The 60,948-nt window shown below is 42.6% G+C and overlaps 1 pseudogene; it reads right to left on the reverse strand.

Moving 5' to 3' along the window:
- Nucleotides 1-5,588: 5,588 nt before the first annotated feature.
- LOC115179278 (calcium/calmodulin-dependent 3',5'-cyclic nucleotide phosphodiesterase 1A-like) lies at nucleotides 5,589-54,702 on the reverse strand (annotated as a pseudogene).
- Between the last annotated feature and the right edge of the window lie 6,246 nt (nucleotides 54,703-60,948).

The following is a 60,948-nucleotide window of genomic DNA, read 5'->3' on the forward strand; positions in this document are numbered from 1 at the left end:
GGGGTGGCGGCATCATGTTGTGGGGGTGCTTTGCTGCAGGAGGGACTGGTCCACTTCAGAAAATAGATGGCATCATGGAAAATTATATGGATATATTGAAGAAACATCTCAAGACATCAGTAAGGAAGTTAAAGCTTGGTCGCAAATGGGTCCTCCAAATGGACAATGACCCCAAGCATACTTCCAAAGTTGTGGCAAAAGGGCTTAAGGACAACAAAGTCAAGGTATTGGAGTGGCCATCACAAAGCTCTGACCTCAATCCTATAGAACATTTGTGGGCTGAACTGAAAAAGTGTGTGCAATCAAGGAGGCCTACAAACTTGACTCAATTACACCAGCTTTGTCAGGAGGAATGGGTCAACATTCACCCAAATTATTGTGGGAAGCTTGTGGAAGCTACCCGTAATGTTTGACCCAAGTTAAACAATTTAAAGGCAATGCTACCAAGTACTACTTGAGTGTATGTAAACTTCTGACCCACTGGGAATGTGATGAAAGAAATAAAAGCTGAAATAAATAATTCTCTCTACTATTATTCTGACATTTCACATTCTTAAAATGAAGTCAGGAATTGTGAAAAACTGAGTTTAAATGTATTTGGCTAAGGTGTATGTAAACTTCAGACTTCAACTGTAGCTATCCACAAGAATTGGTTGCTAACGTTAGCTACCCATGAATAATTGACAGCTAGCTACTCATCTACCTTGCATTACATTAGTTTTGGTTTGCCTGTTAAACTAGCTGCCTAGCTCGATTGTTATGATTCACCTATAGTTAGCTGATAATTATGAACTTAAACTTTTCTTTATGTAGTTATCTTGTTTCATCTGTGTTACCATTAGCCTGGATGTCTGGCAGGCAGCAGATTAAGAGAATAGGCAGTAACACTACAGGTCATAGTTGTGCCCTGTAATGTTATAGGGCACTCACAGGCACTCACACTTCTCGTCTGCCAACTCTCACCCTCTCACTTAAAAAATAAAATCTGACGCAGAAGATGGCGACCAGTGCTGACTGCCTGATGATATCAGCAAACCACAACTAATCACCTGTAATCATTGGGAAGACCACAAGAGATACCTACACTCACAGACAGCGCCACGACAGCAGCTCTCAGTGCTACCTTCCACTGCCGCCCTCTAGCTTCCCTCCTCTAGATGGATATTCACCTAGCTGTTGGGTCCGTATTGTCCGGATGTTTATTTGTAGTGTAGCTAATACCAGGTTAAGTACCACGTTTTTATATTGGCATGTTTTCCCAGGGTTGACAGAGTCCTTGCTACTACTCAAGTAGTAGCCCATGTAGCCATGGATCATGACAAGTGATAGCTTAGCTAGCCAGCTAACTTGGGCTGCTTGCTGAATAACCATGGATCATGATGAGGGGTAACATCTAGCATCTGCACTAGTAAGTTACATTTTGTATTAGACAAGTAGTGTCGTTACCTATGCTAATGTTCTATGTTAACGTTTTGTTAAATATTTTGCGAAATAATTTATATTATGACTCTTGCTAGCTAGCTACTTTCGTTAACCACATTTCTATGTAGCTATATAGCACAAAACAACAACAGATTAACAGTCTCAATTTCTTTACTAACAATAATGCAATATTAAACTAAATCTGATGTTCAGATCTACCCTCCTGCTGTGTTCCGATCGAATTGGACCGACTTACAAGTTGTCTCTCTGAAAAATGTAGTTAATTTAATCTGATTGTCATAAGGTTCCATGACTTTGTCCACACAGGGCATCTGAATAAACAAAATACATTTTGATGATTTTCATAAAATATGGGGTGTTTTGTTTAACTTTTGTACACCTGTGGTGTTCCCGGTTATCAGGAATCAAGGTAACACCCAAGTGCAGACTGTGTGGAGTAACAATGTTTATTGTAACCACAGGGGCAGGCAAATGACAGGTCAAGGCAGGCAGGGGTCGATAATCCAGAGCAGAGGCCAAGGTACAGGATGGCAGGCAGGCTCAGGGTCAGGTCAGGCAGAGGTTGGTAATCCAGAGGTGGAGCAAAGGTACAGGACAGCAGGCAGACTCAGGGTCAGAGACAGGCAGTGGTCAGGCAGGCGTGTACAGGGTCAGGACAGGCAAAGGTCAAAAAACAGGAGGAAGAGAAAAAGAGAGACTAGGGACAAACAGGAGCTGCAACAAAACATTGGTAGGCTTGAACAAACATGACGAACTGTCAACAGACAGACAGAAAACACAGGTATAAATACACAGGGGATAATGGGGAAGATGGGCGACACCTGGAGGGGGGTGGAGACAAGCACAAGGACAGGTGAAACAGATCAGAGCGTGACACCGGTCAAAAATGACAGGTCATTAGAAATGAATTAGTGAGACTACAATTAATGTATAAAATTGAGTTCAGGCACATGCCCATTCATCAGATGAACACACTTCCTCTCCCAGACCCCACATGCATGTGTGTTTGAGCACACACAGACACCTAACTCCCCTTCTTGGCTTCTATGTCAACCCCCACAAAAACCTTTCCCCAATAGCATCTTTCCCCCATGGGAACCACACTTGTTAGCATTCTCACAAACAATCGTAACATTGTTTCAATAATTTATAGAACTTTTCTTTTGGCTCTGGTATATAAAGCTTTTTTGAGGCCTTGCTCACAATTCATTCTGTGGCAGCACAATGACCAAACGATATACTGTATGTGAGGTTCTTGATCATATCTTTGATCATGACACTGGTGAGGAGGAGAGAGTCCTTGTTAAACTTTGACACAAAGTAGTCTGTGATAAATAGCACAATATGTTTCATCTGAGTATTTGTTATAGTCAAAATAATCTGTACATTATGCTTTTATGAGCTCAGGTCAGTCTGGACTACAGGCCATAAATAGCAAATAGAAGTTCAAAACTTGTAATGTTCACAAGAACTTAAGTTGATAAAAACATCCAGCACGACATTAGGTGATAACATATGTATTATTATGGATTTATAATCAGCTATAATGGGGTGGTTATTTTGGACCGGGAACACAGAATTAACTAATGTAAATTCCGGACTATGAGCCGCAACTTTTTTCCCAGGCTTTGAACCTCGCGGCTTAAACAATGACGCGGCTAATATATGGATTTTTCCCTCTTTCAATTTTTTTTTCTCCAAAAAAACACATTCTGTGACGTGCTCAGTTTTTTGGCGGCATGAAGCTTTCATTAGACCAATTAAATTGCCGAACGGGTTAAGGTCAAACAACTTTTTTGTTTACTGTTTAGATTAAATCGAGCGCTCTCAAACTTCCCATCATTCTGATTACGGTAGTCATTTTGTCACCCTCATCATGGCAAAGACACGGAGAAATGTATATGATGCAGCTTTCAAGTTGAAGGCGATTGATCTGGCTGTTGGAAAAGGAAATAGAGCTGCTGCACGGGAGCTTGGTCTTAATGAGCCGATGATAAGACGTTGGAAACAGCAGCATGAGGAATTGACTCAGTGCAAAAAGACAACTAAAGCTTACTGCAAATTTTTTATTTTTTGTTACAAGCCGTGTTTCGTTAAAGCCTATTTATTTTTGTTACAAGCCGTGTTTCGTTAAAGCCTATTTATTTTTGTTACAAAACGTGTTTTGTTAAAGCCTGTATAAAGTTAATTTGTTTCAATGTACCGGTAGGCACCTGCGGCTTATAGACATGTGCAGCTTATTTATGTAAAAAAAAAAATATATATTAATTCAGTGGGTGCGGCTTATATTCAGGTGCGCTCAATAGTCCGGAAATTACGGTAACATGAAACGAACACAACAGGAGGGTTAATGAGCTTCTTGATATGCCACACCTTTTAAGGTGGATGGATTATCTTATCTTAAATTAACAAATTCGTGCACAGCATTTGAGAGAAATAAGCTTTTTGTGCATATGGAACGTTTCTGGGATCTTTTAGTTCAGCTCATGAAACATAGGACCAAAACTTTATATGTTGCATTTATATTTTTGTTCAGTATATATACTATAGCGGAATTGGTTTGCTGCAAAGGCTATATCACCTAATGCATCTGTCCAAGCCAGAACTACCCAAGCCAGAACTACCCATACCTTTAGCGAATGCTTTTACCATGGCCCCTAATGGCAATCAAAAGGAAATTCAATCAAACTGAGTGCTGTGCTCCTCTTCATTAGACTAGACTGGAGAGTTAGGTTTCAGCTGACACATCCATGATAGGTCCATATTTCCAGAGGGAAAACTGCCAATCCTCCATCTGTCTTTGACTCTTCTTGTCTATTATTTTGTAGCCAGCCTGTACTATAGGCCTAATATTATGTTCAAGATACAAACATGTATGTTAACCATATGCTTTGGCACTATTTCTTCTTTGGATATTTTGGCAGAAAAAACATATTTGTCCTTGTACATGTTTATCCTTGTATGCTACAGAGCACAGCGCTAGATGATTCATGATTAAATTCCATTGTATGAGGGTGGGGGGTGGAGACCTTTACAAAGGTGACTTAGCATGATGTAATAATTTAAATAATTAATTCAACAATGTGTGTTATAAGGGCCTTCCCTGTGGCTCAGTTGGTAGAGCATGGTGTTTGCAACGCCAGGGTTGTGGGTTTGATTCCCACGGGGGGCCAGTACAAAAAAACAAAATGCATGAAATGAAAAATTGAAATTTATGTATTCACTACTGTAAGTCGCTCTGGATAAGAGCGTCTGCTAAATGACTAAAATGTAAATGTAAGGGAGCACATATTTACTGTAACTAGAGTTTTGTAAACTGAGAAATGCAAAATGTCACCTCCTTGTCACGTTTATTTTTTAAGAAAAGTTTCAAATCAAATCAGTACTTTTTGCACAGATCTGTTCTCTTTAGCACCCCGAAAATGTTGCCAATACAGCATAACAATGTAGCCTATGCAGAACTGATTGTTGAAAATAAAACAGTGTGCTGCAGTAAGTACCCTACCTTTAATAAATAGCTGAAAATAATGCATTTACAAAAAAAATAATAGTACTGATACTGAACATGAGACAATTTTGCAAAAAGGTGGATCAAGGGCTCTGGCGCTCCTCTTCCTCTTCATTTATCTCTGTACTCTCTCCTGTGAAGACACATCACACACCAGTCACGCTAACGTCTTTCACACACGCCTGTCACCAAGGTAACATGACATTTGTCTCAGGGGAAGAAGGATGCACAATATAATTGGAACATTTGTCTGCATTAGAATACTATGGATGTAAAAATCCAGCTGAATCCAAATGAAACAAAAGGTTGGAATCCTAAAGCACTGTGATCTTCTTGTTAAAAATATATACACTCAACACACCTGTGCACACAGTGGTGTGTGTGTTCGCACATGCACATGGCATATGTCTGTCTGTGTGTCCTTGTGGTCAAACTCGAGACCTGTGTTTCTGGGGTGTGTCCACCCCTTTGTCTACAAAGGAGGGCCAGCAGTCCTGTGGTAGGGCATTATGGGTATCATCCAGTTCATTTAGACCCTCTGTATGGTCTATATCATCACTCCTCTCCAAAGCTGTCTGTCAGTGAAACCTTTGACCCCTCTGTGACTGTGCTCGACTGGTCTTGTCCATGCTCCTTTCTATGACACAACCTCTTTGCTGGCCAACTCTGGTCATCAACAAACAGAAGACAATGACACCGAGACAGCTCACTAGACATTATTGTGTTATTATTACTACACATGCACTACAAGTGTAGTACACAATTCTGGATGAATAAACTGGAGTTGTGTGAAACACATGGCGAGACAGATTTGTGCTGGCTAGGCATAGACAGTGTTAGGGTTAGACCATTTAGTCATGCAGTAATATATTGTAAGAGCTGGGAATATTATAGTGTGCAATGTCCTTTTTTTCTACCTTTTATAAACAGTTAGTCTGCATTCTGTTGGCTTTTTGAATGTGCCTCTTAAGCTTCTACTCTAGAAGACGCTAAACAAGACTGGTCTGTTTGTTATGTTTCCTAAATCAATAAGACTGAGTTAGGTTGGGCTACCTTGCTCAGTTAGCTCCTTCCATCTTTCCTTGTTGTGCTGGGTTAGGGTTAAGGTTAGACGGTGTACCCATCTGAGGTCTATGCTGGTCAGGGAGTAGTCAAATGGAGCTCCACAGCCAATGTGTCTCTTTACCGACTCCATCACTGTCTCTGCGTCTGTGCCAGCCATGCTAAAAGAAAGACCAACACGTACAAACACACCAACACATGCACGTGCAGGCTCGCACACATGTAAGCAAGCACCCTCACGTATAAGCACACACACGCATGCTTTGAATTTACTTATACCAGAACACATGGAAGTAAATGCCATTGTTTAATACATCTGTTCTAGTGTCAGATGAGTCTATGGGTCTCTGCTGGGGTTTCATGGAAAGTACCTGGACATTCTGACTCCAGAGGCTCCTGACTTCACAGCTTCCTCTATGAGAGGAGAGATCGCCTTCACTGTAGAGTCGATCAGGGCAGAGAACATCAGCTCAAGAATGAAGTCAATGAATCCTGAGAGAGAGGGGAGACCATTCCAAAGATTTTTGTAATCATGAAAGTTTAAGGTCAAACATTTTCCTCATCAGAGAGGGTGCTTCTTAGTAGTAAAGTGTCTTCCTCTCCTCATCTACTATACTCACCTGGATTGGTCTGAAAACAGAGAACAGGTGAAAAGCAATATGTTGGAAGTTATGTTGTTCTCTATTCCAGTTCTGCTAGATCAGTGCAGATATAGGGAAGGAGACAATTAGGCCGTTTTTTTATTGAGATGCAAGCAATTGTTGAAGCTAATTTCCCAATATTCCTCTGCCCACACAGGGTGGTAAAGCCCTGTGATTAAGACTGAGGTAGTGAGAAGCCCTGTCCAAACACTTTGAAATGCTTCCTTCCTTGAAGTAATCACTGATCTGACATTACAGGATTGGAGCAAGCTTTTCAATGCATTGAATTGAATGGACTATCCTGGCTAAATAAATACAAATGAAAAATGAATGATGATGCATTTTAAGAGTATTCTTACTGGGCTATCTGTGACTGAGCGATCATGGTTGTGTTGCGGTCACAGAGAGGGGAGAAGGGCAGTCCAAATTCAGCCTCCTTGTCACCCTGAAAACCTACAAAAAAAGACAATGACTGTCACGCTCCTCTTCGTCAGAAGATATGTTGAAATCGCTGTCGGAAAAAGTGGACCAATATGCAGCGGATTGCGTGCTCATCATAATTTATTATAATGTTAACACCACGAACAAAAACAAGAAAACAATGACCGCCAGGAACAGTATAGCAGGCTACACACATATAGAAGTGCTAAAACAACTACCCACAAACAACAAGACCAAACACACCCTAATATATAGGACTCCCAATAAAAGGCAACTAGAAAACACCTGCCTTCAATTGAGAGTCCATACCCCAATTAACTAACATAGAAACAGAACAGATAGAAAACCCATAGAAACACAAACATAGAAAAGAAACCCAAAACCCCGGAATACATAAACTAACTACCCTCTGCCACGTCCTGACCAAACTACAATAACAAATAATCCTCTATACTGGTCAGGACGTGACAATGACAAACAAAAAAAGACAGAACAAAGACATGAGGACAGTGCGTTTGTGTTTTGACACACTAATAATTGTTCCATATAGTATGCACATATACAGGACACACGTACAGCACACAATGCCTTTCTTTTTCTGTTCAATATTTTTCATGTACGAATGCTAAGGTTTCATTGTGTGCTAAGGTTTATTTGAGCTTCTACGTATTCGCAGCTGATTGCTTTGGAGGTTATCCAATAAGGATCAAATCCTCTGTTCTCTTCGAGGTCATTGATGATAGAATGTTCATATTTGAAGATTTCTGAAAGGCCAGACTGTTAGGATTGACAATGACAAGGAGTAGGCACAAGTACAAACAGATCTGGGACCAAGCTAGAGTAAACATGTACAGATTTTTTTTTAAATGAGTCGATTTAGATAAGGGGAATAAAGAGTTGATTGGAGAGTTGATACGAACCAGTTCAGAATGGGAGTGGAGGGAGCAGCATCTTTGGTCAGCCTGGTCTCATAGGCTAGACGTAACATAGTAAACGTAAATCCGGAACACTATAATTATGTTATGTTTGGTATGGTTCCATAATTGGAAAGGAAAAGGCGCAACACTCGTTCACCATAAAAAATGTGTACAGTGGTTCCTCCTTTAACCTCTCTGGGCTAGGTGGGACGTTAGCGTCCCACTCTATTCAACAGCCAGTGGAATCGCATGCCGCGAAATACAAATACCTAAAAAATGCTATAACTTCAATTTCTACAAACATATGACTATTTTACACCATTTTAAAGACAAGACTCTGGTTAATCTAACCACATTGTCCGATTTCAAAAAGGCTTTACAGCGAAAGCAAAACATTAGATTATGTCAGGAGAGTACCCTGCCAAAAATAATCACACAGCCATTTTCAAAGCAAGCATATATGTCACAAAAACCAAAACCACAGCTAAATGCAGTACTAACCTTTGATGATCTTCATCAGATGACACTCCTAGGACATTATGTTATACAATACATGCATGTTTTGTTCAATCAAGTTCATATTTATATCGAAAACCAGCTTTTTACATTAGCATGTGATGTTCAGAACTAGCATACCCACCGAAAACTTCCGGTGATTTTACTAAATTACTCATGATAAACGTTGACAAAATACATAAATTATTTTAAGAATTATAGATACAGAACGCCTTTATGCAACATGCTGTGTCAGATTTTAAAATAGCTTGTCAGCGAAAGCACATTTTGCAATATTCTGAGTACATAGCTCGGCCGTCACAGGCAAGCTAATTTGACACCCACCAAGTTTGGGGCTCACTAAACTCAGAATTACTATTAGAAAAATTGGATTACCTTTGCTGTTCTTCGTCAAAATGCACTCCCAGGACTTCTACTTCAACAACAAATGTTGTTTTGGTTCCAAATAATCCATAGTTATATCCAAATACCTCCGTTTTGTTAGTGCGTTCAGGTCACTATCCGAAGGGTAATGCGCAAGCGCATTTTGTAACAAAAAATGTCTAAATATTCCATTACCGTACTTAGAAGCATGTCAAACGCTGTTTAAAATCAATTTTTATGCTATTTTTCTCGTAAAATAGCGATAATATTCCAACCGGACAATGTTGTATTCATTCAAAGACTGAAAGAAAAAAATGGCGAAGTCTCGTGAATGCGCATCTCAGTCTCACTGTCCCCAGGCAGGCCACTTACAAACTCTGCTCCTATACTTTGCCCAGATACAGCAGACACCCCATTCCACTTTCTGGCGGCTTTAGAAAGCCAATGGAAGCCTTAGTAAGTGTCACGTTACAGCACAGATGCTGTATTTTCAATAGAGATGCAACAGAAGGACATCAAATTGTCAGACAGGGCACTTCCTGTATGGAATCTTCTCAGGTTTTGGCCTGATATATGAGTTCTGTTATACTCACAGACACCATTCAAACAGTTTTAGAAACTTTAAGAGTGTTTTCTATCCAAATCTACTAATTACATGCATATTCTCATTTCTGGGCAAGAGTAGTAACCAGTTTAAATCGGGTACGTTTTTTATCTGGCTGTGAAAATACTGCCCCCTAGCCCCAACAGGTTAACCTGTCTGGGCTAGGGGGCAGTATTTTCACGGCCGGATAAAAAACGTACCCGATTTAAACTGGTTACTGCTCTTTCCCAGAAATGAGAATATGCATATTATTATTAGATTTGGATAGAAAACACCCTGACGTTTCTAAAACTGTTTGAATGGTGTCTGTGAGTATAACAGAACTCATATGGCAGGCAAGAACCTGAGAAAATTCCAAGCAGGAAGTGGCCTTTCTGCGAATTTGTAGTTCTCCATTTGCTTCTCTATCAAAACTACAGTGCCCGTGGGGTTATGTAGCACTTTCTAAGGCTTCCATTGGCTCTCTAAAGCGTTCAGAAAGCGGATTGAGGCGTCTCCTGTCCCTGGGCAGATAACAGGAGCACAGTTTGTCAGTGGTCTGCCCGGAGACTAAGAGATTGGAAATGCGCGTTCACTAGACCTCGCCATTTTTTCTCTTCCTTTTTGAATGAATACAGCATTGTCCGGTTGGAATATTAGCGCTATTTTACGAGAAAAATACTATAAAAATTGATTTTAAACAGCGTTTGACATGCTTCTCAGTACGGTAATCGAACATTTTGAATTTTTTTGTCTCGAAATGCACTCGCGCGTTACCCTTTGGATAGTGACCTGAACGCACTAACAAAATGGAGGTATTTGCACATAACTATGGATTATTTGGAACAAAAACAACATTTGTTGTGGAAGTAGCAGTCCTGGGAGTGCATTCTGACGAAAAACAGCAAAGGTAATCCAATTTTTCTAAGACTAATTCTGAGTTAAGTGAGCCCCGACCTTGGCGGGTGTCAAATTAGCTAGCCGTGATGGCTGAGCTATGTACTCGGAATATTGCAAAATGTGCTTTCGCCGAAAAGCTATTTTAAAATCTGACATAGCGATTGCATAAAGGCGTTCTGCATCTATAATTCTTAAAATAATTGTTATGTATTTTGTCAACATTTATCATGAGTAATTTAGTAAATTCACCGGAAGTTTTCGGTGGGAATACAATTTCTGAACATCACACTCCAATGTAAAAAGCTATTTTTTGATATAAATATGAACTTGATTGAACAAAACATGCATGTATTGTATAACATAATGTCCTAGGAGCGTCATCTGATGAAGATCATCAAAGGTTAGTGCTGCATTTAGCTGTGTTTTGGGTTTTTGTGACATATATGCTTGTTTGAAAAATGGCTGTGTAGTTATTTATGTCTATGTACTCTCCTAACATAATCTAATGTTTTGCTTTCGCTGTAAAGCCTTTTGAAATCGGACAATGTGGTTAGATTAACGAGAGTCTTATCTTTCAAATGGTGTAAAATAGTCGTATGTTTGAAATATTGAAATTATAGCATTTTTGAGGTTTTTGTATTTTGTGCCACGCTCTTCCACTGGCTGATGAATAGAGTGGGACGCTAACGTCCCACCTAGCCCATAGAGGTTAAAAGTTGTGAGCTTGCACCGCAGGACTTAGAGGTACCCAGCGTCACGGCTTCATTGCCCCACACCACCACAAGGGGGAGGTTGAACACTCATTATGCATTTTGGTTCCAAGATTTTATATTACAAATCATATTGAGTGGTTCCAATGACAAATTTGACGCGAGTCACCCGTCCCTGGTGACTTTCTTCAGCAAAGATGGCTGACAAAACATTACAGGGGAAGCAAATGTAAGCAATTATAACGTCATAACGAGTCAAGCAAAAAATGTACAACTGAGAAGAATAAATTAGTTAATGTATATAATGTATAAGTTAATTTACGAAAATCATGATTTAGCAAGTTAACTGACTAGCTAACATTAGCCAGCTAGCTAGCTGGTGTTACAGTATGACATTGTAATTTGTGTTGTTTAATGTTTTAGGGACTCCTGAGAAAACCAGCAAGCCAGGCTGTCATCTTGGGAAACAGTGGATGTAAAGAATCTAGCTAGCTAAAGCATTTACTGCAAATTGAATGTACAGTTGTGTAAGCTTGCCTTGCCATGCAATGCAGCTAAAGTAACAAAGCTAGCTAACTATTTACTTGCTTGTTGTGTAGTGGAGGATAAAAATAACTGTATGCCTATGGATGTGTAGCTAGCTACAGTATGTAGCCGATCTGTGTATGGACCCTAAAACTATAGGTTCTGAACTAATTTTCATACCAGTCTATGAACCTCAGCTATCAGAGTTGTTGTATCAACTTCAAGTCTGAATGGCATGGATTGAGTAGGATATAATAACTTTATTGTGCCAATGATGCAAGTCCTATATACTTGTACTGTAGTTATTACCACGCATGATATCCCCACATTGTAGCCTGTACATTGAATATATTCACTGATCATGTACTCTTCCTTGGCAAATAAAGGTGTGGTTCAGGTATGAATCTCTTCTTTTTCAGTCATATCCAACACCAGGTGTATCAAACCATTCTTTGAATGATGCTGTGTCTGGATGTATGTATTACAATTATACACTTCAACAGTGTTCATCACTCCTGCTCCTGGGACATCAATGATTACACATTGTAACTATGCAATAGACTAGAAACATGATTTAAGTAAAGGCTGATTTGTAATTCATGAATACAGAAAAAAAACGTTGCATATCTAACTCCCTTCATCTGCATTAATCTGAGGACACAGGATAATACTTCAATGACATACTTAATTTCAACCAGTGGAGAATATGAAACATTTTATTGAAAGAAGTTCATTATCCAGGTGTCATAAATACATAATACATGCATTATAATTATGATAATTGAAATATTATATTATAAATAAAAGTTCAATCTGTACGTCAATGCACATATGGTGTGCATTATAAAACGAGGAAGAAATACGAGGTGGGGAGAGAGGTGTAGAAGACAGAAAGAGGTAAGAACAGAAGCAGACAGCATATGATTAAATTAATTACAGTGCTACCCTAATATTCTCTCAGTTCATCACAATTACAGTTTCTCTAACAGTGTCTCCTACCAGCCGTGGGCCCCCAGTTGGCCCAAAGGTTATCTTAAGAGCGGGTGAGGTGGCGATGACTGGACTGGCTTCCTCTCTCACATCAAAACATACCTGGAGACGAGAGACAGATGGATAGAGAGAGAGCCCGATTAAGCCTTTTTTTATTCTAACTTCTTACGGGCAGGTGGGACGTTACCGTCCAACATCCGGTGAAATTGCAGAGCGCGAAATTCAAAAATACTAAATTCAAATATTTAACATTCTTGATACATCAAAATAAAGCTTAACTTCTTGTTTTACACCAGACTGGTATTGTGGTTGTTCAGTAGGTGATGGGAAATATGCAGTATGTATACAAAATAATATACTTACCTGTTGTATCTTGAAAAAAAGCATTGGAATTAAAAGTGAAATGTTTAACCTATTAACCTCCTTCATTATTTATGTTTTACCAGTTGATGAAGAACAACTTCATACATCATTGAACATTTTTCTAGGAATAAGAAAGAATAAAAGTTAAAATAACTTCTTAGATTTGATGGAGACATTATATATCTTTTATGTCAATTTATGATTTGTATCAATGTGGACGTGAGACAGGGGGTGCAGGAACAGAGTATTTTTGCCAAGCAATGCAACGAAGGTGGATCATTCTGGCAATGATACCTCCACCGTCTACACGCTGCAAAGACTCCCTAACTCTTCGCCATTGTACACGATGGCCCATTGCTCTGAGACTTCCTTTGACCATTCTAAAGCCCGCATGGGGAATCCTTGTCTTAATGGCGTTGACTTTCTGGTCTAACTCTTTATATGACATATCAGAATAGCATGACAAACATAGTGACAAACATAGTGTTCTTTCATCCTTCTGTAAAAAAGGTCATCGTTACACTGTCATGAAATATGATTATATATCGACTATGAAATAAATAGGACATGGCCTGCTTATGAGTTGCTATGAAAGAAAGTTAGATTAATTCAACTGAAAATGATGAGAACAGGCGTTCATAGCTAAATGCTTTTGGTTAGCTTGAGAATAATAATTGCATGGTTTATCATTCTATGGTATGTATGTAATATAGTACAATGTTATGACTCGACACTGAATCATAGGAGCTAACTACTAGAAATGTAAAAGTTGGACTGAAGAACACCCAGTGCTGCTTACCTGAGATGCCATCATTACACAGTCCTTCTTCGTAGGTGTCCGCTATGACTTCCTTTGTGTCGGAAAGAAAGGCTGAACAGTATTGGTTGTAGCCAAACTGACACTCAAAAATGGTCGAAATGGAGGCTGGTTGATAGCAACATTTTGTTTTGAAATACATGTCTTGTTGTATTTTTAAAATGCATAAAGTGTTGCACTCTATTTTTTACTTTGAAGCCTCATTTTTGCTGTTTTGTTGCAAGTTGGGGAGGGGGGCTAATAGCTAATAGCTGAACAATAGACTACTCAACCTTTACTAAAGATTAGTCTAATAGCCGAGCTAGGTGTGAAAATCCCCCCTCCTATCACAGACCAGATTTGCCCTAACGACCAAGGGGTAGCTTGCTACTCAATGTAATAAAGTAATGACTTTTGAAATAAGTTACCTCACACGTTATGTTGGCTGACAATTTTCTAGCTACGCTGTCCTTACGACCCACATAGCAAATCATTACAGCAGTATGTACCATTATGTTAGCTATCTACCTAACGTTAGTAGTTATACATCAAACTTGACAGTATATTAACTATAGGCTATCTAACAACCCAACATTTATTGACTTAATGATTCCCATTTCTTAGCTTAGCTAAATGGTATAGTCGTTGTGCGCTCTCAATGGACATTCGGGAGCATTCGTAAATTCGCCCTGGCTATCTACTCCGATTTCAGAGCACTCTCGTCTGAGTGTACCAGAGCGCAGAATAATGAATTTACAAGCGCTCAACACCCGTTAAATATGGCCGGTGTCAGTAAACGTTGCCAAAAAAAGCGCAATTACATTGTTTCCAGCAGCACAGTTACAGTCACCAACGCTCTGGTTAACACAAAAACTGCCTAACCAGCTCTGCTAGGGTGAGTCAAATGGTCAGAGTGGTCTCATTTGTGTCTGGAAGTAGCTAGCAAGCTAGCCATCGTTAGCTTGGGTGCTTGACTGCCATTGTAAGGCCAGAATGCTCAAATCAACCCTACTCCTCGGCCCGAACGTCCAGTGTGCGCTCAGAGAGCAAAATGGTCTGAATTTACCCAGCAAGTACCAGTCAAAAGTTCAGACACCCCTACTCATTCCAGGATTTTCTTTATTTTTACTATTTTCTACATTGTAGAATAATAGTGAAGATATCACAACTATGAAATCAGTTAAGAACAAATTCTTAATTACAAGGACAACCTACTCATTCCTCCCCATTGCGGAATTCAACCCCGGTCTCCCATCCGGTCCACACAACACAGGGATTCTTTAGCTAAATAGCCCAGTACTGTACTGCCGACCGTCAGGGTTTTTTGTTTTTCATGGAATAGAAACACCATAATATTAATCAAATTAATTAAGCAAGTACCAATCAAAAGTTTGGACAGACCTACTCATTCCAGGATTGTTCTATGTTTGTACTATTTTCTACATTGTAGAATAATAGTGAAGACATCACAACTATGAAATAACACTTATGGAATCAGTTAAGAACTGATTCTTATTTACAAGGACAGTCTACTCCTTCCTCCCCATTGGGGGATTGAACCCCGGTCTCCCGCATGCCTGCAACATGGAAGACTATCAAATGTGTCTCAAAGATGCCCTCTGTTGGTCAAACTAGCAATAACTTGCATTGACAGAAAAAATGGCTGACATATAGATAACGTGCCACAGAATGCTGCAGCAGCCTGCAAGGTGTGCTGCAGTATGATGCAACTTTTAAAGGAGGAACCACTGTATGTGTTCAGACAGCATTAATTTAGTGACATGGCTATGCTTGTTGTCATAGTAGCAACGGGTGTGTGCACAGTGGTGTAGGCTGATTGGTGGTGGTGTTCGTGCTTCCTATCACTTAGAAGTTATGTAGCAAGCTAAGGTGACAACGATGCCTGCTACGGAAATTTCCCAGTTGCTTAGTGTAAGAACACCTTTAAAGCCTCAAAGGATAGATAAGATGATCCAACTTGCAAGACTAGTCCTTTTTGGCCAGCCACAGCTGTCAACTAGCTAACTAGGTAGATGTTTAGCTTTCTAGCACATTCAATACTTTTTTTGTAAACAATTAACAAGATAGTTAGCTCCACAGCTACCGCATGTTCTTGTCAAAACTATCAACAGGGTAGTTAGCAAGCAAGCAACATGATATGCCAAATGACAGTCTAAAAACCACTTGAGAATTTTTCAGATTTGACCGTTAAGACACAAGTCGCATGGCCAGGAATCAGATGTATATCTGATTTCAAACCACCTGTGAAATGTGGCTTGAAATATCTGATTCCATGTGCTTTTTGGGTGTTCAGACTGGAGGAAAAAGCAAAAATTTGAATCAGACATGCAAAAACAATGTATGAATTTGAGTCACAACTGCCAATGTGAACAAGGCTTTAGAGAATTGTATACACCATTAACATACTATTTTACCCAATGGAAACAGTAACAATTTCAAAAAACATAACTTTAAAATAACTAATTTCAACTAAGCCACAGGAGTGATCAGCTTCATGGCGACAAGCTTATTTGAATTACCATAATTTATGATGATCTGGAGCTCTTTATATGACGTTGTGTGGTGTTTACTGTTTTGTTGAGTCTGTTCTGTTTGTTACTGTTAATTTCTGTGTGTGAAAATCAATAAAGAAATGTGAATCACAAAAAAGCTGTCCAAAAGACCTTCAGTACCTGTCTGAAGAACTCCATGAGGGTCTGTGTCCAGCGGTAGTGCAAAGGCCAGTCCTTGGCTGGGTGGCTGATGTCAGCCGCATGTAGCATCAGAGAGAGAACCTTGGCCTTGTCCACACTGAACTCCACAGACAAGCATACATTAGCCCATACACATACAGACACACAACAATGCAAGCACGCATGCAAATGCACATATAGACACACACACAGGCAGACATGCACACAAGCAGACACACATATGCATGCAAACACACACAAGCTCACACACACAGAGGAAGGAAAGAAGGGGTCAGTTGTGTATGTGTGTGTTTGCATTTGTGTGTGTTTGTGCACTTCTGTTTAGAGAGGAATCTTTAGGACAAAAGCATTGTTAAGAGGTGCGATTAGAAGATCTGAAGTGTCTCAAAGCCTCTTGAGTAGAATGGGAAGAAAGATAGGAGGGATGGTCTGGAGTGCAACAGATAGAGGAGAGGAGCAGTGAGAAAGGAGTGGACAGAGTGTGAAGACACCCGTCTGACTGCTGCAAAGCACTCCATATGGTCTTGTTCTGCTGAAAGTGGCACGACAGATCTGTGCTCATGACCATCTCAATTACCAGCGCACGGAGCTCCCTGCAAACACATGCAGGCACACACACAAGTTCACACATTCATACACAAATGGGGATACCTGTTGTTAGCTCCTTTGTTTCCTCTGTGTCTCCCTGGATCTACTAATGGAAAACCCCTTACCGCCAGTCATCTTTAGGTTGAGTTTTAACAGTATTTATTTATCTCCTGCTCTTTCCCCACATTTAGTCATTACTCCACTCTATTCAATACTGAGAACTCTTCACTTTCATATAAAAAAAAAGTTCAAATTACATTTCACAACTGAAAAGTGTTGTGATCCACAGAACCATTTGTCTTTCTAAATCAGGGTTTGGGTCAATTTGAAGTCGGTCAATTCAGGAAGTAAACTGAAATTACAATTCAATAACTGGTCAGTAAGCTAAAAGGAGAAGGTATTCATTCAATTCTTTCCATTTTGGGATTTGAAATTCAAATCACTTTCTGAATTGACCCCCAACCCAGTTATAAATGAGACATACTAAAGAGGGAGAGTGCTGACTGACCTGGTCTGGATATGGAAGTTGTTGGTGGTCCCTGTGTGCTCAAAATCATGAATGGCTACAGCAAACACCATGGCTAAAATCTCTAGGTCATTGAGCCAGTGCTGCAAAATGAATATCCAGGTTAGAGATTTTTATTTCACCTATTTAACCAGGTAGGCAAGTTGAGAACAAGTTCTCATTTACAATTGCGACCTGGCCAAGATAAAGCAAAGCAGTTCGACAACATACAAAAACACAGAGTTACACATGGAGAAAAACAAATATACAGTCAATAATACAGTAGAAAAATAAGTCTATGTACAATGTGAGCAAATGAGGTGAGATAAGGGAGGTAAAGGCAAAAAAAGTCCATTGTGGCAAAGTAAATACAATATAGCAAGTAAAACACTGGAATGGTAGATTTGTAGTAGAAGAAAGTGCAAAGTAGAAATAGAAATAATGGGGTGCAAAGGAGCAAAATAAAATAAATAAAATAAATAAATACAGTAGGGGAAGAGGTAGTTGTTTGGGCTAAATTATAGATGGGCTATGTACAGGTGCAGTGATCTGTGAGCTGCTCTGACAGCTGGTGCTTAAAGCTAGTGAGGGAGATAAGTGTTTCCAGTTTCAGGGATTTTTGTAGTTCGTTCCAGTCATTGGCAGCAGAGAACTGGAAAGAGAGACGGCCAAAGGAGGAATTGGCTTTGGGGATAACCAGAGAGATATACCTGCTGGAGAGCGTGCTACAGGTGGGTGCTGCTATGGTGACCAGTGAGCGGAGATAAGGGGGGACTTTACCTAGCAGGGACTTGTAGATGACCTGGAGCCAGTGGGTTTGGCGACGATTATGAAGCGAAGGCCAGCCAACGAGAGCGTACAGGTCGCAGTGGTGGGTAGTATATGGGGCAGTGGTGGGAAGTATATGGGGCTTTGGTGACAAAACGGATGGCACTGTGATAGACTGCATCCAGTTTGTTGAGTAGGGTATTGGAGGCTATTTTGTAAATGACATCGCCAAAGTCGAGGATCGGTAGGATGGTAAGTTTTACGAGGATATGTTTGGCAGCATGAGTGAAGGAGGCTTTGTTGCGAAATAGGAAGCCAATTCTTGATTTAACTTTGGATTGGAGATGTTTGATGTGAGTCTGGAAGGAGAGTTTACAGTCTAACCAGACACCTAGGTATTTGTAGTTGTCCACATATTCTAAGTCAGAACCGTCCAGAGTAGTGATGCAGGACAGGCGGGCAGGTGCAGGCAGCGATCGGTTGAAGAGCATGCAATTAGTTTTACTTGTATTTAGGAGCAGTTGGAGGCCACCGAAGGAGAGGTGTATGGCATTGAAGCTCGTCTGGAGGGCTGTTAACCTCTTATAGCTCCTTAAGGATAGGGGGCGCTACAGCGAATTTTGAAAAAAATACATGCCCATTTTAAACGGCCTCCTACTCAAACTCAGAAGCTAGGATATGCATATAATTAGTAGATTTGGATAGAAAACACTCTAAAGTTTCTAAAACTGTTTGAATGGTGTCTGTGAGTATAACAGAACTCATATGGCAGTCAAAACCCCGAGACAGATCCCATGCAGGAAGTGGAAATCTGATTTGTGGACTCACCTTCAGCACTTTGCCTATAAAACACACCGTGAGTTAGGATTCATTGAGCACTTCCTAAGGCTTCCACTAGATGTCAACAGTCTTTACAAAGTGGTTTGAGTCTTCTATGGTACAAACTGACCGAAAGAGAGGCTTGGAAGTTGGTCACAGGGGGAGGGCCATTACTACTATGACGCGGGCGCCCATGGCTACCCTCCCCATTCGAAACGTTTAGTAAGACAATGCAATCGTCCCCCTTGAATATTATTGAAGTCCTGGTTGAAAAAGGCACTGCTTCACCGGATGCATTTGAGGGAAAATATTTTCTGAACGTCATGCGCCGATGTAAAATGCTGTTTATATATAAATATGAACTTTATCGAACAAAAGAATGCATGTATTGTGTAACATGATGTCCTAGGAGTGTCATCTGATGAAGATTGTCAAAGGTTAGTGCTTCATTCAAAAAAATGGCGGTGTTCGCTTCAGTAATCTTACTAGTATAAAGACCTCCTCCATTCCTGCCATTATTGAAAGAGATTGTGATACTTCACATCTCAAAATTGGGTTACTTAATGTTAGATCCCTCACTTCCAAGGCAGTTATAGTCAATGAACTAATCACTGATCATAATCTTGATGTGATTGGCCTGACTGAAACATGGCTTAAGCCTGATGAATTTACTGTGTTAAATGAGGCCTCACCCCCTGGTTACACTAGTGACCAAACCCCCCGTGCATCCGGCAAAGGCGGAGGTGTTGCTAACATTTACGATAGCAAATTTCAATTTACAAAAAAAAAAACAATGACGTTTTCGTCTTTTGAGCTTCTAGTCATGAAATCTATGCAGCCTACTCAATCACTTTTTATAGCTACTGTTTACAGGCCTCCTGGGCCATATGCAGTGTTCCTTACTGAGTTCCCTGAATTCCTATCGGATCTTGTAGTCATAGCAGATAATATTCTAATTTTTGGTGACTTTAACATTCACATGGAAAAGTCCACAGACCCACTCCAAAAGGCTTTCGGAGCCATCATCGACTCAGTGGGTTTTGTCCAACATGTCTCTGGACCTACTCACTGCCACAGTCATACTCTGGACCTAGTTTTGTCCCATGGAATAAATGTTGTGGATCTTAATGTTTTTCCTCATAATCCTGGATTATCGGACCACCATTTTATTGCGTTTACAATTGCAACAAATAATCTGCTCAGACCCCAACCAAGGAAGATTAAAAGTCGTGCTATAAATTCTCAGACAACCCAAAGATTCCTTGATGCCCTTCCAGACTCCCTCTGCCTACCCAAGGACGTCAGAGGACAAGAATCAGTTAACCACCTAACCGAGGAACTCAATTCAACCTTGCGCAATACCCTAGATGCAGTTGCACCCCTAAAAATTAAAAACATCTGTCATAAGAAACTAGCTCCCTGGTATACAGAAAATACACGAGCTCTGAAGCAAGCTTCCAGAAAATTGGAACGGAAATGGCGCCACACTAAACTGGAAGTCTTCCGACTAGCTTGGAAAGACAGTACCGTGCAGTATCGAAGAGCCCTCACTGCTGCACGATCATCCTATTTTTCCAACTTAATTGAGGAAAATAAGAACAATCCGAAATTTCTTTTTGACACTGTCGCAAAGCTAACTAAAAAGCAGCATTCGCAAATGGAGGATGGCTTTCACTTCAGCAGTAATACATTTATGAACTTTTTTGAGGAAAAGATCATGATCTTTAGAAAGCAAATTACGGACTCCTCTTTAAATCTGGGTATTCCTCCAGGGCTTCATTGTCCAGAGTCTGCACAACTCTGCCAGGACCTTGGCTCAAGGGAGATACTAAAGTGTTTTAGTACTATATCTCTTGACACAATGATGAAAATAATCATGGCCTCCAAACCCTCAAGCTGCATACTGGACCCTATTCCAACTAAACTACTGAAAGAGCTGCTTCCTGTGCTTGGCCCTCCTATGTTGAACATAATAAACGGCTCTCTATCCACTGGATGTGTACCAAGCTCACTAAAAGTGGCAGTAATAAAGCCTCTCTTGAAAAAGCCGAATCTTGACCCAGAAATTATAAAAAACTATCGGCCTATATCGAATCTTCCATTCCTCTCAAAAATTTTAGAAAAAGTTGTTGCGCAGCAACTCACTGCCTTCCTGAAGACAAACAATGTATACGAAACGCTTCAGTCTGGTTTTAGACCCCATCATAGCACTGAGACTGCACTTGTGAAGGTGGTAAATGACCTTTTAATGACGTCAGACCGAGGCTCTGCATCTGTCCTCATGCTCCTAGATCTTAGTGCCGCTTTTGATACCATCGATCACCACATTCTTTTGGAGAGATTGGAAACCCAAATTGGTCTACATGGACAAGTTCTGGCCTGGTTTAGATCTTATCTGTCGGAAAGATATCAGTTTGTCTCTGTGAATGGTTCGTCCTCTGACAAATCAATTGTAAATTTCGGTGTTCCTCAAGGTTCCGTTCTAGGACCACTATTGTTTTCACTATATATTTTACCTCTTGGGGATGTCATTCGAAAACATAATGTTAAATTTCACTGCTATGCGGACGACACACAGCTGTACATTTCAATGAAACATGGTGAAGCCCCAAAATTGCCCTCGCTAGAAGCCTGTGTTTCAGACATAAGGAAGTGGATGGCTGCAAATTTTCTACTTTTAAACTCGGACAAAACAGAGATGCTTGTCCTAGGTCCCAAGAAACAAAGAGATCTTCTGTTGAATCTGACAATTAATCTGGATGGTTGTACAGTCGTCTCAAATAAAACTGTGAAGGACCTCGGCGTTACTCTGGACCCTGATCTCTCTTTTGAAGAACATATCAAGACTGCTTCAAGGACAGCTTTTTTCCATCTACGTAACATTGCAAAAATCAGAAACTTTCTGTCCAAAAATGACGCAGAAAAATTAATCCATGCTTTTGTTACTTCTAGGCTCGACTACTGCAATGCTCTACTTTCCGGCTACCCGGATAAAGCACTAAACAAACTTCAGTTAGTGCTAAATACGGCTGCTAGAATCCTGACTAGAACCAAAAAATTTGATCATATTACTCCAGTGCTAGCCTCCCTACACTGGCTTCCTGTTAAGGCAAGGGCTGATTTCAAGGTTTTACTGCTAACCTACAAAGCATTACATGGGCTTGCTCCTACCTATCTTTCCGATTTGGTCCTGCCGTACATACCTACACGTACGCTACGGTCACAAGACGCAGGCCTCCTAATTGTCCCTAGAATTTCTAAGCAAACGGCTGGAGGTAGGGCTTTCTCCTATAGAGCTCCATTTTTATGGAATGGTCTGCCTACCCATGTGAGAGACGCAGACTCAGTCTCAACCTTTAAGTCTTTACTGAAAACTTATCTCTTCAGTAGGTCCTACGATTAAGTATAGTCTGGCCCAGGAGTGTGAAGGTGAACGGAAAGGCTGGAGCAACGAACCGCCCTTGCTGTCTCTGCCTTGTCGGTTCCCCTCTTCCCACTGGGATTCTCTGCCTCTAACCCTTTTACAGGGGCTGAGTCACTGACTTACTGGTGTTCTTCCATGCCGTCCATGGGAGGGGTGCGTCACTTGAGTAGGTTGAGCCACTGACGTGGTCTTCCTGTCTGGGTTGGCGCCCCCCCCTTGGGTTGTGCCGTGGCGGACATCTTTGTGGGCTATACTCGGCCTTGTCTTCGGACGGTAAGTTGGTGGTTGTAGATATCCCTCTAGTGGTGTGGGGGCTGTGCTTTGGCAAAGTGGGTGGGGTTATATCCTGCCTGTTTGGCCCTGTCCGGGGGTATCATCGGATGGGGCCACAGTGTCTTCTGATCCCTCCTGTCTCAGCCTCCAGTATTTATGCTGCAGTAGTTTATGTGTCGGGGGGCTAGGGTCAGTCTGTTACATCTGGAGTATTCTCTTGTCTTATCCGGTGTCCTGTGTGAATGTAAATATGCTCTCTCTAATTCTCTCTTTCTTTCTTTCTCTCGGAGGACCTGAGCCCTAGGACTACCTGGCATGATGACTCCTTGCTGTCCCCAGTCCACCTGGCCATGCTGCTGCTCCAGTTTCAACTGTTCTGCCTGCGGCTACGGAACCCTGACCTGTTCACCGGACGTGCTTGTTGCACCCTCGACAATTACTATGATTATTATTATTTGACCATGCTGGTCATTTACGAACATTTTAACATCTTGACCATGTTCTGTTATAATATCCACCCGGCACAGCCAGAAGAGGACTGGCCACCCCTCATAGCCTGGTTCCTCTCTAGGTTTCTTCCTAGGTTTTTGGCCTTTCTCAGGAGTTTTTCCTAGGGAGTTTTTCCCAGCCACCGTGCTTCTTTCACATGCATTGCTTGCTGTTTGGGGTTTTAGGCTGGGTTTCTGTACAGCACTTTGAGATTTCAGCTGATGTACGAAGGGCTATATAAATAAATTTGATTTGATTTGATTTGATTCATTTAGCTGTTTTTTGGTTATTTGTTGGTCGGAAAATGGCGGTGTGGCTATTTTGACGATGTACTCTCCTAACATAATGTAATGTTTTGCTTTCGCTGTAAAGCCTTTTTGAAATCGGACAACGTGGTTTGATTCAGGAGAAGTGTATCTATAAAACGGTGTAAAATAGTCCTATGTTTGAGAAGAAAAAAAATATTAGATTTGGTTATGGTTAGGTTATGAATATGGCGTTCTGATTTTTCGCTGGATGTTGATCCCGCATACGGGACCAGCCTTTCAAGAGGTTTAACCTCTCTGGCGCATGTGGGACGAACTCGTCCCACCTACGTAACAGCCACTGAAATCCAGTGGCGCGATTTTTGAATCGTTAGAAATACTATTACTTCAATTTCTCAAACATATTGCTATTTTACAGCTATTTAAAGACAAGAATCTCGTTAATCTAACCACACTGTCCGATTTCAAAAAGGCTTTACAACGAAAGCAAAACATTAGATTATGTCAGCAGAGTGCCCAGCCAGAAATAATCAGACACCCATTTTTCAAGCTAGCATGTCATGTCACATAAACCCAAACCACAGCTAAATGCAGCACTAACCTTTTATGATCTTCATCAGATGACACACCTAGGACATTGTGTTATACAATACATGCATGTCTGTTCAATCAAGTTCATATTTATATCAAAAAACAGCTTTTTACATTAGCATGTGACGTTCAGAAAAAGCATAACCCCCGCAAACTTCCGGGGAATTTACTAACAGTTTGCTAAATTACTCATGATAAACGTTCACAAAAAGCATAACAATTATTTTAAGAATTATAGATACATTACTCCTCTATGCACTCGATATGTCCGATTTTAAAATAGCTTTCCGGATGAAGCACATTTTGCAATAATCTAAGTACATAGCCCGGCATCACAGGGCTAGCTATTTAGACACCCACCCAGGTCAGCCTCCACCAAAATCACATTTCCTATAAGAAAAATGTTCTTACCTTGCTTGTTCTTCGTCAGAATACATTGCCAGGACTTCTACTTCAATAACAAATGTTGGTTTGGTCCCAAATAATCCATCGTTACATCCAAACAACGACGTTTTGTTCGTGAGTTCTAGACACTATCAGAATGCTACATCACGGTCTTGCGCATGGCGCATTGGCGTGACAAAAAATGTCTAAATATTCCATTACCGTACTTCGAAGCATGTCAACCGCTGTTTAAAACCAATTTTTCTGCCATTTATCTCGTAGAAAAGCGATAATATTCCGACCGGGAATATGCATTGAGCCTAAACAGCCGAATTAAATTTCTCCTCAGGAGCGAATCGTGCACGCGCCTCATTCAAAGGTCCTCTGATCCGCCACTTACCAAAGGCGATAATGTGTTTCAGCCTGAGGCTGCCTCGTCAACCTTCAGGTATTTCCCGGGTTCTGAGAGCCTATCGGAGCCCTGGGAATTGTCACGTTACAGCTAAGATCCTTACTTTTCAATAAACAGATGCAAGACGCACAACTCCTTGTCAGACAGGGTACTTCCTGCATGAAACCTTGTCAGGTTTTTGCCTGCCATAGGAGTTCTGTTATACTCACAGACACCATTCAAACAGTTTTAGAAAATTCAGAGTGTGTTCTATCCAAACCTGAACAATAATATGCATATTCTACCTTCTGAGTTGGTGTAGGAGGCAGTTAAAAATGGGCACATATTTTTTCCAAAATTCTCAATACTGCCCCCTAGCCCAAACAGGTTAACACAGTGTCCAAAGAAGGGCCAGAAGTATACAGAATGGTGTCGTCTGCGTAGAGGTGGATCAGAGACTCACCAGCAGCAAGAGCGACATCATTGATGTATACAGAGAAAAGAGTTGTCCCAAGAATTGAACCCTGTGGCACCCCCATAGACAGTGCCAGAGGTCCGGACAACAGGCCCTCCGATTTGACACACTGAACTCTATCAGAGTAGTAGTTGGTGAACCAGGCGATGCAATCATTAGAGAAACTAAGGCTATTGAGCCTGCCGATGAGGATGTGGTGATTGACAGAGTCGAAAGCTTTGGCCAGGTCAATGAAAACGGCAGCACAGTATTGTTTCTTATCGATGGCGGTTACGATATCATTTAGGAACTTGAGCGTGGCTGAGGTGCACCCATGACCAGCTCTGAAACCAGATTGCATAGCGGAGAAGGTGCGGTGGGATTCGAAATGGTCTGTAATCTGTTTGTTGACTTGGCTTTCGAAGACCTTAGAAAGGCAGGGTAGGATGGATATAGGTCTATAGCAATTTGGGTCAAGAGTGTCCCCTCCTTTGAAGAGGGGGATGACAGCAGCTGCTTTCCAATCTATGGGAATCTCAGACGACACGAAAGAGAGGTTGAACAGGCTAGTAATATGGGTTGCAATAATTTCGGCAGATAATTTTTAGAAAGAAAGGGTCCAGATTGTCTAGCCCGGCTGATTTGTAGGGGGCCTGATTTTGCAGCTCTTTCAGAACATCAGCTGAATGGATTTGGGAGAAGGAGAAATGGGGAAGGCTTGGGCGAGTAGCTGTGGGGGGTGCAGTGCTGTTGACTGCAGTAGGGGTAGCCAGGTGGAAAGCATGGCCAGCCGTAGAAAAATGCTTATTGAAATTCTCAATTATAGTGGGTTTATCGGTGGTGACAAAGTTTCCTATCCTGGGAGGAGGTGTTTTTGTGTTGGTTAACCTGTTTGGGCTAGGGGGCAGTATTGAGAATTTTTGAAAAAATATGTGCCCATTTTTAAATGCCTCCTACACCTACCCAGTAACTACAATATGCATATACTTATTATATATGGATAGAAAACACCCTAAAGTTTCAAAAACTGTTTGAATGGTGTCTGTGAGTATAACAGAACTCATTTGGCAGGCAAAACCCTGAGACAGATTCTGACAGGAAGTGGATACCTGATGTGTTGAATTGACTTTGAGCCTATGCCATTGAAAAACAAAGGGGGTGAATTATATTCTGGCACTTCCTATTGCTTCCACAAGATGTCCCCAGCCTTTACAAAGTGTTTTGAGTGTTCTACAGTGAGATCTGACCGAATAAGAGCCATGGAACGTGATGGTCCATCATTCACCCTGGCGCGCGATTTGATGGTGGGTACTCTCATTCCGAAACGTTTTAAAAGAAAACCCAATGGTCCGCCTTGAATTTTATTCATGTTCTGGTTAAAAAAGGCCCTAATGATTTATGCGATACAACGTTTGACATGTTTGAACGAACGGAAATATATTTTTTCCGTTCTTGAAGTGAAGTGAAGTTCGGCTGGCTTAGATCATGCGCTACAACACGGAGGTTTTTCGACATAAATGATGAGCTTTTTTGAACAAAAATACATTCGTTATGGACCTGGGACTCTTTGGAAGTGACATCTGATGAAGAGAATCAAAGGTAATGGATTATTTATATAGTATTTTCGATTTTAGATTCCTCCAACATGGCGGTTAGTCTGTATCGCGATGCGTATTTTTCTGGCGCAGTGCTCAGATTATTGCAAAGTGTGATTACCCAGTAAGGTTAATTTAAAATCTGACAAGTCCATTGCGTTCAAGAGATGTAAATCTATAATTCTTTGAATGACAATATAATATTTTAGCAATGTTTTCTAATATTAATTAATTATTTTGTCGTCATGACTTGACTGCCGGTATTGGAGGGAAACGATTTCCTGAACATCAACGCCATAGTAAAACACTGTTTTTAGATATAAATATGAACTTGATAGAACTAAAAATGCATGCATTGTCTAACAAAATGTCCTAGGAGTGTCATCTGATGGAGATTGTAAAAGGTTAGTGCATAATTTTAGCTGATTGTATGGTTTTGGTAAAGCCTGTCTTTGAATCGACAATGCATTGCACACCGCTATTGTCAATGTACTCTCCTAACATAACCTAACTTTATGCTTTCCCCGTAAAACCTTTTTGAAATCGGTAAACGTGGTTAGATTAAGAAGATGTTTATCTTTCAAAGGCTGTAAGTTAGTTGTATGTTTGAGAAATTTGAATTTGTACATTTATTTGGTTTCAAATTTGCCGCTCTTGAAATGCACCTGCTGTTGATAGGGTGCGCCACAGGTGGCACGCTAACGTCCCAGGTAGCCTCAAGAAGTTAAGGGCAGTCAGGTCTGGGGAGAACCAAGGGCTATATCTGTTCCTGGTTCTAAATTTCTTGAATGGGGCATGCTTATTTAATATGGTGAGGAAGACATTTTTTTTATAAATAACCAGGCATCCTCTACTGACGGGATGAGGTCAATATCCTTCCAGGATACCAGGACCAGGTTGATTAGAAAGGCTTGCTCGCTGAAATGTTTCAGGGAGCGTTTGACAGTGATGAGTGGAGGTCGTTTGACCGTAGACCCATTACGGATGCAGGCAATGAGGCCGTGATCGCTGAGATCTTGATTGAAACAGCAGAGGTGTATTTAGAGGGCAAATTGGTTAGGATGATATCTGTGAGGGTGCCAGTGTTTACGGCTTTGGGGTGGTACCTGGTGGGTTCATTAATAATTTGTGTGAGATTGAGGGCGTCAAGCTTGGATTGTAGGATGGCTGGGGTGTTAGGTCACCTAGTAGCACGAGCTCTGAAGATAGATGGGGGGCAATCAGTTCAAATATGGTGTCCAGAGCACAGCTGGGGGCCGAGGGTGGTCTATAGCAGGCGGCAACGGTGAGAGACTTGTTTTTAGAGAGATGGATTTTTAAAAGTAGAAGTTCAAATTGTTTGGGTACAGACCTGGATAGTAGGACAGAACTCTGCAGGCTATCTCTGCAGTAGATTGCAACACCGCCCCCGTTGGCCGTTCTATCTTGTCTGAAAACGTTGTAAATAGGGATGAAGAATTCAGAGTTTTTGGTGGACTTCCTAAGCCAGGATTCAGACACGGCTAGGACATCCGGGTTGGCAGAGTGTGCTAAAGCAGTGAATAAAACAAACTTAGGGAGGAGGCTTCTAATGTTAACATGCATGAAACCAAGGCTATTACGGTTACAGAAGTCATCAAAAGAGAGCGCCTGGGGAGTAGGACTGGAGCTAGGCACTGCAGGGCCTGGATTCACCTCTACATCACCAGAGGAACAGAGAAGTATAAGGATAAGGGTACGGCTAAAAGCTATAAGAATTGGTCATCTGTGATGTCCGGAATAGAGAGAAAAAGGAGCAGGTTTCTGGGGCCGATAAAATAGCTTCATGGTATAATGTACAGACAAAGGTATGGTAGGATGTGAGTACAGTGGAGGTAAACCTAGGCATTTTAGTGATGATGAGAGAGATATTGTCTCTAGAAACATCATTGAAACCAGAAGATGTCATAGCATGTGTGGGTGGAGGAACTGAGAGGTTGGATAAGGTATAATGAGCAGGGCTAGAGGCTCGCCAGTGAAATAAGCCAATAAACACTAACCAGAACAGCAATGGACAAGGCATATTGACATTGAGGAGAGGCATGCTTAGCCGAGTGATCAAAGGGTTCAGTGAGAGTTAGATAGCTAGCCAAGCCATAGGTAGCAAGCTGGTAGAAGATGGAGGAGGTCTGTTTTTAGCCACCTCGTGCGATTCCGTCTGTAGATTAGTGGGGTTCCGTGTGGTAGGGGGGACCATTCCAATTGGCAAAATAGTTAGTTATAGTGGCCCAAGAAAATTGTCTGATAGACCTATTCAGATAGCAGCCGATAAGACAGCTAACGATTAGCGGGCCGCAGATGGGCATTCGGGTTACGTCGCGACGGAGGGGCCAGTTGGATAACTCCCTCGGGCAGATAACGTCGGTGGTCCAGTCGTGAAGGCCCAATGGGGCTCCGCATCGGCAGTAAAACGGGTCCGGATAGGTGATTGTAGCCCAGGAGAGGCTGATGGAACTCTTCAGCTGGCTAGCTCCGGAATAGCCCAGGAGTGACTGATGAAACTCTTCAGCTGGCTAGCTCCGGAATAATTTATGTTAACTCCGGGACCAACGTTGCCAATAGTCACTCAGGTAGCAGCTAGTTAGCTGCAAGATACAGGTGTAAACGTCCAGAGCCATAGGTCCGGTAAGCTCTGGTCTGAGTCGCGCTGTACAAAAATTGGCGATAGCTTTTCGAGCTAATGGATAGCTGAGGACCGCTAACCGTGGCTAGCTGAACTCCAACGTTAGCCAGTGAACTGGCTAACCTCTGGCTAGCTTCTGTTGTGGATTTCAGATTTGAGGTAAATCTAGTATAGCTTCTTTGCATGTGTGAAAGTGTGTGCGTATGCAACACAATAACTACAATTAGCTATGCAAAATGGCGACACTGCATTGTTAGGTAGTACGCAGGATTGCCATTTTGCAGAGCTAATTGTGTTATTGCATTGTGAACATATGTAGGGTATAAATTAGGCTTAACTCACCATAACACCGGTGTGGAGCATTAGGTAGTGTGCGGTCTGCGTGACATCGGAAACGTGGATCAGGTTGTGATAGGGGTTCCTGTGCTTGCTGCAGACCACCTCCAGAGCCTCCACAAAGTATACCAGGGAAGACAGAGGTATCTGATGAAGGGAGGATCGGACATTTACACCTCAAGCCTAAGTAAAGTCATTTAAAATACTTTATATAAGCCTGTTGGAGCTGTCCTGGTTAAATAAACCAATATAAAAAAGTGTCAAAACGGCAAACCTGCCCATCTGGCACTCTAGGCAGACTCAGGACAACGTTCAAAGTATTTGAACCCAAGTCTGATTGATGAGAATATTTTTGAACATCTGACCCGAAAGCGGTTGATCAGGTCATATCTGAGTGCATATTCCCTGCTAGCTTCATAGAGCACAAAGACATCAAATGACCACTTGTCCACATCCTGCAGGCAACAAGAGAAAATACTACTTTAAACATTTACTGAGTTTGACAGCTTTATAAGGAACATAGGGCATAGTCTAAAAGGGATTTTTCACCCAAATTACAAAATAACACATTGTTTTCCTGAAGGCTCAGACACACCAATACCGTTTGCCTCCCGAGATTACTTAGCCCCTCTGAACAGAGTGCCAGACGTAATTTGCGAACTGAGTACAACCCGATTTTACATGTAGAATCATGTGAAAATATAAGCAGTTGTCAGAGTGTGGTCGAAGGAAGTCAGGTGCAGGAGAGCAGAGATGAGTGAACAGGCACACTTTATTCAGGCAGAGGAAAACAGCCGGACACAACTGCGTCACAACACTCCGGCCCAAGGGATAAAGCGATAGCACACAAATTACACAAATAGGTACAAATAACAAAACCACGGGTTGCAACAATACCCGGTGCAAAACCAGCCTGTAGCACATAACGAACGAACAATACCACACACAGACATGGGGGGAACAGAGGATAATATACACGTAGAGTAATGAGGGGATGTAAACCAGGTGTGCGGGAAAACAAGACAAAACAAATGGAAAATGAAAGGTGGAGCGGCGATGGCTAGAAGACCGGTGACGTCGACTGCCGAACGCCGCCCGAACAAGGAGAGGGACCGACTTTGGCGGGAGTCGTGACAGCAGTCTAACTTCAACAGCATGAGTGCTGAACGATCGGTAACGGGAGATCCACATTCGGTATGATGTGTGTGACCCTTTACCCTGTAAGCAGTCTATGGACAATGTATGAGAGCAATCAATGTGTAAGAGGTGCGTACTGGCGGCAGAGAAGTCAGGCGCAGCAGAGCAAAATTGTGTTTTACAACGACGCAGTTTAATTGTAAAAACCACCGGAAAACAGAACAATCAATAAATGGGAACAAAACCCGTCACACACCATACATAACGTGCACAAGCACTTACAAATAACAATTCTGGACATGGGGGAATAGAGGGTAAAATACACAGCATGTGATGATGGAATTGAAACCAGGTGTGTGGGAAGACAAGACAAATGGAAAATGAAAGGTGGATCGATGATGGCTGGAAGACCGGTGACGTCGACCACCGAACGTCGCCCGAACATGGAGAGGGAGCGACTTCAGAGGAAGTCGTGACACAATGCTTTGGTTTTATTTCCCTGGCACTGTTTCCAAATGCTAACATTTTAACATTTGGGGCACAAATCCCATTCAAGTCATGGTACCGATAGAATTTTTCATTCATCATGTCCAAATCATCCGAAAGTTTCTAAAATTGATTGTGAAGCTCAACAAAGTAACTTGTAGATGTTTTGAACATGTGATAAAAATGCTAATATTGGTATCATGACTTGACATGACTTAAAATTTTAGCATTGGGAAACCGTGACAGAATCTAACATTTTGTCATTTGGGGTACTGTCCCATTAATAACTGATGTCAGTCTCAGAGAGTAATTGCTAGTCATTATAGGAACTTCACTGTTGCTTTGATTAGAGCATCATACTAATCGGGTCCCAGATCTCAGTTTCTGCTGTTTGGCCAAATTACCATAGGAGTTGGCAAGAAATCTGGGACCAGGCAATATCATTGTTCCTGTAACCAAGAAAGCAAAAGTATCTAAAACTAAATGACTATCGCCTCATAGCACTCACTTCTGTCATCATGAAGTGATTTCAGAGACTAGTCAAGGATCATATCACCTCTACCTTAGCTATCACCCTAGGCCCACTTCAATTTGCTTACCGCCCCAATAGATCAACAGACGATGCAATCGCCATCACACTACGCAAGATGAATACATATGTAAGAATGCTGTTCATTGACTATAGCTCAGCACCAGAGTACCCTCCAAGCTCATCATTAAGCTCGAGGCCCTGGGTTTGAACCCCGCCCTGTGCAACTGGGTCCTAGACTTCCTGACGAGCCACCCCCAGGTGGTGAAGGTGGGAAACAACACCTCCACTTCACTGATCCTCAACACTGGGGCCCCACAAGAGTGCGTGCTCAGCCCCCTCCTGTACTTCCTGTTCACCCAAGACTGCATGGCCAAGCATGCCTCCAACTCAATCATCAAGTTCGCAGACGACACAACAGAATTAGGCTTGTTTACCAACAATGACGAGACAGCCTACAGGGAGGGCTCTGGGAGTGTGGTGCCAGGGAAATAACCTCTCACTCAATGTCAACAAAACAAAGGAGATGATCGTGGACTTCAGGAAACAGCAGAGGGAGCACCCTCCCTATCCACATTGACAGGACCGCAGTGGAGAAGGTGGAAATTTTCAAGTTCCTCGGCGTACACATCATAGACAAACTCAAATGGTCCACCCACACAGACAGTGTGGTGAAGAAGGAGCAACAGTACCTCTTCAACCTCAGGAGAATGAAGAAATGTGGCTTGGCACCTAAAACCCACAAACGTTTACAGATGCACAATTGAGAGCATCCTGTCAGGCTGTATCACCGCTTGGTACGGCAACTGCACCACCCACAACCGCAGGGCATCAACGCATCAGGGAAATAACCTCTCACCGGGGGCATACTACCTGCCTTCCAGGACACCTACAACACCCGATGTCACAGGAAGGCCAAAAGGATCATCAAGGACAACAACCACTCGAGCCCCTGCCTGTTCACCCCATTATTATCTAGACGGCGAGGTCAATACAGGTGCATCAAAGCTGGGACAGAGAGACAGAAGCTGTTTTTCAATCTCAAGGCCATCAGACTGTAAAATAGCCATCACTAGCGCATACAGGCTGCTGCCTATATACATAGACTTGCCCTCACTAGTCACTTTAAAAATGTTTAAATATGTATCTGGCATTACTCATCTCAAATGTATATACTGTATTCTATACTATTCTACGGTATCTTAGTCTATGCCGCTCTGACATTGCTCGTCCATATATTTACAGTTGAAGTCGGATGTTTACATACACCTTAGACAAATACATTTAAACTCAGTTTTTCACAATTCCTGACATTTAATCCTACTAAAAATTCACTGTCTTAGGTCAGTTGGGATCACCATTTTATTTTAAGAATGCAAAATGTCAGAATAGTAGAGAGAATGATTTATTTCAGCTTTTATTTCTTTCATCACATTCCCAGTGGGTCAGAAGTTTACATACACTCAATGAGTATTTGGTACCATTGCCTTTAAATTGTTTAACTTGGGTCAAACATTTCAGGTAGCCTTCCACAAGCTTCCCAAAATAAGTTGGGTGAATTTTGGCCCATTCCTCCTGACAGAGCTGGTGTAACTGAGTCAGGTTGGTAGGCCTCCTTGATCGCACACGCTTTTTCAGTTCTGCCCACACATTTTCTATAGGATTGAGGTCAGGGCTTTGTGATGGCCACTCCAATACCTTGACTTTGTTGTCCTTAAGCCATTTTGCCACAACTTTGGAAGTATGCTTGGGGTCATTGTCAATTTGGAAGACCCATTTGCGACCAAGCTTAACTTCCTGACTGATGTCTTGAGATGTTGCTTCATTATATCCACATATCTTCATGGTTGGGATGGTGGCCTTGGCTTGCAAGCCTCCCCCTTTTTCCTCCAAACATAACCATGGTCATTGTGGCCAAACAGTTCTATTTTTGTTTCATCAGACCAGAGGACATTTCTCCAAAAAGTACGATCTTTGTCCTCGTGTGCAGTTGCAAACCATAGTCTGTCTTTTTTATGGCAGTTGGAGCAGTGGCTTCTTCCTTGCTGAACAGCCTTTCAGGTTATGTCGATATAGGACTCGTTTTACTGTTGATATATATCATTTGTACCTGTTTCCTCCAGCATCTTCACAAGGTCCTTTGCTGTTGTTCTGGGATTGATTTGCACTTTTCGCACCAAAGTATGTTCATCTCTAGGAGACAGAACGCATCTCCTTCCTGAGCGGTATGACGGCTGCGTCGTCCCGTGGTGTTTATACTTCTGTACTATTGTTTGTACAGATGAACGTGGTACCTTCAGGCGTTTGGAAATTGCTCTACATTTTTTTCTGAGGTCTGATGATGTCAAGCAAAGAGGCACTGATTTTGAAGGTAGGCCTTGAAATACATCCACAGGTACACCTCCAATTGACTCAAATGATGTCAGTTAGCCTATTAGAAGCTTCTAAAGCCATGACATCATTTTTGGGAATTTTCCAAGCTGTTTAAAGGCACAGTCAACTTGTAAACTTCTGACCCACTGGACTAGTGACACAGTGAAATAATCTGTCTGTAAACAATTTTTGGAAAAATTACTTGTGTCATGCAGAAAGTAGATGTCCTAACCAACTTGCCAAAACTATAGTTTGTTAACAAGACATTTGTGGAGTGGTTGAAAAATGAGCTTTAATGACTCCAACCTAAGTGCATGCAATCTTCCGACTTCAATTGTATATATTCTTAATTCCATTCCTTTACTTAGATTTGTGTGTATTGGGTATATGTTGTGAAATTGTTATATATTACTGCACTGTCGGAGCTAGAAACACAAGCATTTCGCTACACTCGCAATATCATCTGCTAAACCACTGTATGTGTCATGGATCCCTCCCAAGCTTTCATTACGCACACCTGTCCCTTATTCCCACTGATTAGTACTTCTATAAGTGTGCCCTTTGGTTTCCATTGGGGGGTCAATTATTGTTCCAATGTCCGTTGGTGCGTGTGAGTACCTGTGCTGTGTGTTGTGGGCTTTTGTGCCCTTGTGGATTGCGCAGATGATTACAGGTCTCATCCCGTGTGCTAATCATTTTGCACCTGTGTATTTATTTGAGGTACTCCTCTCTCTTTTGTTACTGTTAGCACAGTTTTCCGCTGTGCTGACATAATTGCAAAAGGGTTATCCAATGATGAATTTGCAACCGCAGTCCCTGGGCAGGTTATTAAAAACAATTACAATACAGACAATCAATCAGCAGTGAGCACACACAGAGCACACGCAGAGCGTCATCGGACAAAGTACGTTCATCTCTAGGAGACAGAACGCATCTCCTTCCTGAGCGGTATGACGGCTGCGTCATAGCATGCAGACAGAGCAACATAGCACAAAAATCAACAAGACAAAGTCCATAAAAGCAGCAAAGTGTTTCCACACCTCACAAGCTACAGACAACAGACAACATGGAAAGCGGCAATACACAGCTAGGGATTCACAAATCTGATTGACCTTTAGCCATGTCTTCATTTTTTTGTGAAAGTGTGATAGGTGGTGCAGTTATGTGTGTCTGATGGTAGTGTATTCCAGACATGGGAAGTGTTGGGTTGCGTCAATCGAATCTGGTATCAGAACAGAATTTAACACTAAGTCACTGAATATATTCTCAGCTTTTTTATTCAATTGAATTAGTCAAGCGATAAATGGTAAATGCAATCTTTGTGTACACAGGTTCCCTGTAACACCACGCAGGGCAAACAGAGAACTAACTGTTCAAACACAAAGTTCTTCTTTAATACTCTGACAGAGATAGTTCCCGCTCAGAGCGGGCCTGTCAGAGTAGAGGCTGAGAGTGGTTTAGACTTGCTCAGCCTATCGCAGGCGCACAGGCTGGTCCCAGCCTCTTGACGCATCACTGTTGCCAGGCGTAGTTGTCTTCCAGCTTATCTTCGTGTTTTTCACCCAAAAGTCAGCAAACCCAAGGACAGTCTTTTTATTATGCTACAGTTATTTTCCACTCTACCAGTTCCTCACATACACCTGTGTGTGTGTGTGTGTGTGTGTGTCACGAGTCTAACTCAGCCTACACCCTAGTAGCCCTCCCATTAGTCACATCTTATTATATGGTTCTCAATCCATGTCAGCACAGCACAAACCTGTTATGTTTAACATTAATGTATTCATAAGCTATGCACCACAACAATCACCCTTTTCACACCCTCTGAGTGTGAACATTTCCTCGTAAGAAATTTCCAACAATCCCCCTTTTCACACCCTCTGGGTGTGAACATTTCCCCGTAAGAAATTTCAGAGAAATTTAGGATTCCTCCTTTTGACACCCGCTAGGGTGTCACTCACTAAAACCCAGAAATATCACACTTTTATTAATAAGCAATAACGATAATAAAATCCCTTCCGTCCTTCCAGCTAAACCTAACTTTTACTAGGTTGGCTACCAGCCACCCAGGAACTTCAAACCCACACATAAGGAAAGACAAATACTTCACACGAGATAAAAAGATAGAAAACCAAAGCAAGCGTTTTTCTTCTCCCCCTGTTCCTTTTCCAAGGTCGTCTTATCAACTCTGCCCTTTTGAAGTGGTAACAGCATCTTACTCACACACAGTATTGGAATATAGTTTTTAACCCATTATTATAGCCTTTATAATTTCAAATACATTTCAACAGGTTATATAGTTTCTGAGTGAAATCATTTAGTCAAATCTTTAATCATATAATTTCCACCCGATTGGCTAAATATTTCACATAGACTATAACACATCTATTTTTGTTGGATACAGAAATTTCACACAAAATCAAACTAATTCAGAAATGTTGCACAAAATCAAACTAATTCAGGAAACTCTAAAGATGGTCTCATCTAGCATGGGCTCCTCATAATTGAATGAATCCTCCACCAGGCTCGGCGGTAGGTATTTGTCGTCCCACTGGTCTGAACTTGGACTCGGTCCATATCTCACCATCTGCTCCGTTATTGATCTCTCCAGAACCCTGGAAATGAGACCTCTCGCACAAGGGACCAAACAACAACCACACAACACAAACACACTCATACAGGTGAAAGCAGCCCATAATATAGTTCTTACAACACTTTTCCATTTCCCAAAAGTGAGCTGTGTTATCAGGAATGTACGTGCAGCAATGAACCTAATCATTCTACCCACACCGCCCTCTTCTGCCAATAACATATCGAGAGTCAGTCTATTTTACCAGGTCATGAGGGAGGTGGTGGATAAACGGTCAGAGAACCTCTTTACTGCATCCCCGGTTTCATTCATGAATCTCTGTTGATTATAAAAGATGTCATTAATCCAATCCACATTTTTATTTATTGTCAACCACCAAAATAATGTAGTGTTAAAGTCTTCACATATTTGATTCATCGCTTTGTATTCATCTGGAACTTCCCTGAGGATGCCAATAGCATCCATCTAGACAAAGCTACTCCCATCCTGGTCAAAACTCCTGTGCCTACTTTAGCCTCCTAGCCTCTGATGACAAACTTGAACTGGTTGGACCTATAACCCCAGGGCGCAAGTTCCTAACCACCCTTTGTGGTAATTTCTGTCGCATGCGTCCTTTGCTGGTACTAGCCCACCCTACATCAGTTATAGGTGCTGTGAGGTTAAGAATTTTCTATTCATCTTTCAAACCTAAGTCAGTCACATTAACGATTACCTTTCAGCCATTAAAATCATCTAAGTTCTCAGTGCCATTCTTCTATCTATAACACTGGTACTCATCAGGAGTTAAGGTGAAACGAGGTGGGTTGGCTAAGTACTTCTATCTGGCCAACCCCAATTCCTGTACAGTTGTCTGCTTCCCCAGGAAATGGTTTAACCTCTTAACGTTCGCCTAGGATAGGGGGCACTACAGCGATTTTTTTTAAAGAAATCGTGCCCATTTTAAACGGCCTCCTACTCAAACTCAGAAGCTAGGATATGCATATAATTAATACTTGTCGATCGAAAACACCCTAAAGTTTCTAAAACTGTTTGAATGGTGTCTGTGAGTATAACAGAACTCATATGGCAGTCAAAACCCCGAGACCGATCGTAACAGGAAGTGGAATTCTGAATTGCGGACTCAACTTCATCACTTTGCCTGTAAATCACACAGTGAGCAATGGTTCATTGAGCACGTCCTATTGCTTCCACTAGATGTCCCCAGTCTTTAAAAAGTGATTTGAGCCTTCTACTGTGAAAACTGACTGAATGAGACGCTGTGGAAAGTGGTCACATGGAGAGGGCCATCACCATTATGATGCCGGCGCCCCTGGCTACCCTCCCCTTTCGAAAAGTTTTGAAAGACAATGCAATCGTCCCCCTTGAATCTTATTGGAGCTCTGGTTGAAAAGGGCCCTAAAGATTTATGTTATACAACGTTTGACATGTTTGAACGAACCTAAATTAAAAAAAATGCATTTTTTCGAAAGAGGAGTCCCGCGCACGACGGAACTTTTGGTGCAGCCTTCAGAACGCACTAACAAGAACAAGCTATTAGAACATAAAGGATTAACTTTTTCGAACGAAAATACATTTGTTGTGGACCTGGGATACCTAGAAGTGCTTTCTGATGAAGATAATCAAAGGTAAGGGATTATTGACAATAGTATACAAGACTAGATTTGATATGCGATTGTTCCAAGATGGCGCTGACCTGTATTGCTAGCCTATTTTCTGAGTATCGCATCCCCTTTTATCGCAAAGTGTGATTACCCAGTAAAGTTATTTTTAAATCTGGCATTACAGGTGCTTTCAAGAGATATTCATCTATAAATCTTAGAATGACAATATTACATTTAAAAAAAAAATTTGAATAGTAATTTAGTAAATTGTAGCGCTGTTTCACCGGATGCATTTGAGGGAAAATAGTTAGTCAACGTTACGCGCCGATGTAAAATGCTGTTTTTATATATAAATATGAACTTTATCGAACAAAAGAATGCATGTATTGTGTAACATGATGTCCTATGAGTGTCATCTGATGAAGATTGTCAAAGGTAGTGCTGCATTTAGCTGTTTTTTGGTTATTTGTGATGCATGTGGTTGGTCGGAAAATGGCTATGTGGCTACTTTTACGATATACTCCTCTAACATAATCTAATGTTTTGCATTTGCTGTAAAGCCTTTTTGAAATCGGACAACGTGGTTCGATTCAGGAGAGGTGTATCTATAAAACGATATAACATAGTCCTATATTTGAAAAAAATATATATATAAAATTTCGTTATGCTAATGGCGATAGGATTTTTCGCTGGATGTCCGTCCCGCATACCGGACGAGCCCGTCAAGAGGTTTTAATGTTTACCTTAAATTCTACTTCTTGATCTTCTTTGATTCCTTATTCTGTATGTCACTCATCTGTGTATTATATAGTTTATCTTTTACTTCTCAATGACAACGGTATCGTATGATTAGTACTGGAAGGTGGTGGATCTGAATGTATCAGAAAGATTAGACTATGATGCAGCTCAGAGTTTCTACTCTTCCCAAAAGCCGCCAACCCCCTCCTGCCCTTAGTCGATCTGCTAGGTACTGCCCCATACTCAAACCTGTAGGAGCACACACAGTGATGAACGGTCGGGATAGGGAATCTTCGTTAAGGAGGCAACCCCCGGACCCTGTTGGTACTCGGTTCTTCTCCTAACTCTGTGTGTGATCAGCAGTGCTCATATGTGTACATACCTTCTTGCAGTGGATAACGTGGACCCAAGTGACTCTCTCAGCTTTTCTAATGGCAAAGGCAGTGGTTTATTATACAATACATGCATGTTTTGTTCAATCAAGTTCATATTTATATCAAAAAACAGCTTTTTACATTAGCATGTGACGTTCAGAACTAGCATACCCCCGCAAACTTCCGGGTAATTTACTAACAATTTACTAAATTACTCACGATAAACGTTCACAAAAAGCATATCAATTATTTTAAGAATTATAGATACAGAACTCCTCTATGCACTCGATATGTCCGATTTTAAAATAGATTTTTGGTGAAAGCACATTTTGCAATATTCTAAGTAGATAACCCAGCCATCACGGGCTAGCTATTTAGACACCCAGCAAGTTTAGCCTTCACCAAAATCAGATTTACTATAACAAAAATGTTATTACCTTTGCTGTTCTTTGTCAGAATGCACTCCCAGGACTTCTACTTCAATAACAAATGTTGGTTTGGTCCCAAATAATCCATCGTTATATCCAAACAGCGGCGTTTTGTTCGTGCGTTCACGACACTATCCGAAATGGTAAATAAGGGTCACGAGCATGGTGCATTTCGTGACAAAAAATTTCAAAATATTCCATTACCGTACTTCGAAGCATGTCAACCGCTGTTTAAAATCAATTTTTATGCAATTTATCTCGTAAAAAAGCGATAATATTCCGACCGGGAATATGCGTTTAGCTAAATAGAGGGAAAAAAAAGAAAGACGGGGGCGACCAGTGCACGCGCCTAATGCCCATTGTCTACTGATCGGCCACTTGACAAAGGCGATAATGTGTTTCAGCCTGGGGCTGCAATGACGACATTCAGCAGTTTCCCGGGCTCTGAGAGCCTATGGGAGCCGTGGGAAGTGTCACGTTACCACAGAGATCCTTTTTTTTGGAAAGAGATGTCAAAGAAAGCCAATAAATGGTCAGACAGGCCACTTCCTGTAAAGGAATCTCTCAGGTTTTTGCCTGCCATATGAGTTCTGTTATACTCACAGACACCATTCAAACAGTTTTAGAAACTTTAGGGTGTTTTCTATCCATATCTAATAAGTATATGCATATTCTAGTTACTGGGTAGGAGTAGTAACCAGATTAAATCGGGTACGTTTTTTATCCGGCTGTGTAAATACTGCCCCCTAGCCCTAAGAGGTTATAACCTCTTATGGCTAGGGGCAGTATTTTCACGGCTGGATAAAAAACGTACCCGATTTAATCTGATTATTAGTCCTGCCCAGAAACTAGAATATGCATATAATTATTAGCTTTGGATAGAAAACACTCCAAAGTTTCTATAACTGTTTGAATGGTGTCTGTGAGTATAACAGAACTCCTATGGCAGGCAAAAATCTGAGAAGGTTCTGTTCAGGAAGTACCCTGTCTGAACATTTCTTGCCCTTGTTGATTCTCTCTATCTATTACAAGGGATCTCTGCTGTTACGTGACACTTCCCACGTCTCCAATGGGCTCTCAGAGCCCGGGAAAAACAGGAATGACGTAATTCAAAGCCCTGGCTGAAACACACGAGAGCAAAAGCTAAGTGCTCTATCAGTGGAGAAATGCTTAGGCTCGTGACCTGCCCCGCCCCCGTCTTTCGGTTTTTCCCTCAGTTTACAGACATGCAGGTTCCCGGTCTGAATATTATCGCTTTTCTACGAGATAAATTGCATAAAAATTGGTTTTAAACAGCGGTTGACATGCTTCGAAGTACGGTAATGGAATATTTAGAAATTTTTTGTCACATTCTGCGCCATGCGCCCGACCGTGATTTACCATTGGGATAGTGTCTAGAACGCACAAACAAAACGTCGTTGATGGAACATAACGATGGATTATTTTGGACCAAACCAACATTTGTTATTGAAGTAGAAGTCCTGGGAGTGCATTCTGATGAAGAACAGGAAAGGTAAGACCATTTTTCTTATAGGAATGTGATTTTGGTGAAGGCTAAACTGGTTGGGTGTCTAAATAGCTAGCCCTGTGATGCCGGGCTATGTACTTAGAATATTGCAAAATGTGCTTCATCCGAAAAGCTATTTTAAAATCGGACATATCGAGTGCATAGAGGAGTTCTGTATCTATAATTCTTAAAATAATTGTTATGCTTTTTGTGAACGTTTATCGTGAATAATTTTGTCACGTCCTGACCAGCAGATGGAGCTAGTGTTTTAGTTTTGGGGTCAGGACGTGGCAGGTTTGTGTTTGTATATGTTGGTTGGATGATTGGGACTTCCAATTGAAGGCAGGTGTGTATAGTTGCCTTTGATTGGAAGTCCTATATAGGTGTGTGTGTTTGTCTTTGGGGTTGTGGGGAATTGTTGTGAGCACTGCTTTGTTTGGTTTAGCCTGCCACACCGTCACATTGTGAGTACCGTCCATTGCTTTGTTTATTGTTTTGTTTTTTCAGTGGATGCTCTACTCCTGTTTTTGAACATTAAAATATGAGTATCCACACTTCCGCTGCGCCTTGGTCCTTCTATCTCCCATACGACATATTCGCCGAAGAGTATGACATTTTCTGTGACAAATTTAGTAAATTCACCGGAAGTGTTCGGTGGGAATGCTAGTTCTGAACGTCACATGCTAATGTAAAAAGCTGGTTTTTGATATAAATATGAACTTGATTGAACAGACATGCATGTATTGTATAACATAATGTCCTAGGTGTGTCATCTGATGAAGATAATCAAAGGTTAGTGCTGCATTTAGCTGTGGTTTTGTTTTTTGTGACATTATATGCTAGCTTGAAAAATGGGTGTCTGATTATTTCTGGCTGGGTACTCTGCTGACATAATCTAATGTTTTGCTTTCGCTGTAAAGCCTTTTTGAAATCGGACAGTGTGGTTAGATTAACGAGAGTCTTGTCTTTAAATAGCTGTAAAGTAGTCATATGTTTGAAAAATTGAAGTTTTCGGATTTTAGAGGAGTTTGTATTTCACGCCACGCCCATCATTGGATATTGGAGCAGACGTTCCGCTAGCGGAACATCTAGATGTAAGAGGATAACATAATGTCCTAGGTGTGTCATCTGATGAAGATCATCAAAGGTTAGTGCTGCATTTAGCTGTCTTCTGGGTTTTTGTGACATTATATGCTAGCTTGAAAAATGGGTGTCTGATTATTTCTGGCTGGGTACTCTGCTGACATAATCTAATGTTTTGCTTTCGTTGTAAAGCCTTTTTGAAATCGGACAGTGTGGTTAGATTAATGAGAGTCTTGTCTTTAAAATGGTGTAAAATAGTCATATGTTTGAGAAATTGAAGTAATAGCATTTCTAAGGTATTTGAATAACGCGCCACGGGATTCCACTGGCTGTTGAGTAGGTGGGACGATTTCGTCCCGCATACCCTAGAGAGGTTAAACAGCTTTTGACATGCTTCGAAGTACGGTACTGGAATATTTTGAAATCTTTTGTCATGAAATGCGCTCGCGCGTTACCCTTCGGATAGTGACGTGAACGCACGAACAAAACGGAGCTATTTGGATATAATTATGGATTTTTTCGAACCAAAACAACATTTTGTTGTTGAAGTAGAAGTCCTGGGAGTGCATTCTGACGAAGAACAGCAAAGGTAATCCAATTTCTCTTATAGTAAATCTGAGTTTGGTGGGGGCCAAACTTGGTGGGTGTCAAATTAGCTAGCCGTGATGGCCGGGCTATCTACTCAGAATATTACAAAATGTGCTTTCGCCGAAAAGCTATTTTAAAATCTGACACTGCAATTGCATAAAGGAGTTCTGTATCTATAATTCTTAAAATAATTGTTATGTATTTTGTGAACGTTTTATGCTGAGTAATTAAGTAAATTCACCGGAAGTTTGCGGTGTGTATGCTAGTTGCTAGTTCTGAACATCACATGCTAATGTAAAAAGCTGGTTTTTGATATAAATATGAACTTGATTGAACAAAACATGCATATATTGCATAACATAATGTCCTAGGAGTGTCATCTGATGAAGATCATCAAAGGTTAGTGCTGCATTTAGCTGTGTTTTTGGTTTTTGTGACATATATGCTTGCTTGAAAAATGGCTGTGTGGTTATTTGTGTCTATGTACTCTCCTAACATAATCTAATGTTTTGCTTTTGATGTAAAGCCTTTTTGAAATCGGACAATGTGGTTAGATTAACGAGAGTCTTATCTTTCAAATGGTGTAAAATAGTCGTATGTTTGAGAACTTTGAATTATGACATTTTGTGGTTTTAAATTTGGCGCTCTGATGAGTCACTGGCTGTTGAATAGTGCGGGACGATTTCGTCCCACCTACCCTAGAGAGGGAGGCATAAGAGAAGAGAAAATTGTATGTTACCAATTGAATAACTATTTATTCTATTGCAGGATAAATCAATGTTAAAGTTTACATAGCTGGCCATATATGGATGTTAAATTTGACTTTATGTGTTGGTAGGCTTTTTCTAACCCATCACTTTCTACTACATCTACTACGATTGTAATCTCGGCGCTTGCAGAGCCTTTCTTGTGCAATATTCACTAGTATTTGAGCAACAGCCCTACTCTTATGCTAGTGAACGAGCCAAGATTTATTTTCTGTTTGGCTGCCTCCGTGAAGAAACGCTTCCCTTGGCCACTGCATTGTGGGAGAGACAGTCACCCATCTACTTCTCCTATGGTAGATTCATGGAGGAGATCAGGAAGGTCTTTGACCACCCGGTCTATGGAAAGGATGCCGCTAAACAACTCCTGTCCCTTCATCAAGGCTCCCAGAGTGTGGCTGAAATGGCATGTGAGTTCCGCACCCTCGCCCCAGAGAGCAGCTAGAATGAGGAGGCCCTTCAGGGAGAATTCCAGAACGCACTCACTGAGACCCTCAAGGATGAGTTGTTGTCCAGAGAGGAGCCTGATGGACTTGACAAACTAATTTCTCTCACTATCCGCATTGACAAACATCTCCGTCAGCGTCGGAGGGAGAGGGTATTTTATTTTTTTTATTTTTTATTTCACCTTTATTTAACCAGGTAGGCAAGTTGAGAACAAGTTCTCATTTACAACTGCGACCTGGCCAAGATAAAGCAAAGCAGTGTGACACAGACAAGTCAGTCAATGATACAGTAGACACAGTCAATGATACAGTAGAAAAAGAAAGTATATATATACAGTATGTGCAAAACGCATGAGGAGGTAGGCAATAAATAGGCCATAGGAGCAAATAATTACAATTTAGCAGATTAACACTGGAGTGATAAATGAGCATATGAAGATGTGCATGTAGAGATACTGGTGTGCAAAAAGAGCAGAAAAGTAAATAAAATAAAAACAGTAAGGGGATGAGGTAGGTAGATAGGGTGGGCAGTGTACAGATGGGCTATGTACAGCTGCAGCGATCGGTTAGCTGCTCAGATAGCTGATGTTTAAAGTTGGTGAGGGAAAATAAAGTCTCCCACTTCAGTGATTTTTGCAATTCGTTCCAGTCACTGGCAGCAGAGAACTGGAGTGAAAGGCGGCCAAATGAGGTGTTGGCTTTGGGGATGATCAGTGAGATATACCTGCTGGAACGTGTGCTACGGGCGAGTGTTGTTATCGTGACCAGTGAACTGAGACAAGGTGGAGCTTTACCAAGCATATTCTTATAGATGACCTGGAGCCAGTGGGTCTGTCGACGAATATGTAGCGAGGGCCAGCCGACTAGAGCATACAGGTGGCAGTGGTGGGTGGTATAAGGTGATTTGGTAACAACACGGATGGCACTGTGATAGACTGCATCCAGTTTGCTGAGTAGAGTAATGGAAGCTATTTTGTAGATGACATCGCCGAAGTCGAGGATCGGTAGGATAGTCAGTTTTACTAGGGTAAGTTTGGCGGCATGAGTGAAGGAGGCTTTGTTGCGAAATAGAAAGCCGATTCTAGATTTGATTTTGGAATGGAGATGTTTAATATGAGTCTGGAAGGAGAGATTACAGTCTAGCTAGACACCTAGGTATTTGTAGTGGTCCACATATTCTAGGTCTGAACCATCCATGGTGGTGATGGTAGTGGGTGGGGCGGGTGCGGGCATCGAACGGTTGAAAAGCATGCATTTGGTTTTACTAGTTTAAGAGCAGTTGGAGGCCGCGGAAGGAGTGTTGTATGGCATTGAAGCTCGTTTGGAGGTTAGTTAGCACAGTGTCCAAGGAAGGGCCAGAAGTATACAGAATGGTGTTGTCTGCGTAGAGGTGGATCAGGGAACCGCCCGCAGCAAGAGCGACAGCATTGATATATACAGAGAAAAGAGTCGGCTCGAGAATTGAACCCTGTGGTACCCCCATAGAGACTGCCAGAAGTCCGGACAACATGCCCTCCGATTTGACACACTGAACTCTGTCTGCAAAGTAGTTGGTGAACCAGGCGAGGCAGTCGTTAGAAAAACCAAGGCTATTGAGTCTGCCGATAAGAATACGGTGATTGACAGAGTCGAAAGCCTTGGCCAGGTTGATGAAGACGGCTGCACAGTACTGTACTGTCTTTTATCGATGGCGGTTATGATATCATTTAGTACCTTGAGTGTGGCTGAGGTGCACCCGTGACTGGCTCGGAAACCGGATTGCACAGCGGAGAAGGTACGGTGGGATTCGGAATGGTCAGTGATCTATTTAATAACTGGCCCTCTTTCTGGGATTCACCCACAAACAGGACCAAGCCTGGCCTGCTGAGGAGTGACGGACTCCATCCTAGCTGGAGGGGTGCTCTCATCTTATCTACGAACATAGACAGGGCTCTAACTCCTCTAGCTCCACAATGAAATAGGGTGCAGGCCAGGCAACAGGCTGTTAGCCAGCCTGCCAGCTTAGTGGAGTCTGCCACTAGCACAGTTAGCGTAGTCAGCTCAGCTTTCCCCATTGAGACCGTGTCTGTGCCTCGATCTTGGTTGGGCAAAATTAAAAATGGCGGTGTTCGCTTCAGTAATCTTACTAGTATAAAGACCTCCTCCATTCCTGCCATTATTGAAAGAGATTGTGATACTTCACATCTCAAAATTGGGTTACTTAATGTTAGATCCCTCACTTCCAAGGCAGTTATAGTCAATGAACTAATCACTGATCATAATCTTGATGTGATTGGCCTGACTGAAACATGGCTTAAGCCTGATGAATTTACTGTGTTAAATGAGGCCTCACCCCCTGGTTACACTAGTGACCAAAACCCCAGTGCATCCGGCAAAGGCGGAGGTGTTGCTAACATTTACGATAGCAAATTTCAATTTACAAAAAAAAAAACTATGACGTTTTCGTCTTTTGAGCTTCTAGTCATGAAATCTATGCAGCCTACTCAATCACTTTTTATAGCTACTGTTTACAGGCCTCCTGGGCCATATGCAGTGTTCCTTACTGAGTTCCCTGAATTCCTATCGGATCTTGTAGTCATAGCAGATAATATTCTAATTTTTGGTGACTTTAACATTCACATGGAAAAGTCCACAGACCCACTCCAAAAGGCTTTCGGAGCCATCATCGACTCAGTGGGTTTTGTCCAACATGTCTCTGGACCTACTCACTGCCACAGTCATACTCTGGACCTAGTTTTGTCCCATGGAATAAATGTTGTGGATCTTAATGTTTTTCCTCATAATCCTGGATTATCGGACCACCATTTTATTGCGTTTACAATTGCAACAAATAATCTGCTCAGACCCCAACCAAGGAAGATTAAAAGTCGTGCTATAAATTCTCAGACAACCCAAAGATTCCTTGATGCCCTTCCAGACTCCCTCTGCCTACCCAAGGACGTCAGAGGACAAGAATCAGTTAACCACCTAACCGAGGAACTCAATTCAACCTTGCGCAATACCCTAGATGCAGTTGCACCCCTAAAAATTAAAAACATCTGTCATAAGAAACTAGCTCCCTGGTATACAGAAAATACACGAGCTCTGAAGCAAGCTTCCAGAAAATTGGAACGGAAATGGCGCCACACTAAACTGGAAGTCTTCCGACTAGCTTGGAAAGACAGTACCGTGCAGTATCGAAGAGCCCTCACTGCTGCACGATCATCCTATTTTTCCAACTTAATTGAGGAAAATAAGAACAATCCGAAATTTATTTTTGTCACTGTCGCAAAGCTAACTAAAAAGCAGCATTCGCAAATGGAGGATGGCTTTCACTTCAGCAGTAATAAATTTATGAACTTTTTTGAGGAAAAGATCATGATCATTAGAAAGCAAATTACGGACTCCTCTTTAAATCTGGGTATTCCTCCAGGGCTTCATTGTCCAGAGTCTGCACAACTCTGCCAGGACCTTGGCTCAAGGGAGATACTAAAGTGTTTTAGTACTATATCTCTTGACACAATGATGAAAATAATCATGGCCTCCAAACCCTCAAGCTGCATACTGGACCCTATTCCAACTAAACTACTGAAAGAGCTGCTTCCTGTGCTTGGCCCTCCTATGTTGAACATAATAAACGTCTCTCTATCCACCGGATGTGTACCAAGCTCACTAAAAGTGGCAGTAATAATGCCTCTCTTGAAAAAGCCGAATCTTGACCCAGAAATTATAAAAAACTATCGGCCTATATCGAATCTTCCATTCCTCTCAAAAATTTTAGAAAAAGTTGTTGCGCAGCAACTCACTGCCTTCCTGAAGACAAACAATGTATACGAAACGCTTCAGTCTGGTTTTAGACCCCATCATAGCACTGAGACTGCACTTGTGAAGGTGGTAAATGACCTTTTAATGACGTCAGACCGAGGCTCTGCATCTGTCCTCATGCTCCTAGATCTTAGTGCCGCTTTTGATACCATCGATCACCACATTCTTTTGGAGAGATTGGAAACCCAAATTGGTCTACATGGACAAGTTCTGGCCTGGTTTAGATCTTATCTGTCGGAAAGATATCAGTTTGTCTCTGTGAATGGTTCGTCCTCTGACAAATCAATTGTAAATTTCGGTGTTCCTCAAGGTTCCGTTCTAGGACCACTATTGTTTTCACTATATATTTTACCTCTTGGGGATGTCATTCGAAAACATAATGTTAAATTTCACTGCTATGCGGACGACACACAGCTGTACATTTCAATGAAACATGGTGAAGCCCCAAAATTGCCCTCGCTAGAAGCCTGTGTTTCAGACATAAGGAAGTGGATGGAGTGCAAATTTTCTACTTTTAAACTCGGACAAAACAGAGATGCTTGTCCTAGGTCCCAAGAAACAAAGAGATCTTCTGTTGAATCTGACAATTAATCTGGATGGTTGTACAGTCGTCTCAAATAAAACTGTGAAGGACCTCGGCGTTACTCTGGACCCTGATCTCTCTTTTGAAGAACATATCAAGACTGCTTCAAGGACAGCTTTTTTCCATCTACGTAACATTGCAAAAATCAGAAACTTTCTGTCCAAAAATGACGCAGAAAAATTAATCCATGCTTTTGTTACTTCTAGGCTCGACTACTGCAATGCTCTACTTTCCGGCTACCCGGATAAAGCACTAAACAAACTTCAGTTAGTGCTAAATACGGCTGCTAGAATCCTGACTAGAACCAAAAAATTTGATCATATTACTCCAGTGCTAGCTTCCCTACACTGGCTTCCTGTTAAGGCAAGGGCTGATTTCAAGGTTTTACTGCTAACCTACAAAGCATTACATGGACTTGCTCCTACCTATCTTTCCGATTTGGTCCTGCCGTACATACCTACACGTACGCTACGGTCACAAGACGCAGGCCTCCTAATTGTCCCTAGAATTTCTAAGCAAACGGCTGGAGGTAGGGCTTTCTCCTATAGAGCTCCATTTTTATGGAATGGTCTGCCTACCCATGTGAGAGACGCAGACTCAGTCTCAACCTTTAAGTCTTTACTGAAAACTTATCTCTTCAGTAGGTCCTACGATTAAGTATAGTCTGGCCCAGGAGTGTGAAGGTGAACGGAAAGGCTGGAGCAACGAACCGCCCTTGCTGTCTCTGCCTTGTCGGTTCCCCTCTTCCCACTGGGATTCTCTGCCTCTAACCCTTTTACAGGGGCTGAGTCACTGACTTGCTGGTGTTCTTCCATGCCGTCCATGGGAGGGGTGCGTCACTTGAGTAGGTTGAGCCACTGACGTGGTCTTCCTGTCTGGGTTGGCGCCCCCCCCTTGGGTTGTGCCGTGGCGGACATCTTTGTGGGCTATACTCGGCCTTGTCTTCGGACGGTAAGTTGGTGGTTGTAGATATCCCTCTAGTGGTGTGGGGGCTGTGCTTTGGCAAAGTGGGTGGGGTTATATCCTGCCTGTTTGGCCCTGTCCGGGGGTATCATCGGATGGGGCCACAGTGTCTTCTGATCCCTCCTGTCTCAGCCTCCAGTATTTATGCTGCAGTAGTTTATGTGTCGGGGGGCTAGGGTCAGTCTGTTACATCTGGAGTATTCTCTTGTCTTATCCGGTGTCCTGTGTGAATGTAAATATGCTCTCTCTAATTCTCTCTTTCTTTCTTTCTTTCTCTCGGAGGACCTGAGCCCTAGGACTACCTGGCATGATGACTCCTTGCTGTCCCCAGTCCGCCTGGCCGTGCTGCTGCTCCAGTTTCAACTGTTCTGCCTGCGGCTACGGAACCCTGACCTGTTCACCGGACGTGCTTGTTGCACCCTCGACAATTACTATGATTATTATTATTTGACCATGCTGGTCATTTACGAACATTTTAACATCTTGACCATGTTCTGTTATAATATCCACCCGGCACAGCCAGAAGAGGACTGGCCACCCCTCATAGCCTGGTTCCTCTCTAGGTTTCTTCCTAGGTTTTTGGCCTTTCTCAGGAGTTTTTCCTAGGGAGTTTTTCCCAGCCACCGTGCTTCTTTCACATGCATTGCTTGCTGTTTGGGGTTTTAGGCTGGGTTTCTGTACAGCACTTTGAGATTTCAGCTGATGTACGAAGGGCTATATAAATAAATTTGATTTGATTTGATATTTATTAACTTGGCTTTCGAAGACTTAGGATAGGCGGGGCAGGATGGAAATAGGTCTGTAACAGTTTGGGTCTATGGCGTCACCCCCTTTGAAGAGGGGGATGACCGCGGCAGCTTTCCAATCTTTAGGGATATTGGACGATACGAAAGAGAGTTTGAACAGACTGGTAATAGGGGTTGCAACAATGGCAGCGGATAGTTTTAGTAAGAGAGGGTCCAGATTGTCTAACCCAGCTGATTTGTATGGGTCCAGGTTTTGCAGCTCTTTCAGAACATCTGCTATCTGGATTTGGGTGAAGGAAAAGCTGGGGAGGCTTGGGCGAGTAGCTGCAGGGGGGGCGGAGCTGTTGGCCGGGGTTGGAGTAGCCAGGAGGAAGGTATGGCCAGCCATTGAGAAATGCTTATTGAAATGTTTGATTATCATGGATTTATCGGTGGTGACCGTGTTACCTAGCCTCAGTGAAGTGGGCAGCTGGGAGGAGGTGCTCTTGTTCTCCATGGACTTTACAGTGTCCCAAAACTTTTTGGAGTTAGAGCTACAGGAAGCAAATTTCTGCTTGAAAAAGCTAGCCTTTGCTTTCCTGACTGACTGCATGTATTGGTTCCTGACTTCCTTGAATAGTTGCATATCACGGGGACTATTCAATGCTATTGCAGTCCACCACCGGATGTTTTTGTGATGGTCAAGGGCAGTCAGGTCTGGAGTGAACCAAGGGCTATATCTGTTCTTAGTTCTGTATTTTTTGAACGGGGCATGCTTATCTAAGAAGGTGAGGAAATTACTTTTAAAGAATGACGCATCCTCGATTGACGGGATGAGGTCAATATCCTTCCAGGATACCCGGGCCAGGTCGATTAGAAAGGCCTGCTCGCAGAAGTGTTTTAGGGAGCGTTTGACAGTGATGAGGGGTGGTCGTTTGACCACGGACCCATAGCGGATACAGGCAATGAGGCAGTGATCGCTGAGATACTGATTGAAAACAGCGGAGGTGTATTTGGAGGGCAAGTTGGTCAGGATAACGTCTATGAGGGTGCCCATGTTTACGGATTTGGGGTTGTACCTGGTGGGTTCCTTGATGATTTGTGTGAGATTGAGGGCATCTAGCTTAAATTGTAGACTGCCGGGGTGTTAAGCATATCCCAGTTTAGGTCACCTAACAGAACGAACTCTGAGACTAGATGGGGGCGATCAATTCACAAATGGTGTCCAGGGCACAGCTGGGAGCGAAGGGGGGTCGATAGCAGGCGGCAACAGTGAGAGACTTATTTCTTAAAATTAGAAGTTCAAACTGTTTGGGTATAGACCTGGACAGTATGACAGAACTTTGCAGGCTATCTCTGCAGTAGATTGCAACTCCTCCCCCTTTGGCAGATCTATCTCGACGAAAAATGTTTTAGTTGGGTATGGAAATCTCCGAATTTTTTGTGGCCTTCCTAAGCCAGGATTCAGACACGGCAAGGACATCAGGGTTGGCAGAGTGTGCTAAAGCAATGAGTCAAACAAACTTAGGGAGGAGGCTTCTGATGTTGACATGTATGAAACCAAGGCTTTTTCGATCACAGAAGTCAACAAATGAGGGTGCCTGGGGACATGCAGGGCCTGGGTTTACCTCCACATCACCTGAGGAACAGAGGAGGAGTGGGATGAGGGTACTGCTAAAGGCTATCAAAACTGGTCACCTAGAGCGTTGGGGACAAAGAATAAAAGGAGCGGATTTCTGGGCGTGGTAGAATAGATTCAGGGCATAATGTGCAGACAGGGGTATGGTGGGGTGCGGGTACAGCGGAGGTAAGCTCAGGCACTGAGGGATGATAAGAGAGGTTGTATCTCTGAACATTCTGGTTATACTGGGTGAGGTCATCGCATGTGTGCGAGGTGGGACAAAAGAGGTAACAGAGGTATGATGAGTGGAACTAGGGGCTCCATTGTAAACTAAAACAATAACTAACCTAAGCAACAGTATACAAGGCATATTGACATTTGAGAGAGACATACAGCGAGGCATAAAGTAATCACAGGTGTTGATTGGGAGAGCTAGCTAGACAACAACGGGTGAGACAACAGCTGATCAGCTAAAACAACAACAACAGGTAAAATGGCCTGACTGGACAGAGAGGGTTGGTTAACTACACACACAGCCTGAGTTCGCGGCTGGGGCCGACAGATAAACAAATAATAAACAGAATGGAGTACCGTGATTAATGAACAGTTCAGCAGGCATCAGCTATGTAGCCAAGTGATCATAGGGTCCAGGGGGCAGTGTTAGATGGAACTTGGAGGCTGCGGAGTAGTCGCTACCACGCTAGCACGCGGGCGACACGGCGCTTAAAGTTAGTAGCCTGGGGCTAGTAGAAGCGTCTGCTCCGACGTCCGACGGAGGCCGGTTGGAGGCACAGCGGATGGAGTATTCGTCGGCAGACCAGTCGTGGTGGTGTGGCGGGGCGCCGTGTCGACAAAGGATCCAAGCCAGATGGCAAAAGAGGTATTGTAGATGTAGTAATTTAGTTTGCTAGCCGGGGGATGCACCTGGCTCACGGCTACCTGGTGCTAGCTTCAGGGCATGGGGCGTTAGCCACTATAGCCACTCGGTAGCAGCGGTGATCCGGTGCCAAGGTCCAGAGGTTACGGCAAGGATCCAGTGGAGTAGTGGGTTCTAGCCGTGTTTGGGTGGGGTTGGGGTGAACAACTGAGTAGGCCGGGAGGTGGGCCTCAGAGATAGCTTCGATACTGGGTAACTCGGTGGGTGCTAGCTAGCTGTGAAGATCAGGAGTAATGGTCCAGGGATTATGGCAGGAATCCGGTGTTGTAGTGGAGAGATAGTCCGATACTGGTAGGCTGGCGAGTATTATCCAAGCTAAAAAAAAGGGCTGGTATCTGTGCAGAAGGTAAAGGTCGCTAGCAGTGGCTAACAATGACTAAATAGCTTGTAGCTAAATTAGCTGGTTAGATTCTGATGGCTAGGTGGCTCTTGCTATAAGGTCTAAAAATGTAAAATAATAGCGGTTCTGTATCACATTGGGTGAGGCAGGTTACCGGAAGGTATAAATGAGTTAAAATGGAAAGAGATTGAAAATTAAAATCGAAATATATACAAAAAAGGACGAAAAATACAAAAGTACACGAGAGGACGAACAAAACACATCTGCACTGCTACGCCATCTTGGGAATGTGGTAGGTAGGGTTGCATGTCCCATTACATCTGCTTCAGTGACTTGCTCTCCTCCTCCAACTGCATCGCATCCCCAGGCATGTTCTAATCCTGAATCCATGCAGCTCGGCCGGACCGTCTATCTCCAGAAGAAAGGCAGCGGCGTATCAGTACTAGGAGCTGTCTATACTGTGGCCAGGTTGGTCACCTGGTCTCCACTTGTTCCCTGCGTCCAGCAAAAGAGGGGGCTCAGCAGTAGTTGGGGATATACTGTTGAGCCAAATCGCCTGCCCATCATCTCCCAGACCCCTGCTTGAAGCCAACCTTGTGTGGCAGTGACTGGCTTTTCCTCTGTCTGCTCTCATTGATTCAGGCTCCGACAAGAACTTCCTCGACCGAGGTGTCATTAACCAGTTGGGCCTGGACACGGTTCCACTCGATTCACCTCTCGATGCCAACGCTCTCAATGGACAGCTCCTCTCCCATGTCTGTGAGAGAGCCGTTCCTGTTATCCTGCGTCTCTCTGGAAATCACCAGGAAAAGAGCAGTTTCCACATAATCGACTGTCCTCACTCTCCCCTGGTTCTGGATCATACATGGTTAAAGCTACACAATCCACAGATTGACTGAGCCACCGGGAGGGTAACTACTTGGAGTACATTTTGTCATTCCAATTGTCTACATTCTGCCCTTCCACCTGCCTTGTCTGTACCCCAGTCCATTCCAGAACCCCCGGACCTGTCTTCTGTTCCTCCAGAGTATCACGGCCTAGCTCCTGTGTTCAGTAAGCACCACACCCCATCTCTGCCGCCTCATCAGCCATACGGCTGCGCTATCAAACTTCAGCCTGGAGCTCCTCTCCCCAGTAGCAGGTTGTATAACCTCTCTCGCCCTGAGCAAGAGGCTATGAAGGAATACATCCAGGATTCCCTGGCTGTCGGACATGTCAGGCCGTCTTCCGCTGGTGGGAGCTGGGTTTTTCTGTCATGAAAATTAATCGGTCACTGAAGCCGTGCATAGACATCCATGGGTTGAATAGTATCACTGTCAGAAACAAGTATCCCTTGCCACAAATCAGTTCTGCTTTTGCCCCCCTCCATGGTGCCACAGTGTTCAGTACACTCGACCTCCTTAATGCCTACCACCTTGTCCGCATCAGAGAGGGGGATGAGTGGAAAACGGCCTTCAACACACCACTTGGACACTTTGAGTATTTGCTCATGCCGTTTGGTCTCAATAATGTCCCTGCTGTTTTTCAGAGCCTGGTTAACCTGTTTAGGATAGGGGGCAGTATTTTTACAGCCGGATAAAAAAACGTACCCAATTTAATCTGGTTATTACTCCTGCCCAGAAACTAGAATATGCATATAATTATTAGCTTTGGATAGAAAACACTCCAAAGAAAAATCGCATAAAAATTGATTTTAAACAGCGTTTGACATGCTTCGAAGTACGGTAATGGAATATTTTGATTTTTTTTTTCACGATATGCGCCGGCGCGTCACCCTTCGGATAGTGTCTTGAACGCAAGAACAAACGCAGCTATTTGGATATAACTATGGATTATTTGGAACCAAAACAACATTGGGTGTTGAAGTAGAAGTCCTGGGAGTGCATTCTGACGACAAACAGCAAAGGTAATCCAATTTTTCTTATAGTAAATCTGAGTTTTGTGAGTGCCAAACTTGGTGGGTGTCAAAATAGCTAGCCATGATGGCCGGGCTATCTACTCAGAATATTACAAAATTTGCTTTCACCGAAAAGCTATTTTAAAATCGGACACCGCGATTGCATAAAGGAGTTCTGTATCTATAATTCTTAAAATAATTGTTATGTTTTTTGTGAACGTTTATTGTGAGTAATTTAGTAAATTCACCGGAAGTTTCGATGGGTATGCTAGTTCTGAACGTCACATGCTAATGTAAAAAGCTGTTTTTTGATATAAATATGAACTTGATTGAACAAAACATGCATGTATTGTATAACATAATGTCCTAGGTGTGTCATCTGATGAAGATCATCAAAGGTTAGTGCTGCATTTAGCTGTGATTTTGGTTTTTGTGACATTATATGCTAGCTTGAAAAATGGGTGTGTGATTATTTCCGGCTGGGTACTCTCCTGACATAATCTAATGTTTTGCTTTCGTTGTAAAGCCTTTTTGAAATCGGACAATGTGGTTAGATAAAGGAGAGTCTTGTCTTTAAAATGGTGTAAAATAGTCATATGTTTGAAAAATTGAAGTTTTTGGATTTTGAGGAGTTTGTAATTCGCGCCACGCCCTATCATTGGATATTGGCGAGGCGTTCCGCTAGCGGAACATCTAGATGATGTTCTGAGGGATGTTATTGGATGTTTTGTTTTTGTCTATGTGGATGACATTCTTATTTTTTCGAAGGACCTTGAGGCTCACAAGCAACACGTTCTCCAACAGCTGTTGGAGAATAAGCTGTTTGTTAAGGCTGAGAAATGTGAGTTTCATGTTTCCTCTGTGTCCTTCTTGGTTTACATCATTGCACAAGGACAGCTATGAATAGACCCTGGCAAGGTTAGGCAGTCAGAGTGGCCTGTGCCTGCGAATCAGAAGCAGCTACAGCATTTCCTGGGGCTTGCCAATTTTTACAGACGTTTCATCCGTGACTACAATCGTTTGGCAGCTCCTCTCACCACTCTCACCTCCACTTCGTCCCACTGGTCCCCTGAGACAGAGGCAGCATTCCTGGGAACTCAAGCACCGCTTCACTTCCGCTCCAATCCTTACCCAGCCAAACCTAGAACTCCAGTTCGTCCTCGAGGTGGACGCTTCCAACACAGTGGTAGGTGCTGTTCTGTCTCAACATTCACCCTCGGATCAGAAGCTCCATCCATGTGCCTTCTTGTCCTGCAAGCTCTCACCTGCAGAGAGAAATTTTGACATAGGTAACCGGATCTTCTGGCCATGAAGTTGGCCCTTGAGGAGTGGCGTCACTGGTTAGAGGGTTCGGTTCTCCCTTTCATTGTGTGGACAGATCACAAAAACCTATCCTACATCCAGACCACCAAACATCTGAAGTCTCGGCAGGCCAGGTGGGCCTTGTTTTTCGGATGATTTAACTTCACACTCACTTATCGCTCCGGATCTAAAAATACCAAGCCTGACGCCCTCTCCCGTCAGTTCACCACAGACAACACAGGTTCCAATCCAGAAACCATGCTGTCTCCAGCTGTCTCCTGGGAGATTGAGTCCCATGTTCGCCAGGCTCAGCTGAACCAGCCTGATCCAGGAAAAGGTCCTTGTAAGGCTCTGTTTGTGCCAGATTCAGTTTGCTCTGAAGTTCTTCAGTGGGCCCATTCTACTCACCTCACCTGTCACTCTGGCATGAACCAGACTGTTGCCTTCCTGCGTCAGCGATTTTGGTGGCCCACCATGGAGAGAGATGCTCGGGAATTCATCTCAGCCTGCTCATTCTGTGCCCGGAACAAAATCTCCACCAAACCTACGTCCGGTCTGCTTCGCCCTCTTCCCATACCCAGTCGCCCCTGGTCACACATAGCTCTGGACTTCGTCACTGGCCTTCCCCCATCCAACGGTAACTCAGTCATCCTTACTATTATTGACAGATTTTCCAAAGCGGCTCACTTCATTCCCCTCTCCAAGCGTCCTTCCTCCAGGGAGACTGCAGACCTACTGGTATCCCATGTGTTGTGGCTGCATGGCATCCCTATTGACATTGTTTCTGACAGGGAACCCCTGTTTACATCCCAGGCATGGAGAGCCTTCTGCACAGCACTTGGTATTAATGTAAGCCTTTCATCTGGATATCACCCCCAGACTAATGGTCAGACTGAGCGGGCCAACCAGGAGTGGGAGACTGCCCTGCACTGTCTGACTTCGGCTGACCCTTCCTCCTGGAGTGCCCAGCTACCCTGGGTGAAATATGCCCACAACACCCTCATCAATCCCTCGTCAGGTATGTCACCCTTTGCGTGTGCTCTGGGTTGCCAACTTCCCTCGTTCCCTGCCCAAGAAGTCGAGGTAGCAGTGCCCTCAGTCCAGGACCACATGCACCTGGCTGCTCTTTTCGTGCCTCCGCCAGGACCCAATCCCAAGCTAACCATTGCCATGCTTCAGCCCCAGTCTACACTCCAGGCCAAAAGGTATGGCTTTCATCTAAGGACTTGCCCTTGAAAATGGTTTCCAAAAATCTAGCCCCCGATTCATTGGTCCCTTTGAGATTGATTGTGTCATAAACCCCTCTGCTGTGCATCTGAAACTCCCAGCTTCTCTCAAAATCCACCCCAATGTGTCCTTAATTAAACCAGTCTGCTCCAGTCCCCTGTCCCCTTCTGCAGCTGCTCCTCCACCCCCTCGGCTCATCAATGACCATCCTGCCTATAACATCTGGCGGCTTTTGGATGTGAACCGTCGCGGTTGGCAGTATCTGCTGGACTGGGAGGGATACGGGCCTGAGGAGCGCTGCTGGGTACCCCGTCGTCACATTCTGGATCCCTCCCTCTTACAGTATATCCATACCTCACACCCAGACAAGCCGGGTCGTGCGTCAGGTGGCGCCCGTAGGGGAGGGGGGGTACTGTCACATCTGCTCCTGCTACGCCCTCTTGTGTTCATCCGGTGTCTCCTTGACCTGCAGCCACTCCCCCAGTACGCTCCACCGCTCTCCCTCTCTGTGTGTGATTGTGTGGTTGGAGACAGGTGTGCTGGAGTCAGAGCAGATCCCCACCAGCTGCAACCCATTCTATAATCAAGACCTCTACAAATACTCAGTCCTGCCACTTCCACTCTGCCAGATTGTAATCTCTGCTCAGTCAGTTTATGCTTCTAGCTATTTATGATTAATCAAGATCCTGTTACCCTGCTGTGCCTGTTTCCCTGCATGACGCTGTTTATCCTCTCCACTGCAGTTTCGCCGCTCTGACTCTGGTCCCTGTCATCTCCTGTTCCACAGCCAGCTACCCTGCTACCCTGTTGTGGTTTCGGCACACTGCTCATCCCTTGGATTCACCTCCTTACCTGCTTACCCTGTTCCAATCCTGCTCACTCCAACCTCAGCCTACGCATCTGGTTTCCTACAACCCACCCGAGCTTCCTCTGGCCTGCACTCCATCTCTCCCTGTGTTACATTAAATACCTTGTTTCATTCATCCCTGTTTCTGTGTCTGAGTCTGCTCTTGGGTTCCCCTGTGCTGCTCCACCTAACATGGTAGGCTTGAACAAACAAGACGAACAGGAAACAGACAGGCATAAATACACAGGGGATAATGGGGAAGATGGGTGACACCTGGAGGGAGGTGGAGACAAGCACAAAGACAGGTGAAACAGATCAGGCTGTGACAAAAACAAGCTTATATTTTGGGACCCATGGAGTGAGAGTTGAACTAAGCTCATGAGGCATGTATAAGTTATATTCTTCAAGAATCAATAAATATACACTAGCATTCAAAAGTTTGGGGTCACTTATAAATATCCTTGTTTTTGAAAGAAAAGCAAATTTTTTGTCCATTTAAAATAACATCAAATTGATCATAAATACAGTGTAGACATTTATAATGTTGTAAATGACTATTGTAGCTAGAAACGGCTAATTGTTAATGGAATATCTACATAGGTGTACAGAGGCCCATTATCAGCAACCATCACTCCTGTGTTCCAATGGCATGTTGTGTTAGCTAATCCAAGTTTATCATTTTAAATGGCTAATTGATCATTAGAAAACCATTTTGCAATTATGTTAGCACAGATGAAAACTGTTGTTCTGATTAAAGAAGCAATAAAACTGGCCTTCTTTAGACTAGTTGAGTATCTGAAGCATCAGTATTTGTGGGTTCGATTAAAGGCTCAAAATGGCCAGAAACAAAGACCTTTATTCTGAAACTCATCAGTCTATTCTTGTTCTGAGAAATGAAGGCTATTCCATGTGAGAAATTGCCAAGAAACTTAAGATCTAGTACAACACTGTATACTACTCCCTTCACAGAACAGCACAAACTGACTCTAACCAGAATAGAAAGAGGAGTGGGAAGCACCGATGCACAACTGAGCAAGAGGACAAGTACAGTTTGAGAAACAGACGCCTCACAAGTCCTCAACTGGCAGCTTCATTAAATAGTACCCACAAAACACCAGTGTCAAAATCAACAGTGAAGAGGCAACTCCGGGATGCTGGCCTTCTAGGCAGAGTTGCAAAGAAAAATAAATATCTCTGTCCAGTGTCAGTGTTCTTTTGCCCATCTTAATCTTTTCTTTTTATTGGCCAGTCTGAATTTAAAAGTAATCCTCAAAGTATTCATCTAGTTTTTCAAAAGTATCTGTATCTTTTGCTAGTACCGTAATGGATTATAGTTACCTTTTTTTTGTAATCCCTTACATGTAACTAATTACATGTAATCCGTTACTCCCCAATCCTGGGTACTGTGTAGCACAGAGAACTTTCGACCAATCTTAACGATGCCATCTTTGTCCTCCGGAAACAGGAGTCTCATACAAGGTCTGTGTGCCGTTGCAGGGGATTAGATTGAATTTAGAAAATGGTCCATTATTAAATTAAATACTTTTTGCTCTATAAAGTAATCCAACAATACATGCGCCACCATCGTGTCTATTTCAAGTCTTCTCACTCATTGATCAAGACACGTCTGTCATCATGACATGCAGCACTTTGGGGTGGACACCACCACCTGTCTCAAACAATGAGAGAAGACTTGAAATAGACAAGATGTCGTCAAAAATCTTTGGGTAAATCACATTATCTGGTGTATCAATCTGTAACTACAGTTCTCTGCACTTGCGTGTCTACACCTGAGACACACTGAACTGTACTACACATTTTTTTTTTACTTTTACCATATTGTTGTTGAATACCCAGTTATCTTGAGTTAGCATTCAATAGTGTACACTCTCCTATATTTTAGATTTTGACAAATAAACAAACATTCTTTTGATATCTGAATGTCTATCAACTGTTTGATGCTACAATGCCCTTATATAAATTCTAAAGTGAATCCATAAGGACAGACAAATTTCCTAGATATCCATATTTATTTCATGATGGTTCTACATCAGGACTCTCCAAC

The sequence above is a fragment of the Salmo trutta genome, chromosome 39 (genome assembly GCF_901001165.1).
Source record: "Salmo trutta chromosome 39, fSalTru1.1, whole genome shotgun sequence".
Classification (NCBI taxonomy): Eukaryota; Metazoa; Chordata; class Actinopteri; order Salmoniformes; family Salmonidae; genus Salmo; species Salmo trutta.